This window comes from Scyliorhinus canicula, chromosome 1, assembly GCF_902713615.1.
Source record: "Scyliorhinus canicula chromosome 1, sScyCan1.1, whole genome shotgun sequence".
NCBI lineage: Eukaryota > Metazoa > Chordata > Chondrichthyes > Carcharhiniformes > Scyliorhinidae > Scyliorhinus > Scyliorhinus canicula.
The window spans coordinates 112,112,008-112,173,878 of NC_052146.1; the positions used below are offsets into that span (position 1 = coordinate 112,112,008).

A 61,871-nucleotide genomic window follows, 5' to 3' on the forward strand; every position below is an offset into this window, starting at 1 on the left:
GCGTGGGTTTCCTCCGGGTGCTTTGCTTTCCTCCCACAGTCCAAAGATGTGCAGGTTAGGTGGATTGGACATGATAAATTGCCCTTAGTGTTTAAAAAGGTTAAGGGGGTTACTGGGATAGGGTGTTGTTTCCAAAGGCTAGTGCAGACTCGATGGGCTGACTGGCCTCCTTCAGCCCTGTAAATTCTATGCCCTTGGAGGAACCCTCCTGTCTGGAAAGTGCGAGGTGGTGATTCCCTGTTTCTTTGCCGACAGATGGCGATAAAAACAAATTACGGCCGATGCTGGAATCTGAAACAAAATCAGAAAATACTGGACAATCTCAGCTTTGACAAAGAGCCATTCAGACTCGAAACCTTAGCTCCCTTCTATCTCCACAGACGCTGTCAGACCTGCTGAGATTGTCCAGTATTTTCTGTTTTTGTTTCCGACAGATGGCGATGTCGCTGGAGGTTGATTGGTTGAATCCAAGCCGCCAGATGGCGCTGTTAGTCAGACTCCAAGCCGCCGTGGTGATGTTAGTGGAGGCTGATCGCTGACAGTGCCGATTCCCTCTACGAGCCGCCAGGCGGCGCAATTTGCTAGCGGCTGGATGCTGTCTCCGATCCGCCTGGTGGCCGTACTGCTGGAGGCCGAGCCCGATTCCTATTCGCCAGGTGGCGGTGTAGATGGAGGCCAATCCCTGACTCCCTTGTGTCCAGCCCAGTGGTGTTGCTGGAGTCACTTTCTGACTGCGTTCAGCCTGGTGGCGGTGTTGCTGAAGGTCGCTCTCTGACGGCGTTCCGCCTGGTGGCGGTGTTGCTGGAGGCCGCTCTCTGACGGCGTTCCGCCTGGTGGCGGTGTTGCTGGAGGCCGCTCTCTGATGGCGTTCCGCCAGGTGGCGGTGTTGCTGGAAATCGCTCTGTGACGGCGTTCCGCTAGGTGGCGGTGCTGCTGGAGGCCGCTCTCTGATGGCGTTCCGCCTGGTGGCGGTGTTGCTGAAGGTCGCTCTCTGACGGCGTTCCGCCTGGTGGCGGTGTTGCTGGAGGCCGCTCTCTGATGGCGTTCCGCCTGGTGGCGGTGTTGCTGGAGGTCGCTCTCTGACGGCGTTCCGCCTGGTGGCGGTGTTGCTGGAGGTCGCTCTCTGACGGCGTTCCGCCTGGTGGCGGTGTTGCTGGAGGCCGCCCGGTTTTTCCGGTTCCTCCTGTCCACGTTGTGTGTCGGCTCCTCATTTGTTGGATGTTGAGGGAGGCGGTGAATCTGAGCGGCCGGTACCGGGTCTGAGAGCCGAGACCCAGGGCCGTGAGGGGGAAATCCCCGGCGGCTCTGGTAATGAGAGAGTGCGAGTACCGGCAGATCGCGCTGGCGCCCGGCAACGGCTCCGCCCCGGCCCCCCAGGCCCCGGCCTCAGGGAAGCAGCGGCGCCGGCGGAAGTGGGAGTCGTTCGCGGGAAAGAACCGGTTCTTCTGTGACGGGCGGTTGATGAGCGGACGGCACAGTGGCGCCTTCTACCTGACCCTGGGCCTCATCCTCACTACCAGCGGCCTCTTCTTCGGCTTCGAGTGAGTCTTCCTCCTGCTTCAGTTGGGACTGGCTGACAGTGCCCCCCCGGGGGGGGGGGGGGGTCAGTAACTGTCAGTGTTGGGGGGGGTCAGTAACTCACAGTGTTTGGGGGTCAGAAACTCTGTCAGTGTTGGGGGGGTCACTAACTGTCAGTGTTTGGGGGGTCAGTAACTCTGTCAGTGTTGGGGGGGTCACTAACTGTCAGTGTTTGGGGGGTCAGTAACTCAGTCAGTGTTTGGGGGGTCAGTAACTCACTCAGTGTTTGGGGGGGGTCAGTAACTCACTCAGTGTTTGGGGGTCAGAAACTCAGTCAGTGTTGGGGGGGGGGTCACTAACTCAGTCAGTGTTTGGGGGGGGGTCAGTAACTCACTCAGTGTTTGGGGGTCAGTAACTCACTCAGTGTTTGGGGGGGGTCAGTAACTCTGTCAGTGTTGGGGGGGGTCAGTAACTCTGTCAGTGTTGGGGGGGGTCAGTAACTCTGTCAGTGTTAGGGGGGGCACTAACTGTCAGTGTTGGGGGGGTCAGTAACTCTGTCAGTGTTGGGGGGTCAGTAACTCTCAGTGTTGGGGGGGTCACTAACTCAGTCAGTGTTGGGGGGTCAGTAACTCTGTCAGTGTTTGGGGGTGTCAGTAACTCGGTCAGTGTTTGGGGGGGTCAGTAACTCAGTCAGTGTTTGGGGGGTCAATAACTCACTCAGTGTTTGGGGGGGGGGTCAGTAACTCTGTCAGTGTTGGGGGGGGGGTCAGTAACTCTGTCAGTGTTGGGGGGGGTCACTAACTGTCAGTGTTGGGGGGGGGGGTCACTAACTGTCAGTGTTGGGGGGTCACTAACTCTGTCAGTGTTTGGGGGGTCAGTAACTCTGTGTTGGGGGGGTCACTAACTCAGTCAGTGTTTGGGGGGGGGGTCAGTAACTCACTCAGTGTTTGGGGGTCAGAAACTCAGTCAGTGTTTGGGGGGGGTCACTAACTCAGTCAGTGTTTGGGGGGGGGGGGTCAGTAACTCACTCAGTGTTTGGGGGTCAGAAACTCAGTCAGTGTTTGGGGGGGTCAGTAACTCTGTCAGTGTTGGGGGGTCAGTAACTCTCAGTGTTGGGGGGGTCACTAACTCAGTCAGTGTTGGGGGGTCAGTAACTTTGTCAGTGTTTGGGGGGGTCAGTAACTCAGTCAGTGTTTGGGGGGGGTCAGTAACTCAGTCAGTGTTTGGGGGGGGGGGTCTGTAACTCAGTCAGTGTTGAGGGGGGTCAGTAACTCACTCAGTGTTTGGGGGGGTCAGTAACTCTGTCAGTGTTGGGGGGTCAGTGACTCAGTCAGTGTTTGAGGGGGGGTCAGTAACTCCATCAGTGTTTGGGGGGAGCTCCTGGGGAGTGTCAATAACTCAGTGAGTGTTTGGAGGGGGTCTTGGGAGGGGTCAGTACTGTGTCAGTGTTGGGGGGTGAATAACCTGGTCAGTGGCTGGGGGTCCTTGGGGGATGGGGTCAGTAAGTCAGTGTTGCAATACGGGTCCTGCAGAGGGCGGGAGGGGGGGGTGTCTGTAAGTTAGTCAGCATGTTCGGAATTAGGGGTGTTTGTGGGGGGGGGGAAGGCTGTAACTTGCTCAGCGTGTGGTCTATGGTGAGCTTGTGTTGGTGGATTTATGTCTATGATCTTGACTTGAGGGTGTTTGAGGTAAAGAATGTGAACATCTGGTGCCTGAGGCGTCCAGTAATAGGCCACACAAAACATACTCATGATAAATGAAAGAGTAAAGGGGCAGTTATTTTTTTTAAACTAAATTTTAGGGTACCCAATTATTTTTTTCCAATTAAGGGGCAATTTGGCGTGGCCAATCCACCTGTCCTGCAGATCTTTGGGTTGTGGGGGTGAGACCCATGCAGAAACGGGGAGAATGTGGAAACTCCACACGGACAGTGACCCGGGGCTGGGATCGAACTGAGGTCCTCTGCGCTGTGAGGCAGCAGTGCTAACCACGGTGCCGCCCTGAGAGGGCAGTTTTGTTCCCAGTTCTAGCAATTGAAGAAATTGCAATGATGACAACCCAGTACAGACAATTTCACAAAAGGAAATTTAAATAAATTGAAAAGAGAAACTCTGGAAATACTCAGCAGGTCACACAACATCTGTGGAGAGAGCAACAGTTAACATCCTTGCTCAATGACTGTAAATCAGAATTGAAATTAGAAATGTTTAGTCAGTCAAGGTGTCAAGTGGACAAAAGGGAAGGTTTGTGATAGGAATTAAGACAAGATAGATCAATCTTTGAAAAATTTGGAGCAGAGCCCAAGGGAGTGGTAATGGGATAAGTAAACAAAAAGATCTTGTGGAGGTGCTAAGTTAAAGGCAGAATGTAAGCTGACGTCTGAAATCAAAATCCTTCAAATGAAAGAGAAAATGGGGGTTAGTGGTTACCATCTGAAATTGTTAAGCTCAGTGCTGAGTTCAGAAGACTGTAAAATGGTTAATCGAAAGAGGAGATGCTGTTCCTCAAGCTTGCTTTGAGCTTCACTGGAAGAATGCAGGAGGCATAGGACAGCGATATCAGTTTGAAAGCAAAATGGGGAATTAAAATGACTGATGAGTGGAAGCTTGGGGTCACTCTTGCAAATTGAACTGAGGTATTTGACACTGTAGTTACCCAACTTACATTTGGTCTCCATACTGTCGAACAGACTGTTGTGAGCAGTGAATGCAGTGCAATAAGTTGAAGGAAGTACACGTAAATTGCTGTTTCACACGGAATGAGTGTAGGGCCTTAATGGTAAGGAGATGGAAAGTAAAGGGACAGGCATTGCATCTCCTGGACTTAAGTGGAAAGTTGCCGTTTGAAGGGGAGAAGGTGTTGGGGTGGTTGAGGAGTGAATTAGGATATTGCAGATGAAATAGAATGTTGAAAGGGAGTGGCTGGTGATGGCAGAAATGGTGGAGGATGATCCATTGAATACAGAGGTTGGAGGTGAAGACGAAGGGAACCCTGGCTGTCATTTTAATTTTTCACCGTGATCTCTCACTGATCTCTCTGTCTTGATCTCCTGCAGTGTTCCACTGATGTTCAGCATAAGCTCAAGGAACAACATGTTATGTTTTGATTAGCCACTTCACTACCTTCCTGGCTTGACTTCGACTTCAACAATTTCAGACTGCAACCCCCATTTTGTTTCCCTTTTCTTTGCAGGTTTTGGTTTTCCTTTTATTTTTTTGATGGGCGGTTGTTCACCAGTCTGCCACGTGCCCCGCCTCTTGACACATCTTTTGTTTCTTTACTTGTGCCCTCACCACTCTCTTTGGCCTTTCAATGCCAACTCTTTGTCACAGATATTTTTACCTGTTGACAGTTTTATATTATGCAATGTCTTCAGGTATGGGTGGATGATTTCTGCCTGGCAGTCAGTGTACCGCTCTGTGTTTGTAAATGTTTGGGATGAGTTCACTGACCTGTGACTCACCATCATGAGGAAGTCTGCACATTATCGGGAATAGCTAGCTGCCTGTGGTTTACTGGAACTCTGTCAGTAATTGCATTACTGGAGATGGAAGTGAATGAGAATTGCTTCATCCAGCTGAGATGCTGCACGTCACGCAGTATCCTGTGACTTGCAGTTCACCAGCACTGATGATGATTGAATCAAGTCGCAATGAGGCAAATATTGATCTGCAACATTTTTCTTTAAAGACAATTTAAATGTGGTATTTTTGGCCGATAAAACAATGACATTGTATAGTACTGTACTAAAGGAAAAGCAAATAACGCATAGTACAAACCACAACTCCGTTCTCGCAAGGACCTGCCTAAACCACCCCCTACTCTACACTACCCTAGCCACCCCCACCCCCCAACTCCGGCGCACCCCGATAGTGAACTTAACCTTTTCTAGACCAAGAAAGCTCGCCATGTCCGATAGCCATACTTCGATCTTCGGGGGCTTTGAGTCCCTCCATGCCAACAGTATTCGTCGCCGGGCTACCAGGGAAGCAAAGGCCAAGTCATCGGCCTCCTTCTCCTCCTGGACTCCCGGGTCCTCCGACACCCTAAAGATTGCCACCTCAAGACTCATTACCACCCCAGTTTTCAAAACCCGGGACATGATGTCTGCGAATCCCAACCAGTATCCCGGAGTCTAGGACACGACCAGAACATGTGCACATGGTTAGCCGGTCCTCCGGTGCATCTAGCACACTTGTCCTCCAGCCTGAAGAATTTACTCATCCCCCCCCCCCCCCCGTGTCTGCGTGGGTTTCATCCCCACAACCCAAAGATGTGCAGGATAGGTGGATTGGCCACACTAAATTGCCCCTTAATTGAAAAAAATAATTGGTCTAAATTTATTTTAAAAAAGAATTTACTCATCCGGACCACCGTCATGTGGGCCCGTGCACGACCTTTAACTGGATCAGACTGAGCCTGGCGCATGTTGCGGTTGTGTTTACTCTGCCCAGAGCCTCTGCCCAAATACCGTCCTCCATCTCTTGCCCCCACCCCGCCCGGGAGCTCCTCCTCCCACTTAAGCTTTAGGTCCTCAGTCTGTGTATCCTCTGCTCCCATTCGTTCTTTGTAAATATCTGCGACTCTACCCTCATCTACCTCCCGCCTAGAAACTACCCTGTCCTGCCTCCCCTTTGGCGGGAGGCATGGGAAGGATGGCACCAGTCTGCGCACGAAATCCCGCACCTGTATCTAAAGTCATTCCCTCTCGCCAGCCCAAACTTCTCCTCCAGCGCCCTCATGCTCGGAAAGCTCCCTTCCAGGAACAGATTGCCCACCCTCGCAATCCCCGCCCTCCGGCACAGTTGATACCCACCGTTCATGTTCCCCGGGCAAATCGGTGATTGCCGCAGATTGGGGTCCATACCGATGCTCTTACTTCCCCTATATGCCTCCTCCACTGGCCCCAGATCAGCAGAGCCGCCACCACTATAGGGCTGGTGGAGTTCCGCACCGGCGGGAGCAGCAGAGGCTGCCAAACTGGTGCCCCTGTACGAAGCAGCCCCACCTGCTCCCAAACCGACCCCGTACCCACCATCCATTTCCTTATCATCGCTATGTTGGCCGCCCAGTAGTAGTTGCTAAAGTTCGGCAACGCCAACCCCCCCCCCCCCTCTGTTCCTTTCGAGCATCACCTTCCTCACCCGTGGGGACTTCCCCGCCCAAACAAATCCCAGGATAATTTTATTCAGCCTCTTAAAGAAAGACCTCAGGATGAAAATGGGGAGACACTGAAATATGAACAAGAATCTCGGGAGAATCGTCATCTTAACAGTCTGCACCCTCCCTGCTAGTGACAGCGGGAGCACATCCCAACTCCGAACCTCCTCCCTCGTTCCACCAGTCGGGACAGGTTGAGCTTATGCAACCTGCCCCAGTCCCGTGCCACCTGTATCCTCAAGTATCTAAAGCTTTCTCCTACCAGCCTGAACGGCATCCCCTTCAGCCTACTCTCATGCTCCCTCGCCTGAATTACAAACAACTCGCTCTTAGCCATGTTCAAATTATAACCTGAAAACCGGCCAAATTCCCTCAGGATTTCCATGATACCATCCATCCCCGCCATTGGGTCTGACACGTATAACAGCAGGTCATCCGTGTAAAACGAGACTTTATGTTCCACTCCCCCCGGACCAGTCCTTTCCAGTCCCTTGAAGCTCTCAGAGCAATTGCCAGCGGCTCTATGGCCAGCGCGAACAGCAGCGAGGTGAGAGGGCAACCCTGTCTTGTCCCGCGGTACAGTCTGAAGTAATCTGATGTTGTCCTGTTCGTCCTTACACTAGCCTCTGGGGCCTGGTATAACAGCCTAACCCAGTCAATGAACCCCTCCCCGAACCCAAACCTTCCCAGCACCTCCCACAGATAGTTCCACTCGACCCGGTCAAAAGCATCCATAGCTACCACGATCTCTGCCTCCCTGCTTTCCGGGGGCATCATGATCACATTAAGCAGCCTTCTTAGATTGGCTGCCAGTTGCCTCCCCTTTACAAACCCGGTTTGGTCCTCCGCAATTACGTCCGGTACTCCGTCCTCAATTCTAGTCGGCAAGATCTTGGCCAGTATCTTAGCGTCTGCGTTGATCAAGGAGATTGGCCTATCAGACCCACAGGCCTCCCGGTCTTTATCGTGTTTCAATAGTGGCCTGCGACATCGTTGGGGGTAGAACACCTCTGTCTCTTGCCTCGTTGAAAACCCTGACCAGCATCGGCCCCACTACCTGGGCAAAGTTTTTGTAAAACTCCACCGGATACCCACCCGGCCCCGGGGCTTTACCCGACTGCATGACCTTCCAATACCTCTTCGATCCTAACCAGGGCCCCCAGTCCGTCTACCAACCCCTTATATACTCTTGGGAAGGTCAGTCCGTCCAGGAATCGCCTCATCCCCTCCGGTCCCCGGGGGGGGGGGGGGGGGGGGGGGGGGGGGGGGGGGGGGGGGGGGGGGGGGGGGGGGGGGGGGGGGGGGTTCTCGAAGTGTACAGCTTACTATAAAAGTCCCTACACCTTCAGCCCTGCCGCGTCCCCCACTAGATTTCCTTCCCCATCCGCTATCCTTCCTATCTCCCTAGCCGCTTCTCTCTTCCTTAGTTGCTGTGCGAGCATTCTGCTGGCCTTCTCTCCATGCTCATATATCGCTCCTTTTGCCGTTCTAAGCTGCTCTACAGCCTTGCCTGTGGTCAGCACCCCAAACTCAGCCTGCAGCCTCTGTCGTTTCCTGAGTAACTCTGGCCTCGGGGACTCCGATTAGCTCCTGTCCGTCCGTAGAATTTCCTGAACCAGTCGGTCCGTTTCTGCCCTATCTGTCCTTTCCCTATGAGCTCGGATTGAGATCATGATCAGCTCCCCTCTCACCACTACCTTCAGTGCCTCCCAGAGCACTGCTGTTGAGACTTCTACGGTATCATTTACCTGCAGGTAATTCTGCATGCATTTCCTCAGCCTCTCACACACCGCCTTGTCCACAAGCAGTCTGTTAGGTGGCCCACTGATGCTGTGAATTGCAGTCATTTCTAGCCGTAGAGTGTACATTTGGAAAAGAAAATGTGAACTGCAGATCTTGTTACTTAAAGCAGGAGATTGTAACTGCAACCATTCCTCCTTTAAAGTGGGGTCAGTCTAGCACCATGCGGAGAGGTGAAGCTCTGTCCACATTAGTCTCTCAAAATGTTCCTGGGGCATATATAGCACGAGTTAAATACAGAGTAATGCCAGAATAAATACCTTCTGATAACTTCTTCCGCTTATTTGGTTGTGTGGTTTGTCAAATATGTTAGCCAGTGCCTGAGGAGATGCAAACCATCTGCATTTTGTTTTGACAGCTGTCCTTACCTGACGGAGAACCTGACTCTGGCCATTCCAATTATTGCGGGGCTGCTGTTTGTGTTTGTGGTCAGCACCTTGCTGCACACAAGTTTTAGTGACCCTGGGATTCTGCCACGAGCCACACCGGATGAAGCAGCCGATCTGGAGAGGCAGATAGGTAGCTGACAGTCCTCTAACTTGTGTAACTGATTACCTGCTGCATGATGGGGGTGACTGGCTGTCACGTGATTGTGGTGAGAGACTGCTGAGGTAACCTGTGCATTGTGCAACCTGCTCTCTGACAGGCTACTTGGAGGATGAGAATGGAAAGGGGTGGAAATTAGGTCAGTTATATCAATCCCTGGTAAAATATTTTTCAAGGACCATTCTGTTCTGGGCACTTCATAGCTGGGAGAATTTATTAGCCTTGGAGGGAATATAGTGCAAAGTCATCAGAATGGCAAGAGGGCTTAAAGGGGTAAATCATGAGCACAGGTTGCACAGATAAGACTTGTATTCCCTTGAATATGTTTAAGTGGCAATGTAATTAAGGTGTTGATGATTCAGTAAGTTAATAGGGTAGATGGATTCAAACTGTCTCCTGCAGTTTTAACCGCCTTTGGGTTTTATTAGGGCGAGTCCCTCAGTCCTGTTATGCTATAACAAATCTTTCTTTTCCAGATAACTCTGGGGGTTCCGGTTACCGCCCCCCACCTCGCACAAAGGAAGTGGCGATCAATGGGCAGACAGTGAAACTCAAATACTGCTTCAGCTGCAAAATGTTCCGGCCTCCACGGACATCACACTGCAGCCTGTGTGACAACTGTGTGGGTGCGTGTAGTATGAGGGAAGGCCTGGGTGGGGAGGTGGGGAGCTGGGTGAGGGCCGGCCTGGGTGGAGAGTTGGGTGAGGACCAGCTGGGTGAGGGCCAACCTGGGTGAGGGCAGGCCTGGGTGTTGAGCTGGGTGAGGGCCACCCTGGGTGTGGAGCTGGGTGAGGGCCGAGCTGGGTGAGGGTTGGCCTGGTTGTGGAGCTGGGTGAGGGCTGGCCTGGTTGTGGAGCTGGGTGAGGGCCGAGCTGGGTGAGGGTTGGCCTGGTTGTGGAGCTGGGTGAGGGCTGGCCTGGGTGTGGAGCTGGGTGAGGGCCGAGCTGTGAGGGCTGGCCTGGGTGAGGGTGGAGCTGGGTGAGGGCCGAGCTGGGTGAGGGCCGAGCTGGGTGAGGGCTGGCCTGGGTGTGGAGCTGGGTGAGGGCTGGCCTGGGTGTGGAGCTGGGTGAGGGCTGGCCTGGGTGTGGAGCTGGGTGAGGGCCGAGCTGGGTGAGGGTTGGCCTGGGTGTGGAGCTGGGTGAGGGCCGAGCTGGGTGAGGGCTGGCCTGGGTGTGGAGCTGGGTGAGGGCTGGCCTGGGTGTGGAGCTGGGTGAGGACAGGCCTGGGTGTGGAGCTGGGTGAGGGCTGGCCTGGGTGTGGAGCTGGGTGAGGGCCGAGCTGGGTGAGGGTTGGCCTGGGTGTGAAGCTGGGTGAGGGCCGAGCTGGGTGAGGGCTGGCCTGGGTGTGGAGCTGGGTGAGGGCCGAGCTGGGTGAGGACTGGCCTGGGTGAGGGCCGAGCTGGGTGAGAGCTGGCTTGGGTGTGGAGCTGGGTGAAGGTCAGCCTGGGTATAGAACAGGACTGGAACAAGGAATGTTGCATATATCTCACAAAAAAAGCAGGCATAGTTAGGTTCCCATAGAAAGTGGGCGAAGTGGAGGGAGAAGTTGGTATGGGCCGGTTCAGCAAAGATGAGGAGGATGATGGTGTGGGGGTTGGTTGGGTTGCCATTCAGCAAAAAACAATGTAGGGTCTTCAAGCCAGAGGAATAGGTGGTGGAGATGTAGAGGAATTGGGCATCCATGGTGAAAAGGGGATACTGTGGGCCAGGAATCTTAAACTGGTCAGTGGTGTCGGAAGAGTTGGGCATGTAGGTGAGATCTTCCATCACATGTTTTTCTCAACCGTGCTCCCATCCCTGGGGTTTGAGAGTTAAAATCAGGATACATAATTCACACACACGAAGAATAGGATGTGGCTAGAAGGATTGGAAAGTTACTGTGAAGGCATATGTGGCTGTGAGCCCCGGCATTGAATTGCCCTGTCTGATGAGAGGTTGACAGTGATTGATGTACTACTGTGAATGTTTGTCCCTCTTTTGCAGAGCGATTTGATCACCACTGCCCTTGGGTTGGAAACTGTGTCGGGAAAAGGAACTACAGATTTTTCTACATGTTTCTGCTCTCACTTTCCTTTCTAACTGCTTTCATTTTTGCCTGTGTGATAACTCACCTTACATTACGTAAGTCCCCCAAAGTTTATCTTGGATCTTTTTTGCTACTTCTAAAGTAATTGATAAAGTGATGATGCAAATTAAAGCAGGAGACAGTCCCAGAGGGAACAGGGTAGAATCGGAGCCGAAATGTGCGTAAACTAACCTTGGAGACTAGGTGGGGAGGCCATTGTCGGGATCAGATTGCTTTCTGAAATGACGTGTAGGGACCATGCTGAGTCTGGCCCTTATCCCAATAGAAATGAGTTGATGAGCATTCTGATTAAACAGGTGACAGACATTAGTTTGCACAGTGTCGACGGTGAGTTCCATCGTTACGTGGCTCCGGATTACTGTTAACTGGGGAGCGGGGATGGAGGAAGTGGCATGACCCAAGTAAATCTTTATACTTGAGGTCTATCTAGGGAAGAGTTTGATGTTACCTGGCTGGAGTTTGCATACATGTAAAAAGCAGGCAAAAGGAAGTTACTTTTCAATTATGTTAAATACAATTTGCATCAACTGATTTTCTCATAGTTGTACTTTGTCAGGGTGGGTAGTCCACACTACACTAACCTTTCTCATTATTTCACCTCCAGGATCTCAGAACATTGGGTTATTAAATGCACTCCAGGAGACTCCAGCAAGATATCCTTTCCTTTGCTGCTGCATGATGTCACCAGCATAGCTGTCAATTTAGAAGGGAATCATGATTCGGGAAAGGCAGGCTGCCAGTTTAACTTCTAAATTAAATTCAGATATTCTCTTCTCTCCTCCTCTCACTGCACTTATTCTCACTGTGGAGTGCACTTCTGCCGACACTCACTGGGGTGCAGTTCCTTGAGCATAGACTCTCACTGGGCTACAATCCCCTGGGCACGGACTCTCACTGGGCTACAATTCCCTGGGCACGGACTCTCACTGGGCTACAATTCCCTGGGCACGGACTCTCACTGGGCTACAATTCCCTGGGCATAGACTCTCACTGGGCTACAATCCCCTGGGCACGGACTCTCACTGGGCTACAATTCCCTGGGCACGGAATCTCACTGGGCTACAGTTGCCTGGGCACGGACTCTCACTGGGCTACAGTTGCCTGGGCACGGACTCTCACTGGGCTACAATTCCCTGGGCACAGACTCTCACTGGGCTACAGTTGCCTGGGCACAGAACTCATTGGGCTACAATTCTCTGGGCACAGACTCTCACTGGGCTACAATTCCCTGGGCACGGACTCTCACTGGGCTACAATTCCCTGGGCACAGACTCTCACTGGGCTACAGTTGCCTGGGCACAGAACTCATTGGGCTACAATTCTCTGGGCACAGACTCTCACTGGGCTACAATTCCCTGGGCACGGACTCTCACTGGGCTACAATTCCCTGGGCACGGAATCTCACTGGGCTACAATCCCCTGGGCACGGACTCTCACTGGGCTACAGTTGCCTGGGCACGGACTCTCACTGGGCTACAATTCCCTGGGCACGGACTCTCACTGGGCTACAGTTGCCTGGGCACAGAACTCATTGGGCTACAATTCTCTGGGCACAGACTCTCACTGGGCTACAATTCCCTGGGCACGGACTCTCACTGGGCTACAATTCCCTGGGCACGGACTCTCACTGGGCTACAATTCCCTGGGCACGGACTCTCACTGGGCTACAATTCCCTGGGCACGGACTCTCACTGGGCTACAGTTGCCTGGGCACGGACTCTCACTGGGCTACAGTTGCCTGGGCACGGACTCTCACTGGGCTACAATTCCCTGGGCACGGACTCTCACTGGGCTACAGTTGCCTGGGCACGGACTCTCACTGGGCTACAGTTGCCTGGGCACGGACTCTCACTGGGCTACAATTCCCTGGGCACAGACTCTCACTGGGCTACAGTTGCCTGGGCACAGAACTCATTGGGCTACAATTCTCTGGGCACAGACTCTCACTGGGCTACAATTCCCTGGGCACGGACTCTCACTGGGCTACAATTCCCTGGGCACGGACTCTCACTGGGCTACAATTCCCTGGGCACGGAATCTCACTGGGCTACAATTCCCTGGGCACGGAATCTCACTGGGCTACAATTCCCTGGGCACGGACTCTCACTGGGCTACAATTCCCTGGGCATAGACTCTCACTGGGCTACAATCCCCAGGGCACGGACTCTCACTGGGCTACAGTTGCCTGGGCACGGACTCTCACTGGGCTACAGTTGCCTGGGCACGGACTCTCACTGGGCTACAGTTGCCTGGGCACAGAACTCATTGGGCTACAATTCTCTGGGCACAGACTCTCACTGGGCTACAATTCTTTGGGCATGGACTTATTGGGCTACAATTCTTTGGACATGGACTTATTGGGCTACAATTCCCTGGGCACAGACTCTCACTGGGCTACAATTCCCTGGGCACAGACTCTCACTGGGCTACAATTCCCTGGGCACGGACTCTCACTGGGCTACAGTTGCCTGGGCACGGACTCTCACTGGGCTACAGTTGCCTGGGCACGGACTCTGACTGGGCTACAGTTGCCTGGGCACAGAACTCATTGGGCTACAATTCTCTGGGCACAGACTCTCACTGGGCTACAATTCTTTGGGCATGGACTTATTGGGCTACAATTCTTTGGACATGGACTTATTGGGCTACAATTCCCTGGGCACAGACTCTCACTGGGCTACAATTTCGCAGGTTTTTTTCCTTTCTGCAACAGCGCAAGTGCTAATTTTATATCCGAGTGTGGATGGTGAGAAGCAGCAGAATGGCTGAAGATGGAGGTTGTTCGCACACCTGTGGCTGGGAGTCAGGGGTGCTGTCTGATTGCTCCTCATGTCTCCTTCTCACATAGGTCGTCTCCCCTACCCATCCCCGGGCACTGAGGCTAGCTTCTAGTAATCCAAATAACTCACCAGCTGCATCAGTGAACTCAGCACAGAGCTGTGAATGAGCCTGGCACCACATGTCTTGTAAGTTACACCGAATGGTTCTTTTACCTCCTGCGCTGTAGAAGAGCCACGTTTTAATTTTGGTTAGACTAGAGATTGTAATTTTCAGAGCAGATCTGGTAGGTTTTGAGGAGGATTGATTCTTGGGGCAGACGCATACCCCAGGATTTGAACAGAACAATACTGACAGAACTGAATACAGACCTTATACCCCCTCCCCCTTTCACTCCCTGAATTGTGATGACCTAACACAACAATAACTTTGAAACTACTAAATCAATCAGATGCTGAGCAGAGCGTGAGGTTGCATGCTCAGTGCCTGAGGGAGCCTGAGTGGTTTACCTGTGTATAAATGGAGAGTTGGTCAGGCCAGGAGTAAGGAAGCTGGGAGGATGAGTATTGGGAGAGTTGGGATTATTTTTGAACTCCAGGAGGACTATTTCCTTGACTCCACTCACCGCACTCGAGCTGGTGGTCTGTTTTTTCTCAGTCTGGTCTATTCTGGGCCTCTCAGGGTTCCACACGTACCTGGTGGCTTCCAACCTGACAACAAATGAAGATGTGAGTAAACTGACTGTCTGTCCGTGTGTGTCTGTCCGTGTGTGTCTGTCCATGTGTGTCTGTCCGTGTGTGTCTGTCCGTGTGTGTCTGCCTGCCCGCCCACGCCCGTATCCCCGCCCACCCGTCTGCCCGGGTCGGTGTGCGCGCGAGCGCCTGCCTATGTCATTGCAAAACAGAACTCGCTGCCTGGCCTTTGTAAATGTGGCTTCACTTATTGTTCCATGGAGACGAGTTCTATGTGATCAATTAAATGGATCACAAAAGAACACCCAGCACCGTGGCGGAGTGGTGAGCTGCCTCGCAGCGCTGAGGAGCCAGGTTCAATCCCGGCCTCAGGTCACTGTGGAGTTTGCACATTCTCTCCGCGTCTGTGTGGCTTGCACCCCCACAACCCAAAGATGTGCAGGTTAGTTGGATTGGCCACGTTAAATTACCCATTAATTGGGGGGGAAAAGAATTGAGTTCTCTAAATTAAAAAAATAAATAAAAGAACACCCAGCCACACCTGTCTTGATTTATTATAAAGGTGGATGGGAGCACCTACACACCTGGACTAGTCAGCTTCATTTATTCTGATATCCAGCTTCATTTAATATACATGACATCCTGATATCCAGTTTGATATATCCAGAAACTTTGAGAATATCTGTTACAAATGTTTTTTCTTCAATATTTCCAATTAAGGGGCAATGTAGCGTAGCCAATCCACCTACCCTGCGCCTCTTTTTGTGGGGGTGCAGACATGGGGTGAATTGCAAACTCCACACCGACAGTGATCTGGAGCTGAGTCCACATTGCTGTGAGACAGCAGTACTAACCACTGCACCACCGTTCCGTCTGTTAGAAATGTTTATTTTATGTTTTGTCATTATTACTTGTTGCTGAATAATTCTGATCATTCTTCTATACTTCCATTATTGAAGTGGAGCTCAGCAGTCCATACGGATGGATGAATAAAGCTGCATGTTAATGCGTTGAACCAGTTGGTGTTTATTCAGATTGAAACCGCACACCAACCACTGAAATCCTTAGTCATGACTGGAACCTGCTTGATTGATTTCGCCACGAGCTTGTAGAGTCATTGCAACTAAGTATGGGGAGAGGAAGCAGGACTAATTTCAATCTTATTGTAAACACATTCCTTGGCTTCCGGAGTCCCCGTAAATTTTCGGGTTTACTGAATTTAATAAGGACATAGATTGCATGTCAACTTGTTCCTAATATTGCTGAGTAATGAGTGCAATAATTGGGTGCACCTCTAGAATTTGAGTTTGAATTGCACATTGGTGGGATGAAAAGTCAGTTGGTTTGACTTGGTCACTATGGTTCTGTTGTCAATCTTGTTATCTGTCAGTGTATCTCAACTACTCTCTTGGTCAGACTCTCTCTCTTAATTGCAGTCTCTCCCTGATGCTCAACCTGTCATGTTTGGGGTGCCTCACTCTGTTGACTTTTTAAAATTCTTTTTTTTTCTTCTAGAAATTTAGAGTACCGAATTCTTTATTTTTTTCCAATTAAGGGGCAATTTAGCGTGTCCAATCAACCTACCATGCACATGTTGGTTGTGGGGGTGAGACCCACGCAGACACAGGGAGAATGTGCAAACTCCGCATGGACAGTTAAAATTAATTTACGGGATGTGGGCATTGTTGGTTACGCCAGCATTTATTTATTTTAAAATATTTTTATTCTCCTTTATCACATTTTCTCCCGAATGTACACCCACCAACAATAAACAATAATCAGCAGCAAATATGTCAATCCCCAGAACAATAACAACAATCCCATCCTCCCACCAACTCCCAAACATTAGCCCGCATGTTTACATAAAGAAATGACAAAAAGGAATCAGGGATTACCCATAGTCACCCTTAGTACACACACTTCCCCCTCCCCCCAACCATCCCCCCCTCCCAACTAATGTTCGATGTTATCCAGTTCTTGAAAGTGCATAATGAATAATGCCCATGACTTGTAGAACCCATCCATCCTTCCCCTCAGTTCAAACTTAACCTTCTCAAGGGTCAAGTATTCCAACAGGTCCCCACGCCAGGGCAGAGGGTGGAGAGGCTGCTCTCCATCCCAGCAGGATCCGCCTTTGGCCGATCAACGAGGCGAAGACTACGATATCTGCCTCCGCACCCGTTTCCAACCCTGGCTGATCCGAGACCCTGAATATGGCCTCCCGGGCACCTGGGTCCAGTTTCACGTGCACCACCTTGGAAATTACCCTAAAAACCTCCTTCCAGTACTCCTCTAGCTTTGGACAGGACCAAACATATGAACATGATTAGTGCCCCCCCCCCCCCCCCCCCCCCCCCCCCCCCCCCCCCCCGCGCAACGTTCACACACATCTTCTATCCCTTCAAAGAATCGGCTCATTCCCGCCCTCGTGAGGTGTGCTCTGTATGCCACCTTCAGCTGTATCAGCCCCAACCTCGCGCATGAGTTGGAGGCATTCACTCTCTGGAGCACCTCACACCAGACCCCCTCCTCTATAACCTCTCCCAACTCTTCCTCCCACTTTGCTTTGATCCCTTCCAGTGGCGCCTTATCCTCTTCCAAAATAGCTCCATACACTGCTGACACTACCTCCATCTCCAGTTCCCTTGTTGTCAGCACCTCCTCCAGCAACGTGGAGGCTGGTTCCTCCGGGAAGCTCTGTATCTCCTTCCTGGCAAAATCTCGAACCTGCATTTATCTAAACATTTCTCCCTGCTCCAGCCCATACTTTGCTTCCAGCTCCCTCAATCCTGCAAACCGACCCCTAAGAAACAAATCTTTTAGAGTCTTAATCCCCTTTTCTTCCCATTTCTGAAAACTTCCATCCCACCTCCCTGGCTGAAATCTGTGGTTCCCCCGAATCGGCATTTCCCTTGACCCTGCCCCCAACCCGAAGTGTTGGCGAAACTGCCTCCAGATTTTCAATGAAGCTATTATTACTGTACTCACGGAGTATTTCCCCGGAGCTATCGGGAGCGGCGCTGTTGCTAGTACTTTCAGTCCCGACCCCCTGGACAAACTCTCCTCCATTCTGACCCACTGGGAATCAACCCCTCTGACCCAGTCCCGCACCATCTCCACATTTTCCTCCCAGTAGTAGTACATCAGGTTCAGGAGACCCAAACCCCCTGCCTGCCTTCTCCTCTGTAGCAGCACCTTTCTCACTCTGGATTTATTGCACATCCCCAGTTGTCCATCAGAAGGTAGTGGTGAACTGCTGCAGCCCCTGAGGTGTAGGTACTCCGACAGTGCTGCGAGGGAGGAGTTCAGAATTTTAACCCAGCGACAATGAAGAAACGGCGATATATTTCCAAGTCAGGGTGATCAGGTTATTCTGAGTAAGTGCCACTTGACAATTACTCCTTCCATCACTTTGCTGATAATGGAGAGAAGATTGGTAGGACGGTAATTGGCTGGGTTGCATCTATCCTGTTTCTTGTGTACAGGACACACCTGGACAATTTTCCAAATTGCCGGGTAGATGCCAGTGTTGTAGTTGTACGGGACTTTGTCTCCGCAAGGACTGTGTGGTGGTCACTTCTACCGAAAAATGAGGACAGATGGACCTGCAGCAGGCAGGTTGGTGAGGATGAGGTTGAGTATATTTTATCTCTTGTTGGTTCCCTCGCCACCTGCTGCGGTCCCAATCTAGCAGCTATGCCCTTTAGTACCCGGCCATCTCTCTATTTTAAAATTAAGTAAAGTATACTTTGAATGGTTGAGTAATAACTTGACTGGTAAATTGAGCGGACTGTTATTGGGTAAACGTGCAGCCTGACAGTGGGAAGGGGTTAGCGTTTTGCATGATACAGAAGGAACGCATGCACCTAAAAAGCAATAGCTTCAATTGTGTGGGTAAGTAATGATGGTCACCAAATTAGTTAACGGGCAGCCTTGTGAAAGAAAATGCATATACAAGGAAAAGTAGAAATCCAGCAGACTGGAGGAGCAATAAAGCACAACAAAGAAATCAATGAGGTACAAAAAAGGAATATGAAAAATGAACTTGCGAGGGATATCCAAACGAACAGCCGAAGTGTTGATTAAGTTTAATAAAGAATGTGGTACGGCAATCTGAGCTCATTAAAGGTGGATGCAGTTGACAGCAGAATGATAAGGCAAATATGTTAAATTAATAAGTTGTATCCATTTTCGAAAGAGATGAGAAAATATCAGGTAAAAGTTAACCAAAAATTATGGGAAGGGGAGGAACTTAAAATTCCTCTCTTTTTAAAATTTTTTTTTTTAAGATAAATGATTTTTTCTTCCAATGAAAGGGCAATGTAGCGTGGAAAATCCTGTGGGGTGAGACACACAGACACGGGGAGAATGTGCAAACTCCACACAGACTGATCCGGGGATCGAACCTGGGTCCTCAACTCTGTGAGGTAGCAGTGCTAACCACTGCACTGTCATGCTGACCCCTGAGGAACTTCAATTTAATCCAAGTTTTTTTTAAATGGTGCAAGTAATGAGATATATGGCAGATAAATGACTGGAATCTAATGGTTTTTACCCTAAGGTATTAAGAGACAAGAGGAAATTGCAGAGTGAGCCTTAGTATTTCTGTTATGATCCTGGACCAGACCCCAACAGTGGCTAGGATACTGGGTTGAAATCCCAATATTGGATTGTGATAAAAGGATACCTCACTCCAAGAGTGATTTCACACAAAATAGGGATATGGGATTTTAAAACAAACTTTATTACTAACAGTGTTAACTTATATTTAACATCATGCAAAAAAAAACCTTAAAATTGCCCTTTAAACAATGGTAATCAAGAAAGTGACACAATAACCGTTAACTGCTATCTTTACTCCCACTCAAACAACAAAACCATCTCCGAGCCCAATCCACTTTTAAATACAGTTAGCAGACCCAGACATACTTGCTTAAGAGATGTTCTTTCAGACTGTTTTTAAGAGATAGAGCCGAATCCTATCAACAATTCAGGATCTCTAGTTGAGGTCTTCATGGTTTGACTTCCAGGAACCAATTGAACAATCTCTGCTTCTTTGATAAAATGCCTGGTGCTCCACCTCCTTCTATTAGTTACATCATCTTACTAACTGAACGCAAAGGTCTCTAATTAAATACTCCACAGGGAACCTCTTAATCCAAACAAAAATCGATTAGCCCAAGCATTTATGATGCCTTAATTGCACCCCGGCTCCCAAAAAGCCAAGCTGTCTTGCAAACCAGGATTATTAAAAACACCACTGCAGCAGTCATGCACACACTAACACATTTGCTGCACCAAATACATATAGTACAACTGAAATTCCTACATTCATCACACTTCAAAAGTGCCTTTGGTTTGGAAAATTTAAGAAGGGAAGAAGAGAGAAGCCAGAAAACCAAAGGCCTTGTCAGTTTATCGATTGTGGGGAAGTTACTGTAATCATCAAGAGACAAGGTGTTGGAATACTTGGCCATGTATCAGTAATCAAAGTCAGCATTTCTTAAGGATAGTTCATGTCTGACTAATCTAGTTATATTTATTGAGGTTACTAATAAGATGGGCATGAGAATATCTAAATATGTTGTCTTATGAGCTTTCAGAAGACTCCTGATTTTAATCATCAGGTTGCATCTAACTTTGTTCTAATTGGCGATTCAGAGAAACCATGTACAGGAAATGGAAATGTTACTGATGCAGTTGTGGCTGTAGGTTTAGAGAAACACAGTGGAAGCTGCTGTTCTTTAACTGTGTAGAGAATTAAACTAATTTCTTCTATGGTGTCCATGTGAGTATTCAATGTGACAGCGTGAAGGGAGTTTTACTCTATATCTGACCCATGCCATACCTTGAAAGTGTAGAGGGAGATTTACTCTTAAGTAAACTACAGTATCTGTCCTGCAAGCATTTGATGGACCCCTTGTTGTGCGAGGCTGATACATAATGTAGAAGGTTAAATGCTTCATATTGGTATGCCATCACCCATCACTTGACTGGAGTGATGCGTCCCAAGGTGTTTTGTAAAGTTGTTAAGTGATAGAGTTTACAGGGGAGAGCTCTGCAAAGAAGCAGTGGAAAGATATGCAGTTGAAAAGCAGAAATTGTGACGTGGATGTTTTGATCTTGCTTTTTCTGTAATGCTTTGTGTTTTAACAGATAAAAGGTTCATGGTCCAGTAAGCGAAGCTCAGAGGAAAGCACTAATCCTTATAGTTACAACAGTATTGTCACGAACTGCTGTGCAGTCTTGTGTGGACCAATGCCACCCAGGTACAGAACCACTCTCCCACTCTCCCTTCCATCCCCATGTATGTTTGACTGCGTGTGTCTCATTCATTTTCTTCCCCCATTCTCTGTGTCTGTGAATATTTGTGCCTGTCTCTCTCGCTATCTCCCTCCCCACATCTTATGTATGTTCGCCTACCTGTCTGTCTGCCTCTCTTTCTGCCCTCTGTTGCTTCCTTTAGCTGAATTCTGGTAGATTGAACAGTCTGCATTCGTTCAGTGCAGCCCAGTGCTTTGTGCCAGTATTGCAGCATGGTGGGATTTGTTCAGTATTTCCTACTGGTCTGGATTAATGGCTAAGCATTGAAGCTCTTGACAGGAGTTTTTGACTCTGGATTGGGGGAGAACCAGGTGCTTATATATTTCTTTTGAGTGTGCATCAAAATAATTTGAAATAGCAAATGCACCTAATAGTTCTTGAATCAAAGGATTGACTGATGAAAAAAATAAATTGTAAATGCATGTGGCATTGTTTGCAACAAGCACAAAACTCCAGTGTAATGTACTTCTGCTGTCCTTCAGTCAACAGTGGCTTCTGTCCCTGACCTATCGGCGCTGCCATCCCACTGCATACAGTGATAGGTATATCAGCACTGCCCTCCTCCCTCTGCAGACACTGCCTGCCCTTGCCAGTGACTCCTTGTGAAAAGTAAATTCAGACAAGGCAAAAGAATTCCTGTCTGGAGAGTGGCAAATATCTGGAATAATTGTCCAGGATATTGAAAACACAATCATTAGTGGAGCTGAGGCTGGGCAAGTCGAGAGATCGTCTCCTATGCAACTGTTGGTGCATCAGAAGGATGGTCCTCAATTGAGAGTTGGGGTTTGTGTGGGATAGCAGGTATTGGAAGGATGCAATTCTATTGAAATGTTGGGGTGATGCAAGAATGGGCTTTTAAGAGTTGGGGTAGTGGAGGATGGGCTTCATTGAGGGAGTTTGTATACTACAAGGATGAGGTTGAACAGCTGAATCGCCTTTTATTATCCTGCTCATTTCTCTTCTAGAGCAAATCTCCAAAGAAATGCCTCTGATTATGTCTTGGGACCTGCTTAGCCATCTTACATTTGAATGCAAATTAAGTTTGTACAAGCATATTGACTAGTACTTTGTTATTTTCATCGATGCATGGCTGCAGATTACTCACTACTTTCTCTCTTTATCCACCAGTTTAATTGATAGGCGTGGTTTCTCGGACCCAGACACACTACTGCTGCCTGGGCACCAGCGTAAGGTTTCTCAGGGAGCAAAAACAGAAGCCAACCTGGTAGGAGGTGTCGCCTAATGATGGTGTGAATTAATGCCATGCCTGTCATGTTTGAGTCCACCTTCCCTCATGCATCTATCCATTTCCTTCTTACCCATGACCTCACCCTGAGCATAAACCGAAACAGAGGCTATTACATGTGGGAATGTTTAGGTGCCTGACTCAGTGACACTTTGCTGGAAATGTCTCTTGAGCCAAGCTCTCAGAAACAGATTGACTCCATGTGTACAAGCATGCGGATGCTGTGAAGAATCAGTGGTGGACTGCTCAGCGAATGGGCTGCAAGGATCTCGGGATATATTATTGTCAGCAGCCATCAGCCTGACCAGTTTGGGGACATTTCTTTGGAGTTCCTCTCCGTCATAGTGAAATGAGAGCAGGATCATCCTGCTCGAATGAGCTGACACGAAACACTGAAACCAGCTGTGTTCAGTCACAGCGTAGCAACTGTTGGTGCTGAATCGTGTTACTTTTACAGTGAAGGAGCAGAGATTGGGAGCTAGTCTTAAAGGGTTAATGTTGTATTGGAAAGAGGGGGGTGGAGGAGGCCTATCCTTTTAATCTAATTATGAACCGTTGAATTGCATCTTTTGCAATTTTGGGATTGTGGGTTGATAAATATCGTCTGATTGTTACTATGGGTTGGCTGTGTCCAGCAGAAAGCAGAATGTTCATGTTCTCTTCATTACCCTGGAGCACTCCACATTATGTGCATTGGGTGTTTGAGGGGGACGGGAATAGACGCAAGAAAGCACTCCAGGAAAGAGGTCGCAGAGTGGAGGACTGCTGCAGCCAGAGGTCTGGTGAAGGTTGGCCAAAGGACCTCTATCTGTACCACGGGATAAGGCTGCAGAATTGGAAGTTGCACTCCAGGATCCTGCCTGTGCTTTCAGCACTATCTTTGCTTTTGTGCATACTGCAGCGAGAATTGCACAAGAAACATCTTGCCAATTTGTTCTACCACTTTGTATTATTTTAAAATATTTTTGTTTGAATCCTCTCTGCCAGCCGACTGCCTGTACAGAGAATGTTTTCTAATTATTGCTGTTTTATTTTCAATTAACCTGTATTTATAATAAAATCGGTGCTATTCATCTGAAAGTCTGCCCTGGTGAACTCTCAAAGTAGAAATAAAGTGGGAGAGTTGGATCACAGATTGTGCAACAGAGTGGAGAGACTTGAATGTGTGAAGCTGGCTGGTCTGAAAGGACAAAGATGGCTCATTGGAGAGTTTCTCTATTATCATGCATACTAATTCTGCTTTTGCAAGCTGTAAGTTTCTGGTTGACTAATGACCGCATCAGTTGCCCAACATTAGATGCTTTTGGAAACAAAGGTAAAATCTGAAGCATAGCATCTCAACAGCAAGAACTGCCCAACATGCCCAAGTACAGTCTTCAGGTTTATCTTCTAGCTCCACAAAGATTTTTGCTGAATTAAAAACAGCATGGGTTTCCTGCTGCCTGAGTTTGCAAAAGCACTGATTAGAATGGTGCAAAGCATACAAAACAAAAAAATGGCCCTGGTTCCAACTCCATTCTGTGCTGATATATTTCAGCTGAGAGGGCAGTCAGCCAGGATCCCACTCCCAAATCACCATACAGTAACCTTGGAGAACTCGGTGTATGTTGGTAAAAGGCTGGAGTTGTGTTCAATTGTTATGCTCCCCATTTGAATAAGCTGCTGAAACTCGGTCTCAGCATACTGATGAATGGCTCTTGTGGGAAAGGTACTCAGTGCCTACACCATCAAGGAGGAGGGAATAAAAGGGAGGTGATGTGCAAAAGAAAGCACATGAGATTTGGTGACAGATTGATTTCCTAATACTATCAACCTATAGCAATTAGGAAATCAACATTGAAGCTTGCAATTCAACAGGAGTATGTTATCTTGGGGAAGGAAATGAACACCTTTACAATCAGTTGTGACTATTGAATTCAGCCTGAACAAGGTTCATGGAATTGGTTACTGCAATCTCAATATTATGGTGTGGAAGAAGGAAGTGATCACTTCAGGTTTACCTGTGTTGAGCTGGAGAAATTACTTCCTATCAGCGATTTCATATTTCTTAGGAGCAGAAATGTTGGCTTGTGTCAAATTCAGAAGCAATAATGGAGCACAAAACACTGGCTTACCGACCCTCCAAAACACTTCTGCAGTTGTACCTAGTGTATCAGTCTATCCAAGTTTGTCATTTAAGAGTTCAAACAGAATCTAGCTAGATTGCAGGTGGAGACTCCTTATCCATTGGATCCTTGCTAAGACTCTTTCGTACAATCAAAGGAAGTTGCTGTGTTTTATTTTATTCTCGGGATATGTATATCGCTGACAAGGCCAGACATTTATTGCCCACTTGTAGTTGCTCTTGAGAAGGTGATTTTAAGCCACTTTCTTGAACAGCTGCAGTGTATGTGTTGCAGATGTTGCTGTTCGGTCAAGAATTCTAGGATTTTGATCCAGCAATAATGAAGGAAAAGCAACCATCCACATCAGGATGGTTTGTGATTTAGAGGTAGAAAGTATTCTCATGCACCTGCTGCCATTGTCCTTTTAGGTCTTGGCTGTCGCAGGTTTGGGAGTTGTCATCGTTGAAGCCTTGGGGAGTTATTGCAGTGCACCCTGCAGATAGTGCACATTCCCTCCACAATCTGCTGGTGGTGGAGTGAGTGGATGCTTAAGGTGGTGAAATAGGGGCCCAATCAAGTGCACTGCTTATGCTGGGTATTATTGAGCTCCTTGACTGATATTGGAGTCGCACCCATCCAGGCAGATATTCCCTTCACCTTCTGACTTGTGCCTTGTAAGTGGTAAAGATGCTCTGGAAAGTTGGGAGGTAACTCATTCAATATAGAATGCCCAATCTCTGACTTTATCCCATAGCCATGTTATTTATGCGGCTGGTTCTGTTGAGTTTCTGATCAACAGTGACCACCCCCTGCCCCACTTCCCATGGTGTTGATGGGGGAATCAAAGGTTGTAATGCCATTGAATATCATGGGGAGCTGGTTAGACCTCTTTTAGAGATGGTCATTCCTTGCTCTTGTTTGTCTGGTACTGAGGAATAAGGACAGCACCTGTGATGCTGAGACTCTCCCACAAAGTGTTGAGCAGACTGCTATGGAAATCTTACCTTTCTTCCTGTCCTTTTTGCAGGTTCAACTATAATGGAAACTTTGTAGAACCTCAGTCTGCAACATTTTGATCCATTTATTTGACACTGGTTGAAGCACAGACGTGCTTTATTTTGACATTGTCCCTAGTTGTGATTAATTTTACTGCTAGCAATCTGCTAAGGAAAATATGGTTGTGTACTCTACATGAAATGAAATGAAAATCGCTTATTGTCACGAGTAGGCTTCAATTAAGTTACTGTGAAAAGCCCCTAGTCGCCACATTCCGGCGCCTGTTCGGGGAGGCCGCAGCAGTGCCTCCCTATATCTTGCTTCACATACTATTTAGTATTCAGCCTCATTGGGCTGAGTCTCTTGTCTGGCACACCAGCTAACTGAGAAACTTGTACGAAATGGTTCCATTTGTCAACTATAAATTAATTCTAAACTCTCCTAATTTCTCGTTATGGCACTAAGTCATGTTGAGCAAGAAGGTCCTGTATTGACCTAAACTGGTCTGGGTTAGAGTTCCTGTACCTGACCTCGACATGGCCCCAGTAAAGGTAGGTTGAGGCCCAAGTATCCAAGCACCAGGGCTGACACCTGAAAAATGGTCACTTGTATGAGCCACTGGAAATATGTTTGAAGCTCGTGGATTTACATCTCAGCATGAGTTTTGATTGGGTTATTGGGTGACTTCATGAGGTGTATCTTGACATTTTTAAACTGTTACTAGTTATTGGCCCTGAACAAGAGGGAACATTTCTTGGGACTGGGTTACATTTTATCAGGATTCTGCTTATAATCAAACTTTGATCTAAATACCTTTCCCCACCCCCATGTACTGGAGGCATTCTCTACTTTCAAATTATAGGCCCAATTACCATTGGGAATATTCAGGACAGAATTCTCCTGGTGATTAAGTAACATAGAAAATAGGGCCAGTAGTAGGCCATTTGGCCCTTTGGGCCTGCCCTGCCATTCAATGGCTGATCCTCTATCTCAACACCATAATCCTGTACTCTCCCCATACCCCTTGATGCTTTTGGGGCCGAGAAATCTTATCTATTTCCTTCTGTCATATATTCAGTCATTGACCACCACAGCCTTCTGTGGTAAATAAAATTCCACTTGTTCACCACCATGAAGAGGTTTCTCCTCCTCTGTCCTAAATGGTCCACCCCATATCCTATGGCTGTGACCCATTGTTTAGAACCCCCACCCCCCTCCACCCCAACCAGAGGAAACAACATCCCTCCATCCAGTCTGTCCAGCTCAGTCAGAATTTTACATGTTCCAATGAGATCCCCAGTGAATACAGTCCTAGTCGACCCAATCTCTCTTCTTACGACACTCCTGTTATCCTAGAAATCAGGGTGAACCTTCGCTGCACTCGCTCAAATGCAAGTATATCTTTTCTTGGGTAAAGAGACCAAAACTGCACACGCTACTCCAGGTGTGGTCTCACTAAGGCCTTGGAAGAAGTCTTACAACATCAGGTTAAAGTCCCAACAGGTTTGTTTCAAATCACTAGCTTTTGGTGCACTGCTCCTTCCTTGGGTGAATGAAGAGGTAGGTTCCAGAAACATATATATATAGACAGTCAAAGATGCAAGACAATTTTTTGAATGCGAGCATTTGCAGGTAATTAAGTCTTTACAGATCCAGAGAGAGGGGTAATCCCAAGTTAAAGAGGTGTGAATTGTCTAAAGCCAGGACGGTTGGTAGGATTTCGTAAACCCAGGCCAGATGGTGGGGGGGTGAATGTAATGCGACATGAGTCCAAGGTCCCGGTTGAGGTTGTACTCATGCGTGTGGAAGTTGGCTATAAGTTTCTGTTCAGCGATTCTGCGTTGTTGCGCGTCCTGAAGGCCGCTTTGGAGAATGCTTATATGGAGATCAGAGCTGAATGCCCTTGACTGCTGAAGTGTTCCTCACTATGTTTCATGTCAGCAGCTTTGGAAGTATTACATTTGGTTCCCTCATCCAAATCATTGATATATATTGTATATAGCTGGAGCCCAAGCATTGATCCATGCAGGACCCTGCTGGTCACTATCTGCCACTTGGAAAAAGGAACAATTAATCCTATTCTGTTTCCTGTCTGCTAACCTATTCTCAATCCATGCTAATATATTACCCCAATCCCGAGTAGCATGGTGGCGCAGTGGTTAGCACAGCTGCTTCACGCCGCTGAGGTCCCAGGTTCGATCTCTGCTCTGGGTCACTGTCCGTGTGGAGTTTACATATTCTCCCCGTGTTTGCGTGGGTTTCCCCCCCACAACCCAAAGCTGTGCAGGGTAGGTGGATTGACCACACTAAATTGCCCCTTAATGGTTAAAAAAATGAATTGGGGACTCTAAAATATATTTTTTTTAAATATATTACCCCAATCCCATGACCATTAAATTTGCACTCTAAGCTAAATTGAGTTAAATTTGCACACTAAGCGAAGTGGGACTCTTATCGAAAGCTTTCTGAAAATCCAAATACAGTGCATCCACTAGTTCACCCTTATCTATTCTACTAGTTACGTCCTCAAAAAAAAAACTCCAGTAGGTGTGTCAAATTCCCTTTCATAAATCCAAGCTGACTTTGTCTAACCTTGTTGATATGGTTTAGCTCACTCGGCTAAATCGCTGGCTTTTAAAGCAGACCAAGCAGGCCAGCAGCACGGTTCGATTCCCGTACCAGCCTCCCCGGACAGGCGCCGGAATGTGGTGACTGGGGGCTTTTCACAGTAACTTCATTGAAGCCTACTCGTGACAATAAGCGATTTTCATTTTCATTTTCTAAGACAGGCTGCCTGGAATGATGGCATAATTAATGGCATCTGTGCAGTGGAATATGAACCAAGTGACCATTCATAGTGTGTGTTGGCAGGATATTCAACCATTGAAAATACTTTATTTCAGCTCATTTGAATTGAAAGAGTAGAGAATAGGGGCAAGAAGGGGAAGCAGTATCAGCAGCCCGATAAATCACTGGTTAATAACTAATTTCCATGCAACAGACACAGCATTGTGCTTCTAATGGCTCCATTTGATCTGCCACCACCCTGCTTGCATTTTCCCATCTAGCATTATACCACCGGTCTCTCTCTGCCATTACTGCTTCCATATGCCCAGTGGTCAAGCCCCAATATTACCCTCAAACATTAAAAGATTGAGCAGCAGTTATAAATGTTATACAAATTTACTGCATAGGTTGCATGAAAATACTGATTTCTAATTGAGACCTGATAAATTTGGTGCTTACAGTGCATGAGTCAATAATTGGGGTTGAAATTAGGGCAGCATAGTGGTGCAGTGGTTAGCACTGCTGCCTATGGTGCTGAGGGCCTACGGTGCTGAGGGCCTACGGTGCTGAGGGCCTACGGTGCTGAGGGCCTACGGTGCTGAGGGCCTACGGTGCTGAGGGCCTACGGTGCTGAGGGCCTACGGTGCTGAGGGCCTACGGTGCTGAGGGCCTACGGTGCTGAGGGCCTACGGTGCTGAGGGCCTACGTGCTGAGGGCCTACGGTGCTGAGGGCCTACGGTGCTGAGGGCCTACGGTGCTGAGGGCCTACGGTGCTGAGGGCCTACGGTGCTGAGGGCCTACGGTGCTGAGGGCCTACGGTGCTGAGGGCCTACGGTGCTGAGGGCCTACGGTGCTGAGGGCCTACGGTGCTGAGGGCCTACGGTGCTGAGGGCCTACGGTGCTGAGGGCCTACGGTGCTGAGGGCCTACGGTGCTGAGGGCCTACGGTGCTGAGGGCCTACGGTGCTGAGGGCCCTACGGTGCTGAGGGCCTACGGTGCTGAGGGCCTACGGTGCTGAGGGCCTACGGTGCTGAGGGCCTACGGTGCTGAGGGCCTACGGTGCTGAGGGCCTACGGTGCTGAGGGCCTACGGTGCTGAGGGCCTACGGTGCTGAGGGCCTACGGTGCTGAGGGCCTACGGTGCTGAGGACCGGGTTTGATCCCGGCCCTGGGTCACTTCCGTGTGCAGTTTGCACATTCTCCCCGTGTCTGTGTGCGTCTCACCTCCACAACCCAAAGATGTGGAAGTTAGGTGGATTGGCCATGCTAAATTGCCCCTTAATTGGAAAAAACAATTGGGTACTCTAAATTTATGGAAAAAAGAGAAATTAGGCTGAAATTACAGAATTTAACTTTATATAAAAAAAATAGTTAAATCCATTTATATGGAATTTTTCAAAAGCAGTTTAACCGACTTAATTGAATCATAGAATTTGCAGTGCAGAAGGAGGCCACTCAGCCTTGGAAAGAGCACCCCCTTAACCCACACTTCCACCCTATCCCCGTAACCCAGAAACCCCAACTAACCTTTTTGGACACTAAGGGACAATTTAGCATGGCCAGTAGACCTAACCTGCACATCTTTGGACTTGTGGGAGGAAACCGGAGCACCTGGGCGAAACCCATGCAGACACAGGGAGAACATGCAGATTCTGCACAGACAGTGACTCAAGCTGGGAATCGAACCTGGGACCCTGGAATTGTGAAGCAACAGTGCTAACCACTGTGCTACCGTGCCGCCCTCCGTTGTGTTTAAAATTCCACATTCACACAGTTCTCAACAGCAGCAGATCTAATTTGTGAAATTCTGGCCTGCTCTATAAGCATCGCAACAGGAGGCCCACTAGCTAGAACAGTGTTCTGAACCCACCTACAGTGCCTGAGGTCTTAGATAAACTCCAAAGGCTCTGTACATCTTGCCCAAAAAAATCCCATTACACTTACAGTAAAACCACCTCTTGCCAAGGACACTGCTTTCCAATTCTGTTTATGGCGCCACTCTGCATTCAGAGTTACGCAGCAGAGACCCGGGTTTGATGCCGAGTTTGCTGATCTTTCTGCATCGATGCTAGATCGGAGTGTAATTTATTTACTGAGATCGTGGGAAATTTTATAAAAGATTAATTTGTCGTGACGGGAATGAGATTGAAACAAACTGCAGAGACATTGTCCACCAGTCCAACAACTTAAGAACATAAAAATTAGGAGCAGGAGTAGGCCATATGGCCCCTCGAGCCTGCTCCACCATTCAATGAGATCATGGCTAATCTTTTGTGGCCTCAGCTCCACTTTCCAGCCTGAACACCATAACGCTTAATCCCTTTATTCTTCAAAAAACTACCTATCTTTATCTTAAAAACGTTTAATGAAGGAGCCTCAACTGCTTCACTTGGCAAGGAATTCCATAGATTCACAACCATTTGGGTGATGAAGTTCCTCCTAAACTCAGTCCTAAATCTACTTCCCCTTATTTTGAGGCTATGCTCCCTAGTTCTGCTTTCACCTGCCAGTGGAAACAACCTGCCCGCATCTATCCTATCTATTCCCTTCATAATTTTATGTTTCTATAAGATCCTCCCTCATTCTTCTAAATTCCAACGAGTACAGTCCCAGTCTACTCAACCTCTCCTCGTAATCCAACCCCTTCAGCTCTGGGATTAACCTAGTGAATCTCCTCTGCACACCCTCCAGCGCCAGTACGTCCTTTCTCAGGTAAGGAGACCAAAACTGAACACAATTCTCCAGGTGTGGCCTCACTAACACCTTATACAATTGCAGCATAACCTCCCTAGTCTTAAACTCCATCCCTCTAGCAATGAAGGACAAAATTCCATTTGCTTTCTTAATCACCTGTTGCACCTATAAACCAACTTTTTGTGACTCATGCACTAGCACACCCAGGTCTCTCTGCACAGCAGCATGTTTTGATATTTTATCATTTAAATAATAATCCCTTTTGCTGTTATTCCTACCAAAATGGATAACCTCACATTTGTCAACATTGTATTCCATCTGCCAGATCCTAGCCCATTCACTTAACCTATCCAAATCCCTCTGCAGACTTCCGGTATCCTCTGCATTTTTTGCTTTACCACTCATCTTAGTGTCGTCTGCAAACTTGGACACATTGCCCTTGGTCCCCAACTCCAAATCATCTATGTAAATTGTGAACAATTGTGGGCCCAACACTGATCCCAGAGGGACACCACTAGCTACTGATTGCCAACCAGAGAAACACCCATTAATCCCCACTCTTTGCTTTCTATTAATTAATCAATCCTCTATCCATGCTACTACTTTACTCTTAATGCCATGCATCTTTATCTTATGCAGTAACCTTTTGTGTGGCACCTTGTCAAAGGCTTTCTGGAAATCCAGATATACCACATCCATTGGCTCCCCGTTATCTACCGCTCTGGTAATGTCCTCAAAGAATTCCACTAAATTAGTTAGGCACGACCTACCCTTTATGAACCCATGCTGCGTCTGCCCAATGGGACAATTTCCATCCAGATGTCTCGCTATTTCTTCTTTGATGATAGATTCCAGCATCTTCCCTACTACCGAAGTTAAGCTCACTGGCCTATAATTACCTGCTTTCTGCCTACCTCCTTTTTTAAACAATGGTGTCACATTTGCTAATTTCCAATCCGCCGAGTCCAATGAATTTTGGTAAATTATTACTAGTGATAGAAGCAGTATTTCTGCAGAGTAATCAGCCAGCTTTATTCAATAGCATTCCTTCTAATGAAAATCTGAGATCACAATGTTCGTTGTGTTCAATCCCTGGTGTCTGCCATTTGCCAATGTTTTTACTGTGGACTGTAATCAGAGACTAACTCATTACAGCCTTTCTTTCTTCCGATTTTTCTTTTCCTCTATTGATAGAAACAAATTGGAATACAGACTCTAAACCAGCCGTTCTACCCTGGTAGATTGAATCACGTGTCAGTTCCATACGCTGGAGTGATAGCAGCTGATGGTTTGGGAGAGTGAGTGAGTTTGGGGGTGGGAGGAAGGGCTTCCAATCCTGGACAGGACAGTTCCTTCCTGTCTGATACAGATTCCTTCCCTAATGACAGCTGCTTGGTGTGAGAGAGAGCTGGAGACACAATCATCATTGGTATGTGTGTAATGTTGAGTGTTTATTCCCTAGGAGGATACTTGTGAGGATTTTGCAGTTTCATGCACGGCCTGAATGGATGTAAAAGGTTTCAGAGTGAGGCTGGTGCTGACAGCTGGTAAGCGTGCTCACACTCTCAATGAGCATTCTCATTCTTCATTTTCATCACCCATGGTCAGTGCATGAGGGGACGCATATTACCCAACAACTAGCTGCTCTTGCATTAACCTGCTGCTGTCCAGTCGTTAACATATCAGATCTTAGTGTGTCTGTTATGTAAAGGCTTTCCATGTGATGTGAAATGTTAAATTCATATTTGGGGTAGAGCTATTGGAGCTCTGGCCTGTCATTAGCACAGAAAGCTAGGGATGTTCTTTTGAAAGATGCAGCTATCTGCAGAGAGATGTTTTCGCAGTGAACGGTATGGACATCGATTAAACTGAGAATCTGTGATCCCAAATTATAACTCCATATATGATTTTAGACAGATCCCAGAAAATATTCCTTGCACCTATCTCCAGGTACTGTTCCCAGTGCCCCTCTAGTTACTATTTTCTAAACTCCTGATTTAAATTTAAAGAAGCATTGTTAAACTCTCAGTACAGCTAGTCTACCTTGAGTGATGAGTGATGCTCTGTAATTGGCCTCAGAACCCCTGGGCTGAAGAGAAAGAAAATATAAAGCAGAGTTCTTATTTCTGATCCAATGACGCTCACTTGAATTGCATATAACACATTTAAATGGGCATTGGTATGAGATATCAGTGTGTGTGTGTGTGAAAGTTACATAATATATTTTCAATTCACTCTGTGTACATGGGAAGTTAAATGTTTTTAAAGAATGATCCAAACTTTTTTTTGGGGAGGGGGCACAACCTTAATAACACGAGGAGCCATTTTTAAAATTTAGTCAGAAACACGGTTCAGAAATAGTGCTGTTTCTCAAATGTCAATAATTATGAAGAACAGGGGTGACACATTTCTTCTTTATAGTCATTTCGACCCCTCTAGTTATGTCAATTTATTTTCCAAATTGAATTCAAATTCAGATAAAAGAAAACCTCTGGCACTCTTAATATGCTACACAGAGCGGTTGGTGAATGTTGCAACTTCCATTTCCTGTAAACAAACAAAAAGAATTTGTGGCAAAACAGCCTCAAAACAAAGGCCAAGGTTCCTTTTCTTTTTTGTTAAGCGTTTTTATTGGTTTTCACAATTTATGTTGCATATTTCAGTTTGAACATTAAATTCCAAGTGTCGTAGCTGCCTATAATGTCTTACAAAAGCAATTTAGGCAAAAGTTAGAATTACACGAGACATAGACAAAATATCAAAAAAAGTAAAAGAAAAAACGAAGTACAGATAAATGAGGATCACTATACATATTCACGTTTGCCAGTTTTACTCTCCTTCGGTGGCTGTGGGCCCCATTTGGCCAGTCTGCCTCAGTTGCCCTGGCCAGTCTGCCTCAGTTGCCCTGGCCAGTCTGCCTCAGTTGCCCTGGCCAGTCTGCCTCAGTTGCCCTGGCCAGACTGCCTCAGTTGCCCTGGCCAGTCTGCCTCAGTTGCCCTGGCCAGTCTGCCTCAGTTGCCCTGGCCAGTCTGCCTCAGTTGCCCTGTCTATCGTTGGCCCTAGTGTGTGTTTCCCCCACGTATTGCCGCCCTTTCTTCCGACTCTCGGATGACAAATTTGCTTTTCTCCAGTTGGAGATATTGCAATAGGTCGGACAGCTAGTCTGTCACCTTGGGTGGTGCGGCTGATCACCAGCTGAGCAGGATTCTTCGGCGGGCGATTAGGGAGGCAAAGGCTAGGACGTCGGCTCCCTCCCTATGAAGAGTTCTGGCTGGTCTGATACCCGAAAGACTGCCACGTTTGGGCTTGGTTCCACCTTCTCCCCCACAATCTTGGACAGTGTCTCAAAGAAGTCTGTCCAAAACCCGACAAGCCTGGAGCATGTCTCGAACATGTGGGTGTGGTGGCCGGGCCATCTTGGCATTGTTCATATTTGTCCTCCACCTCCGGGAAGAACCTGCTCATTTGAGTTCTAGTTAGGTGCGCTCTGTGCACCACCTTTAGCTGCATTAGGATTAACCTTGTGCATGTGGAAGTGGAGTTTGCCCTGTTCAGTACTTTGCTCTAGGGTCCCCACCCTATTTCTATCCCTAGTTCTTCCTCCCATTTTTCCCCTGTCTTGTCCAGAAAGGATTGTGCCGCCTCTAACAGTTGCTCATATAGCCCCTTGCAGTTCCCCCTCCCTAAGTCGCTCCTCTATCAATGTGTGTCCCGGCGTCTGTATGGAGGAAGGTTTTGATTTGTAAGTGTCGTAGTTCATTCCCTTTGGGCGGATGAAACCTGTCTGTCAGCTCCTCTCGCTTTGCTAGTCTGTCGTCCATGTAGAAGTCCATAACTGTCACTGCCCCCCCCCCCCCCCCCAATCCTGTCTCCACCTTTTAAAAAAATAAATTTTAGTACCCAATTCATTTTTTTCAATTAAGAGGCAATTTAGCGTGGCCAATCCACCGAGCCTGCACGTCTTTGGGTTGTGGGGGCGCAACCCACGCAAACACGGGGAGAATTTGCAAACTCCACACGAACAGTGACCCAAAGCTGGGATCGAACCTGGGACCTCGGAGCCGTGAGGCAACAGGGCTAACCCACTGCGCCACCGTGCTGCCGGCTCCACCTTTTATAGGTGGCGTGCATTGTGGCTGGCAGGAACCTGTGGTTGTTGCAGATGGGGACCAAGGTGGACATTTCGGCCAGATTGAAGTGTTACCTTAGCTGGTTACATGTCTGGAGCATGGCTATTATCACTGGGCTTGTAGAGTGCTTGGCTGGTGAGAATTGGAGTGTTGCTGTGGCAAGGGCCTCGAGTGACATCCCTATGCAGGAGTTCTCCTCCATCCTTACCCATTCTGTTTCCAGCCCCCTTGCCTATCCCCTTACTCTTTCTGCTGTGGACGCCCAGTGGCAGTCTTGCAGGTTTGGGAGGGCCAGGCCTCCCATGCTTTTTCTTTGTAGAGCTTTTTTGGGGATCCTTGGATTCTCCCTCCACCTACACACACACGCGCACAAACGGCATAATCATTTTGTCTGCTGTATTAAAAAAGGTCTTGGGGATGTAGATTGGTATGTATCTGAACAGGAAGAGTTAATCTTGATCGTCTGCACCCTTCTTGTCAGAGAGAGTGGGAGTGTGTCTGCCTCTGCAGATCCTTCTTTACTTCCTCCATCAGATTTGTCAGGTTCCATTTGTGGATCCATATCCAGTCGTGGGTGATTTGGGTCCCCAGGTTGCTGAATTTGTTTTGGGCTTGTTTAAACAGCAGTCCCTCCAGATTGGCCCCTCTCCCTTGCGGGTTCACTGGGAAGTTTCACTTTTGCTCAGGTTGAGTTTGTAGCCTGACAAGGCTTCAAACTCTTTCAGGAGTGCCATGATCCCTTGGGGCTCTGAGACGTAGAGGAACAGGTCATCCGCATAGAGTGAGACTCTGTGCTCTCTGTCCCCTCTCTGTATCCCCTTCCAATTTTTCGCCATTCTGAGGGCAGTTGCCAGGGAGAACTGTAGCAGGGTTGGTTGGCTTCCCTGCCTTGTGCCCTTATGCAACTGGAAGTATTTAGAGCTGGTGGTGTTGACCTGCATGCTGGCCATGGAAGCACTGTTCAGAAATTTCACCCAGGCGGTTAACTCTGCTCCAAGGGCAGCACGGTGGCACAGTGGTTAGCATTGCTGCCTTATGGCGCCGAGGTCCCAGGTTCGATCCTGCCTCTTGGTCACTGTCCATGTGGAGTTTGCACCTTCTCCCCGTGTTTGCATGGGTTTCATCCCCCACAACCCAAAGATGTGCAGGCTAGGTGGATTGGCAATGCTAAATTGCCCCTTAATTGGAAAAAATGAATTGGGTACTCTAAATTTATAATTAAAAAAAACCCTGCTCCAAACCCTAACCTTTCCAGTACCTCTGTGAGGTACTTCCTTTCGACTCTGTCAAAGGCCTCTTCTGCATCCAAGGAGATGATCACCTCTGGTGTCCTCTCCCTGGATGGGATCATAATCAGTTCCAGCAAGCGTTCGATGTTAGCTGCCTACCCTTGACGAAGTCCATCTGGTCCTCTGCGACCAGCTCTGGTACACAGTTCTGGCCATGATCTTGGCTGGTATTTTCACGCGATGGGTTTGTAGGACCCGCATTCGGTCAGGTCTTTGTCTTTCTTGGGTATCAGTGAGATTGTGGCTTGTGCTAGCGTTGGAGGCTGAGTGCCCCTTGCTGGCGAGTCTGAACATCTGTCGCTGGTGTGGGGCCAGTGCTGCCACAAATTCTTTATAGACGTCTGCTGGGAATCCCTCTTGTCCCGACGCCTTCCCGCCTGCATGGAGTTAATGCTCTCCATGACTTCTCCCAGTTTTAATGGTGCTTCCAGGCCCCGTTTTCTATCCTCCCCCACGACTGGCATGTCCAGTCCATTGAGGAACTGCTTCATCCTTGAGTACCCTTCGAGGGGCTCGGAGATGTACAGCCTTCAGTAGAAGGCCTAGAATGCTTCATTGACCTAATCCGGCTCGGTTGCTAGTCTGCCGTTAATGACCCTAATCCCTCGTGGCTGCCTGCTTTCTCAGCTGGTGAGCCAACAGGCGACTGGCTTTGTCTCTGTGATCGTAAAAGGCCCTCTGTGTCTGGCGGAGTTGGTGCATTGGCTTCCCAGTGGAGAGCAGGTCAAAGTCCGTTTGTAGCTTTTTTCCTTTCCGCCAGAAGCTCTGCGGGCAGGGCCTTGGAGTATTATCGGTCCACCTTCGGTATGGAGTTGACCGGTTGTTGTCTAGCCACCCTCTCCTGCCTGTCTCCATGCACTTTATAAGCAATAATCTCAACCCTGACCATAGCCTTCAGCGCCCCCAGAATGTGGATGGATACTGGTAATATACCCGTTTATGACCTGAGACATTTTGTCACAAAATGTCTTGTCGGCAAGGAGGGCTGTGTCACCTCCATGGGGGGCATTGGGCACGGCCCAACTCTAACCTCAGTCATGTAGTATGAGCATGGTCGGAGATTATGATTGTGGAGAATTCCCCTCTTACTATCCCTGGAAGCACTGCTTCCCCACCACAAAAGTCAATGCGCGAGTATATCTTGTGTATCTGGGAGAAGGAGAACTCCTCCCCTGAGGGGGTAGTGTAAACCTCCACTGGCCCACTGCCCCCAAGTGTCCTGTAAACGTGTTTAGTTCTTTCGCCATATTTGAGATTACCTCTGATTTGGGGTTTGATTTGTCTGTCCATGGGACCTGTACACACCGTCCTCTTATTATTTAGCAGTATGGCTCTCTCCCTCTCTCTTTCTCTCCCCCCCCCCCCCCCCCCCCCCAGCAAGAATGCTGCCTCCCACCCAGCCCTTTCTTACTCGCAGTCGGTCCCTCTTACTCAGGTATGTATCTTGTCATGGCGCTGAGGTCCCAGGTTCGATCCCGGCTCTGGGTCACTGTCCGTGCGGTGTTTGCACGTTCTCCCCGTGTCTGCGTGGGTTTCGCCCCTACAACCCAAAAATGTGCAGAGGAGGTGGATTGGCCACGCTAAATTGCCCCTTAATTGGAAAAAATAATTGGCTAATCTAAATTTATTTATAAAAGGTATGTATCTTGGAGGAAGACTAATAATAATAATCGCTTATTGTCACAAGTAGGCTTCAATGAAGTTACTGTGAAAAGCCCCTAGTCGCCACATTCCGGTGCCTGTTCGGGGAGGCCGGTACAGGAATTGAACCCGCGCTGCTGGCCTTGTTCTGCATTACAAGACAGCTGTTTCACCCACTGTGCTAAACCAGCCCCTGTCAGCTTTCATACTTTTCAGGTGGGGGAAGACTCTGGATCTTTTCACTCGGTCGTTAAATCCACTGACGTTCCAGGTAACTATCCTGATGGGGGGGGGGGGGCTTTTGTTCCCCCCTCCCCCCCCCCCCCCCCCCCCCCCCCCACCCCCTTCTTGCGGGATCAACCATACTTACCTTGTGGATGCATCCTTGCACTCTGGTGTTTGCCTTTGTTAGGGGGCCATCGAAAATGGCTGTGGTCACCGTATTCACCATGAGGCCGGACCCCTGCGCTCTAGGGTTTCCCTTTGTCCCGGGGACACATCAACATGGCCGGCATCTATGTGTACAACATGTGGTTGTTCCCCTGCACTCCTGGGTTTCCCTTTATTTGAGGGCCCACGAAAGTGATTGTCTGTGATGCCAATTTGTGTCTTGTTGCCATGTGCAGCCTGTTGTAGCCACCCTGGAGTCCTTGCCCCCCCCCCCCCAGTACCTTTTCCCCCCTATGTTTGTGCTTCCCCCTCCCTCCTCCACCCCCACTTCCTACTGTTGTCTCTCTTTCTTCCCCCCCCCCTCCTCATCTAACCCCTAATTGTCCACCCCATTGGTGGTGTATACCCTCCCCTGTCGCCAGGCGCGCGCTCTCCAGCGCGAATGCACCAAATCCACCTCTCGTACCTCCTAGCTTTCCCGCTAGTGTGGTGGCCCCTCCTGGGGTCAGTCTAAACCTGCCCTTCGCCTATTATTTATCTTCCCCCTCTTCCTCCTCCTTACCCTCTCCTGTACTCTGCTGCCCTCGCCCCTTCCTTTCTTTGTTTTAGTTCTGAGGTTCAGAGCAAGGCTCTCCGGGTGATCTTTTCACCATTGCCTTTGTTGCTGTCTTCCCAGCTCGTTCTCTTGTACAAATTTGTCTGTATCCGCAGGGCCTTGGAATATGACCCATAGTTTGGCTGGATGCAGCATCCTAATTTCGCCCTACTTTTGTACAGGACCATCTTTGCTTTGTTGAACTCCGCCCAGAACTTGGCCAGGTCTATGCCAGTGTCCTGATCTATCCTCATCCGGTGTCCTCCGCAGTTGCAGGTCTTTGTTTGCCTGTTCCAGCGCAGGATTCTTTCCCGGTCCTGGTACCGGTGCATCTTGGCGATTATGGCCCTCGGCTGCTCCCGGCCTTGGGTTCCGGTCAGAGCGACCTGTGGGCTCTTGTTTAATCTCTGGCGGTTTGGGGAAGCTGTCCCTTCTTACCTGGTTTCTCAGCATTAGGCCATGTAGTCTGTTCTTGCCTTCGGTTCCCTCCGGCAGGTCCACTATCCTCATGTTTTGGTGCTGTGACTGGTCCTCCTGGTCCTCTATCATCCTCTTTAGGCTTCCCTGTGTTACCATCAACCTTACTGTCTCCGTCTCTAGGGTGACGATCCGGTCGCTCTGGTCTGTTGAAGCCCTTTCCAGTTCTTTGATCGTGTTCCCCTGGGCATCCAGTTGCCTCTCTGCCTTGTCCAGGGCCACCTGCATAGTGGACAGGACCTCCGTGACTGTCACCCTGACCTCAGCTTTTAAGTCAGTCTTTGTCTTTTTTGAGTTCCCTTAGCTCCCTGGTGGGGAACTTCTTCCATCCACCCCCAGGTGACGGGGGAAGCTCCCTGTGCAGCTTGTTGGTCCCTATCGTTCTCATGTGACTGACATTTCTTCGCCTCGTGGGGGTGCTGTCTGATTCGCTTGCTTCTCCTGGCTTCTGCTTTTTACCACTTTTCGGCCTCTGGAACTGTTGTTGTTCGGCATAGCTCCTGTGCTTTTGTTAGAGAGGGTAAAGGGTTAGCACTGCTACCTATGGTGCTGAGGACCTGGGTTTGATCCCGGCCCCGGGTCATTCTGTGTGGAGTTTGGGGGGGGGAAGGAGAGGAAGGAATCGGGTACTCTTTTAAAAATAAAAATTAGGCAATTATTTTAAAAAGAAAATTGATGGAGAAAAAATTAGCTTCACGTCAGTCCTTAAATGTGCTGCATGTGGCTCCATAGCCGCAGGTTGCTGACCCCTGTCCTAACTGGTACCAGAGAAATAATTCATTGTCCAACTATCTGTACTGAAAGTGTGCTTACAAATAGTGCACGGTCCTACCAGTGATTTCCCTATAAGCAGTTCGCAGCCCAGCCAGAAGTCTACCTGTAAATAAATGCACAATCCAGCTTAAGCGTAAATACTGCACTGTTATACTGGAAGTATGCCTGTCAATAGTGCTGTGGTCACTGGAAATGTGAAAATTAATGAACTAACCTATGGGAAGTATGTAAATCATGAACTGCCCTACTTACGTACCTATAAATGTTGCACTGTCCTTTTGCAAGTGTGGCTGTAAATAGTGCCTGGTCTTCGAGAAGTATGTTTGTAAATAATGCACTGTCCTTCAGGAAGTGTATCTGGGTGCACTGCCCTACTGTCTTATGCCTGTTAATAATGTCTTCTTGAACTGGTGATGGACTGTAAGTGCGATATCTATAAACCATGCAGGATCCCACCCATCATACTTGTGAAAGGCAGGCTGTGTGTGCAGTATGTCTTCACACTGAGGGTGTCTCAGGCTGACATATGGGTTCCATGCTGAGAATATAGCTCAGGTTTATAATGGCTCTGATCTTGCAGTTCCATGCTGACCTGATTTGTGTTGTCCAAAATCCCAACTTGAGTAAACAATAAATGCACAAATCATTCAAAGTGGCAGGGCAGATTTAAGAAAGTTGTTAATAAAAACCTGAGCTTTATAAGTAGGCCACAAAGTACTAAAACAAGGAAGTTATGATCAACCTGTATAAAAGAATGGTCCCCCTCAACTGGAGAATTGTGTCTGGTCTGGGCACCACAGTTTCAGAACCTTTGGAGCAGATGCGGGAAAGAAAATCACGAGAATGGTTCCAGGAAGGAGGAACTTCAGTTATGTGAATAGGGTTGAAGAGGCTAGAATTGTTCACCTTGGCAAATACGGGTTTTCCTTAAATGTGTCAACACTAGTTGCTTTAACTACTTATGATAGGAAATTCCATATTCTAGCCACTCTTTGGGTAAAGATGTTTCTTCTGCATTCCAGATTCTATTTTTGGGTGGCGATATGATATTAATGGCCTTTAGTTCTGATCACCTCAAAAGTGGGAACATTGGTGGTGCAGTGGTTAGCACTACTGCCTCAGTGCAGAGCACCCGGGTTTGATCCCTGGTCCCCTCCCTGTATCCGTTGCATGGAGAGAGTTCCTGCCTTGTCAATGTAGTCACTCAACTCCCTTGTGCAAATGAGCGTGATATTCACAGATGTCAGTAAGGTGATGTTCGTAAATGTACAACTTGCTGCCACTTATGCTTCTTTGGCAGCCACCAGGAATGGCACAAACATAAGCCAGGCAATGCTCATTCTATGGGAGGCACCATTTCAAGCACCAAACAACAGGCTGTTTCAGCATGTTGGAACAGGCCGTTTCAGCATGTTGGAACAGGCCGTTTCACCGCGTTGGAACAGGCCGTTTCAGCGGGTTGGAACAGGCTGTTTCAGCAGGTTGGAACAGGCCGTTTCACCGCGTTGGAACAGGCCGTTTCACCGCGTTGGAACAGGCCGTTTCAGCGGGTTGGAACAGGCCGTTTCACCGCGTTGGTACAGGCCGTTTCACTGCGTTGGAACAGGCCGTTTCACCGCGTTGGAACAGGCCGTTTCAGCGGGTTGGAACAGGCTGTTTCACCGCGTTGGAACAGGCCGTTTCAGCGGGTTGGAACAGGCCGTTTCACCGCGTTGGAACAGGCCGTTTCAGCAGGTTGGAACAGGCCGTTTCAGCGGGTTGGAACAGGCCGTTTCAGCGCGTTGGAACAGGCCGTTTCAGCGCGTTGGAACAGGCCGTTTCACCGCGTTGGAACAGGCCGTTTCAGTAGGTTGGAACAGGCCGTTTCAGCAGGTTGGAACAGGCCGTTTCAGCAGGTTGGAACAGGCCGTTTCACCGCGTTGGAACAGGCCGTTTCAGCAGGTTGGAACAGGCCGTTTCACCGCGTTGGAACAGGCCGTTTCAGCAGGTTGGAACAGGCCGTTTCAGCAGGTTGGAACAGGCCGTTTCAGCGGGTTGGAACAGGCCGTTTCAGCGGGTTGGAACAGGCCGTTTCAGCAGGTTGGAACAGGCCGTTTCAGCGGGTTGGAACAGGCCGTTTCAGCGGGTTGGAACAGGCCGTTTCAGCAGGTTGGAACAGGCCGTTTCAGCGGGTTGGAACAGGCCGTTTCAGCAGGTTGGAACAGGCCGTTTCAGCGGGTTGGAACAGGCCGTTTCAGCGGGTTGGAACAGGCCGTTTCAGCAGGTTGGAACAGGCCGTTTCAGCAGGTTGGAACAGGCCGTTTCAGCGGGTTGGAACAGGCCGTTTCAGCGGGTTGGAACCGGCCGTTTCAGCATGTTGGAACAGGCCGTTTCAGCGGGTTGGTACAGGCCGTTTCAGCGGGTTGGAACAGGCCGTTTCAGCATGTTGGAACAGGCCGTTTCACCGCGTTGGAACAGGCCGTTTCACCGCGTTGGAACAGGCCGTTTCAGCGGGTTGGAACAGGCCGTTTCAGCAGGTTGGAACAGGCCGTTTCAGCGGGTTGGAACAGGCCGTTTCAGCAGGTTGGAACAGGCCGTTTCAGCGGGTTGGAACAGGCCGTTTCAGCATGTTGGAACAGGCCGTTTCAGCGGGTTGGAACAGGCCGTTTCAGCGGGTTGGAACCGGCCGTTTCAGCATGTTGGAACAGGCCGTTTCAGCGGGTTGGAACAGGCCGTTTCAGCGGGTTGGTACAGGCCGTTTCAGCGGGTTGGAACAGGCCGTTTCAGCATGTTGGAACAGGCCGTTTCACCGCGTTGGAACAGGCCGTTTCAGCGGGTTGGAACAGGCCGTTTCAGCAGGTTGGAACAGGCCGTTTCAGCGGGTTGGAACAGGCCGTTTCAGCGGGTTGGAACAGGCCGTTTCAGCAGGTTGGAACTGGCCGTTTCAGCGGGTTGGAACAGGCCGTTTCAGCAGGTTGGAACTGGCCGTTTCAGCGGGTTGGAACAGGCCGTTTCAGCGGGTTGGAACAGGCCGTTTCACCGCGTTGGAACAGGCCGTTTCAGCAGGTTGGAACAGGCCGTTTCAGCGGGTTGGAACAGGCTGTTTCAGCGGGTTGGAACAGGCCGTTTCACCGCGTTGGAACAGGCCGTTTCAGCAGGTTGGAACAGGCCGTTTCAGCGGGTTGGAACAGGCCGTTTCAGCGGGTTGGAACAGGCCGTTTCACCGCGTTGGAACAGGCCGTTTCAGCATGTTGGAACAGGCCGTTTCAGCATGTTGGTACAGGCCGTTTCAGCGGGTTGGAACAGGCCGTTTCAGCGGGTTGGAACAGGCCGTTTCAGCGGGTTGGTACAGTCCGTTTCAGCGGGTTGGAACAGGCCGTTTCAGCAGGTTGGAACAGGCCGTTTCAGCGGGTTGGAACAGGCCGTTTCAGCGGGTTGGAACAGGCCGTTTCAGCAGGTTGGAACAGGCCGTTTCAGCGGGTTGGAACAGGCCGTTTCAGCAGGTTGGAACAGGCCGTTTCAGCATGTTGGAACAGGCCGTTTCAGCAGGTTGGAACAGGCCGTTTCAGCAGGTTGGAACAGGCCGTTTCAGCAGGTTGGAACAGGCCGTTTCAGCAGGTTGGAACAGGCCGTTTCAGCGGGTTGGAACAGGCCGTTTCAGCAGGTTGGAACAGGCCGTTTCAGCATGTTGGAACAGGCCGTTTCAGCATGTTGGAACAGGCCGTTTCAGCATGTTGGAACAGGCCGTTTCAGCAGGTTGGAACAGGCCGTTTCAGCGGGTTGGAACAGACCGTTTCAGCGGGTTGGAACAGGCCGTTTCAGCGGGTTGGAACAGGCCGTTTCAGCGGGTTGGAACAGGCCGTTTCAGCGGGTTGGAACAGGCCGTTTCAGCTGGTTGGAACAGGCTGTTTCACCGCGTTGGAACAGGCCGTTTCAGCAGGTTGGTACAGGCCGTTTCAGCAGGTTGGAACAGGCCGTTTCACCGCGTTGGAACAGGCCGTTTCAGCGGGTTGGAACAGGCCGTTTCAGCAGGTTGGAACAGGCCGTTTCAGCGGGTTGGAACAGGCCGTTTCAGCGGGTTGGAACAGGCCGTTTCAGCGGGTTGGAACAGGCCGTTTCAGCATGTTGGAACAGGCCGTTTCACCGCGTTGGAACAGGCCGTTTCACCGCGTTGGAACAGGCCGTTTCACCGCGTTGGAACAGGCCGTTTCACCGCGTTGGAACAGGCACCCCCGTTCACCGCGTTGGAACGGGACACCCCCGTTCACCGCGTTGGAACGGGACACCCCCGTTCACCGCGTTGGAACGGAAAGGGCCCGTTCACCGCGTTGGAACGGAACGGCCTTTTCAGCGTTTTGTTACAGAACACGCTATTTCAGCGTTTTTAAATGGAACACGCCCTTTCAGTGCGTTGGAATTGTCCACATTGTTTTCCTGTGTTTAAGTTACATGGCAGATGGTGTGGAGAACGTGCTGGAGTATGGTGTTGAGATAGAGGATCAGCCATGATATTGAATGGTAGAGCGGGCTTGAAGTGCCAAATGACCTCCTATTTTCTACATTTCATAGGTTGGAGTGGCACAAATGGTGCGAAAACAATGCCAAAACACATGATGAGGTGCTCCTCACTATGCCCATATAGTGGCATCCTGGATTAGTGTTGAGCTGGTATATTTAACAAGCAAACTGATGGGACTATAGGTTTCTTGATCTGCAATTGTGACTCGGCGCTGTTTGCCTGGTGTAAATGTGTAGGTAGCCTGAGGAAATCCACCACCTTTGGAATGCTGTGGCCCGAGACCGGAATCTCCACCTGACTGATCGAGATACAGCAGTGTGAAGCTTTACAGACATCTCCAGCACAGGATGAGGATTCTGTTCACTGTCCCCATAAGTACTAAAAAGAGGAAATTGTTATTTTTATCAGAGATAGTTACACAATGGAAAAGCACTTCTGACAATTCTTCCATTTTCCCCCTCAAGTTTTTCATCCTTCCCTTTCCTCTTCCTCCTCTGTTCTCCATTGTCTTTATTCCTCTATCTCCTCTCTTTCCCTTTCTCCCTGGTCTTACTCCACTCCTCCTTTCTCAAGTGCTGACGCTCTTCCTGCACCGCTCCTGTAAATATTGATCTCACTTTCCCTCCCTCTTTTCCTGAATATATTGATTGCTCCTGTATTACCTCTTCCCCTTGCTTTGTCATCCTTTGCAGGTTTAACTTATTGCCCTCGCTCCTTACCATCTCCCCTTAAGATGCTTTATTCCTTGCGAGATGATGGTTCCACTCGGTACTTCATTCATGGCCATTTTATGTTATCTAATGCTGCTAATCAGTGAGCAGGGGCCCTAGCAGATTGTCACTTTTGGCACCCCACCATGTCCTATTCAAAATTGGTCGATGCTTGGGGTCCATTTTGTTCACCCTCTGCACCACACCCGGGGTGAAATTCAGCTTCCTGTGATGCCATGATTTGATTCTATAATCAGAACTGATGCATCTGAGCTGAGAGCAGGTGAAACAGGCAAAGTATGAGTAATGAACTCGCATACAAAAGCAAAATACTGCACATGCTGGGAATCTGAAATACTAACAGGAAATGCTGGAAATACTAGGCTGGTCAGGCAGCGTCTGTGGAAAGAGAAACAGAGTTAACGTTTCAGGTCAATGCCGTTTCATCAGTGAAAGATCATCAACCTGAAGGTTAACACTGAATAACTCATTACTGAAATCTGAATACTTATGATTTCAGCAGCAGTATTTAGCTGTAGTCTATGCCATTCTGTGTTGCTGACCGTGCGAGTGTTTGCTCAGTTGCAGTTGGCCGCTGGCTGTGAATGATTGGCTTTTCTTACATCCTCTGTTTACTAATTGTTTGTAATCTGCTGATTGTAACATTCTTCTTCCTTTGTCTAGGCCATTAGCTCGTAGAGCTGGATGATTATTGGGCCTTAGGCCTATGTCATTGTCAATCATCCAGCCTCTGTCTTGGGTTTCTTGTACCCCTACTGTGAGGAGGTGACTGCGCCCCACACAACATTAAGATTGAAATTGGCACTAGGGACTTCCTCTATCTTCGGCCCCTTGCCATGACATTCCAACTTGTGACTTGTATCCCGATTCACTGTGCAAAAGCTTTCATTTTCAAATTAGTTGAAGGTTCGTAACAGCAGCTCATATTTTAAGTGCAGATGGAGGCCATTCGGCCTATCGAGCCTGCACCGGCTCTTGGAAAGAGCACCTTACTTAAGACCACACCTCCACCCTATCCCCGTAACCCAGTAACCTCACCCAACCTTTTGGACACTAAGGGGCAATTTAACACGACCAATCCACCTAACCTGCACATCTTTGGACTGCGGGAGAAAACTGGAGCACTCTGAGGAAACCCCACCAGACACGGGGAGAAAGTGCAAACCACACAGACAGTTAACCGAGGCCGGAATTGAACCCGGGACACTGGAGCTGTGAGGCAGCAGTGCTAACGGCACAGTGGTTAGCACTGCTGCCTCACAGCTGTCATAGTTTTGTAACCTTAATACCCTTACCTAACATCTATCAATTTTTTAAAAATACTAAATTTAGAGTACCCAGTTAATTTTTTTTCCAATTAAGGGGCAATTTAGCGTGGCTAATCCACCTAAAGTACACATCTTTGGGTTATGTGGTGAGACCCATACAGACACTGGGAGAATGTGCAAACTCCACACAGACAGTGACCCAGGGCCGGGATCGATCCAGGTCCTCGGTGTTGTGAGGCAGCAGGGCTAACCACTGCGCCTCCAAGCCACCCTCCAAATCTATCAATTTTAAATGACCAGTAGCCTCAATGTTGTTTTTGGGCAAAGAATTCCAGATTTGTATGAAGTTGTGCTTCATAATATTACCCCTGAGTGACCTAGCTCTAATATTGAGATTGTGCCCCTCCCCCACCATTCTGGACTTACCCTGTTTTGCACTGTTACCCCCAGTACACTGGGTTCACCTTGGTGCAGAATGTAGATGATCAATCTGCTGTCCCACTGCCAGGCAGTAGTTGGGTTGGGTTAGCTGGGTCACACCCAGGACTGCAAATAGTGATGATGGAACTTCTGTTCTGTGCTAACTTCACATAATCCTGCTCTTTATTTCAATAATTTTCTTTAATGAGATAACTAAGCCCCTATAGATATCCACTTGTGAAAATTGATTGTTTAATATTATACATTGAAATAAACTTTGATTGACGGCTAGCCCATTGTAGGATTGAATTCTATTTATAGTCATGCCTTATTCCTGGTGCAGTTTATGAAACATCCTCCATGTAAGAATATTTTTGAATGTTACTAAAGGCCTTTCTCTTTTTCTCTCCCTCCTTTCCAATCCCATTAAACCTGTTGTTCCTTCCTCTGTTTCCTCAGCTTGACCAGGGCCCTTGCGTTCAAGGTGTTAGATCTTTTTTCCAGAGTACACCCACATCCGTTTTCCGGACAGGTTTGTGTGCCCTGAATAAAACCATACCAGAGAAGGCAGCAGGTGCTGTGGCACGTGCCAGTGTGCCCCCTGGCTATACCAAACCTTCACACCCACAAGGAAAAAGTATGATACAGCTGAAGTTCCAAACTCCAAGAGCTGGCTCTTCCCCCAGTGCATGAACCGTTCCTGGATCAAATCATCAGCAAACTGCAGATTTGGATGTGGCTAAATGTAAGCTATTGCAGAGGCCACATGACCCTTAGTTCTGTTCAAGCAGAAAGCTATTTTACAATTGCTACCTTTGCGTTGGAGAGCAGTGGAAGACATAAGCAGCACCTGCTCCTTGCTAATCTGTACTGTTCTTCACCTTGGTGACTGGAGTTTCAGTAGAATGGATTTACAGATGATCTGAAAGGCTGGATGTTTGGACAGATTTAATCTTTCCTGCAGATTCACAATTAGAAAGAGTCCGAAGAGACATGGAAGTGACTGGAACAGATAGGCTTTGTGCTACACTGACTAGATGAAAATCTGGAACATTGACACAAGTGTTGATTGGTAATTGCAACATTTTATAGATCTCTCATTAGATAAAATGGTACTGATTAACATGCTGGTTGGAGAAAAAAAATGTTAACTGCATAATGACTGTTTGGGAAACTAATTAATTTATTATTCATACTAATTGGATGGATAAAGCTGCCATTGAGCACATACCTATTAATATTAATGAATCCGAGATAGTCACCATTCTCTCCACTTTGTTGAAACACTTTGTTCTGCACCTATTCACACGATGGAGATTCCACCTAAATACAGTGCAATAAAAGCACAATTTCAGAGTCAAATGGTGCCAAGTACCAGGTGGGATATCCAGTGCACCAAATACCATCAGACACGCAATTCTTAGTTGTAACTGCAAAAACTGTTCACACCGTGCAGAGTGTTGCTTCAACCTGTTTCCATGCAAATTAAAGAGGAGTTCAGGAAATACTATCTTAATTCCATAACATTTGTATTGTGTATAACTGGCTATGTGCCTGATCAGGGAGCTGTACATATTTAATAATTCAGGTCTCTTCTACACCAAAGTATAAGAAGTTGATGAATGTGTTCTTGATCATTCAGCAGATTAGGATTTAATGCATAAATCCCACTATTGCACTCGTATATGAAAGATGTTTGTTCTCAACCAGTGAGAATCTGGGGAGATCAGTGTCTGTAATTATGCAACGCAGTTCATTGCTTCTCAAATGTGTCGGAAGATGAAGTTGTGGTTTTTAATTGGCACCATACTCTGAACAGACAAATCTTGCTCAACATCTGCATCATTCAACACACCCTTTGGCCCCAGCTGTGATTCCATCAAACTCCTTCAGCACCTTTCATCTTTGAAACACAATTTATTGTCTGATGCTTTAAGCTGGTTTTGCCCATTAATAAACAAAAAAGCAGTTGGAACTGGCCAGTCGAATGCTGAGCTGATTGTAGAATTCAGAGGAAAATCCAATCAGAATGGAATTGTCGTCATATGATTTAAAGTGGCTTTATCTATAATCAAAATTACTAAGCAATACTGATGCCTCTGATTTATACTGTGCATTGCTTCAGGTGATAAGTGCCTTGTGCAAACACTTTATATTTATTCCAGAACACATTTGCTTACAGTAGATTGTGATCCTGTATTCAATAAAATCAATATAGGTACAGTCCATGTTACATATGTGTGTCAATCTTCTCTTAGACTTTTGATTGATGTAAGATTGTTTACTGTCGATATTATTTGCAGAATTGCTCAATTTCGGAGATTTAGCAGATGATCAGAATTACAGTCAGGATGATGCAGTTGGTTGGTGCCTCAGCCATACATCTTTGTAGTATCCCAAATGCTCAATAAAAAAAGTTCTGGTGGGGAAAACTAGAGCGAAGCCATTCTGGAGTGGAATCAGAAGCATTTTTGCCACACAAAGGGTACTGGCAATTTACAATTCTCTCTCTCTGCCCCACCCTCCTCCTCTTCCTCCTCCTCCTTCCCCACCCCACCTTCCTGGTCTTGTATTATAAACAAAGCTACCTCATCTCTTCCTCAATAATTGGGTACTCTGAATTTGTTTAAAAATTTATTTAGCTGCTCAGTCATTTCTTTGTTCCCCATTATAAAGTCTCCCGTTTCTGACTGTAAGGGACCTACATTCCAGTGCCTTCCCATCTTCATCCCTAAGTCCCTCTTTAAGCGGGTGAACAAGATCATCTCGGGATTTGTATGGGCAAATAAGACCCTGCGAGTAAAGAGACTGTATCTAGAGCGCGGGTGGGGGGGGTGTGGCGCTACCGAACTTTTGCAGCTACTATTGGGTGGCTAACATAGCCATGATTAGGAAATGGGTATTGGGGGAGGGGTCGAAGTGGGAGTGGTTATAGGCGGCCTCATGCAAAGGTACCAGCCAAGGGGCACTTGTAACGGCACCTCTGCCGTTCTCGCCGGCCCGCTATTCCCCTAGTCTGGTGGTGGTGGCGGCATTAAAGATCTGGTGTCAGTGGAGAAGGCACAGGGGGGTGGAGGGAGCCTCAGTCTGGACCCTGATATGAAATAATCACAGATTTGTCCTGGGCAAGATAGACGGAGGGTTTCAAAGCTGGCATAGGGCAGGCATTAAAAGGATGGGGGACCTGTTCATAGACGGGACCTTTACCAGCCTGAAAGCGCTAGAGGAGAAATTCAGTTTGCCCCGGAAACGCTTTCAGATACCTTCAGGTATGCGCCTTTCTGCAAAAACAGGTGGTGTCATTTCCGCTGCTACCCCCACACAGGACAGGGTGGTCTCTGGCACCTGGGTAGGGCAGGGGAATGTGTCGGACATCTACCGGGAACTTCAGGAGGCGGAGGAAGCCCCAGTGGAGGAACTTAAGGGCAAATGGGAGGAGATGCGGGCCTGTGGGCAGATGCCCTAAACGGGCAATTCCTTCTCATCATATACCAGGCTTAGCTTAATCCAGTTTAAGGTGGTCCACTGGGCGCACATGACGGCAACCAGGATGTGCAAGCTCTTTGGGGTTGAGGATAAATGTGCGAGGTGTGCGGGAACCCTGCAGATCATGTTCATATGTTCTGGGCATGCCCGGCTCTTAAGGGATTCTGGCAGGGTTTTACTGAGGCATTGTCCAAGATCTTGGCCACGCGGGTGGTGCCGAGTCCAGAGATAGCGATCTTTGGTGTGTCAGACGATCTAGGAGTTCAGGAAGCGAAAGAGGCCGACATACCATCCTTTGCCTCCCTGGTAGCCCGGAGACAGATCTTGTTAATGTGGAGGGACTCGAAGACCTCGAGTGTAGAGACCTGGGTTAGTGGCATGGCTGGGTTTCTCAGTCTCGAGAAAATAAAGTTTGCCTTGAGAGGGTCCATGGCGGGGTTCTCTCAGAGGCGGCAGCCGATCCTCAACTTTCTAGGAGAGCGGTAAAGGTCAGCAGCAGCAGCATCCCGGGGAGGGAATCGTTACGTTGTATTGTTCTTGTCTCTGTATATATGGATAACTTTTATTTTATTTTGTTATCTTAATGATTGCGCATGGTTATGCAAAAATTATGTTTTTGACAAAAATTTTGAATAAAAATAATTTATAAAAAAAGGAGAGAAAAAAAAGTACTCATCCAGGTACTTTTTAAAGGATGTGTGGCAATCCACCTCTACCTCCCTCCCAGGCAGTGCATTCCAGACTGTCACCACTCTCTGGGTCAAAATGTTTTCCCTCAAATCCCTCCTAGACCTCCTTATTTTTAACTTTTGTCCCCTCGTAACTGACCCTTCAACTACAGGAATAAACAATTATTGCAGTTCATCCATGTGCTCCCTGAATGTTTGCCATTGCTTAGCCACCATCATCCCTTTAAGTAACATTTCCCAATCCATTATAACCAGCTCGCTCCTCAGATCATCGTAATTTCCTTCATTTAGATTCAGGACCCTCATCTCAGAATCAACTACATCACACTCCACCTTGATGAAAAATTCTATCATATGGTCGCTTATCCCCAACTAAATTGCCAATTATTCCTTTCTCATTACACAACACCCAGTCCAGGATGGCCTGCTCTCTAGTTTGTTCTTCATTGATCCAGAAAACCGTCCCATATACACTCCAGGAATTCCTCCTCTAAGGTATTGTGACTGATTTGCCCAATCTATATGTAGATTAAAGTCACCCATAATTATAGATGTTCCTCTACCGCATGCGTCTCTAATTTCCTGGTTACTGCCGTTCCCAACACCACTACAGTTTGGGGGTCTATAAACAAACTTTTGCTTAATTGCTCTGTTTTAATAACCTTTGCTCTAGAGTCGCCAGGTATCTTTCTGATACCACCACGAGGTTCAAAGCCAAGTGCTGATCAATAACTCAATACACCAGTTAGTAAGTTTCAAATCAAAACACATTCATCATACACAGTCAATCACTACTCAGGCATAAAACTCTACTTACTAGACTAGCTCTAACACTAAAAGGCCTATACTAAGCTTTGGAAATGGCCCACCAGGTCAGGGGAACAATGGCCTTTCGTTCGATTCTGAGGCTGCAGGCTTCAAGCTGATATGGACTAGTAGCTAGGAGCACCTATCTCGTAGCGTGCGTTGACTGGAGACTTACTTGGTTGGTGCAGCTGCTAGGCAGGTCTCTCGTTGTTGAGGGTCACGGTCAAGAGTTTCGAGCTGCTGAGAGACCCTGCCAAGAAGATCAAACTGAACTTGGGTACTCTGTTTTATAGTCCCCAGGGGTCGCGCCCTTTCAGGCGGACCCCGTACCTGGTTCCAATTGATTGGACTAAGTCCCAATTTTTAAAAATAGTTTTCTCCAATACTGGAGCTGATCGCTGGGCGGTTCCTTTGTGTCCACTGACCTTCCTTTGTCCTGGCTCCCGCTGGCGCCGGGGAGTCTGGTTTGGGCTCGATTGCTTTAATGTTTCCAATTGTTCCTGGGGATTGCTCATTAATATGCAGATGGTTGCTGGTTTCGGTTTTGTCTGGGTCTTTGCAAGTCTTAATACACAGGAAACCTTGCACCTGCTTGTTTCCCTGTGCCTGACCAGTTTTCCCTGCATTCTTAGCGGACATCCATTTTGGAATCGGGAAGTGGCCAACCCAGGTGGCTACACTCCCTCCTTGTGATCCTCAACGCGAAGCGTGAAGGATCACATTACTGCGGTGTCTTCATTCCCTGACCCAGTGAGCACTCTTCCTTGGCCTCGACACTGATCATAACTATGCAGTAAAAAACTTTAACTAGGGCAGCACGGTGGCACTGTGGTTAGCATTGCTGCCTACGGCGCTGAGGACCCGGGTTCGAATCCCAGCCCTGGGTCACTGTCCATGTGGAGTTTCACATTCTCCCTGTGTCTGCGTGGGTTTCGCCCTCACATGCCAAAAGATGTGCAGGATAGGTGGATTGGCCAAATTGGCCCTTAATTGGAAAAGGTAATTGGGTACTCTAAATTTTAAAAAAAACTTTAACTAACAATTCTAAGGGGTGCTATGTCATAAAGGGACATGCCTTACAAAACAAGAACTGGAACCTCTAACTATCCTCAATAAACTACTCACATAAATCATCCAAACATACTAACTTCCTAGCAGTACAAAAAATAATAGCAGCATTCACATTTTCTTCTGGCTTGGCGGTCAAGCACAGAGTTTTACAATCTTACAGTCACGAATGAAACACATTTCTTTATTTACAAATGACGCACAAACAAAAACGAAAGTTCTTTATTACATCTCAAGGGGCTCGGGGGCCTGGTGGAAACCGAAAATAGGGGATCTCATCCTGTATACCGGGGTGCGAGATAGGTAGGCTCTCCTTCGCCATTTCTTCATGCGAATAGTCTGCACGATGCTGCAGAGTATTGCCAATGCCAGAAGTGATTCAACTACATAGGAAAGGGAGTACCATGTTATAAACCTATCACACCATGTTGGGGTACCATTGGTTGTTACTGGGCTCTGGGTGCTATGGGGGAGTGAATCATTGACAGCCTGGGTGGTGGGGTGAGGGGGTTCGCATTCATGCGCAACCAAATACATCTTATAACTACAGCAACAAAGATGGAGGTTGTCTTCAACTTTCTCTTCTCTCTTTCCTTCTCTTCCCTTCCTGGAGCTTCTGGAATACAAGCATAATGTCTGTTATTATCTTGTTTAATATCTCGTGTGTTAGTCTGTCTGTCCTTTAGTGCCAATTACCCTTTATGATTGGTCACCATCTGTGACTCCCTCATTTTAAAAAAAAACGAATTTCAGGATCAGACATACGTAAAAATACTGAAACAGTGCGAGCCGTCTCGCAGGCTGTGCGATTTACTATCCAAATGTTTGAGGATGTAAATAGCAGGAGGGGTAGCAACCGAAGGGTTACCTCAAAACAAAACAAAACTTTTGAACCAAAAGAGCCAAAATGAGTTGCGACGGGTAAGAGTTGGATGGATCCCCGGGTAGGGCGGGCTGTGCTGTAACTGAGCTTGGCTGACCAGAGGGGGGTCCTCAGACAGGGCGGGGAACCACTGCCGTTTCTCCACTGCCTGAGTGACCAGCAAGAACGGGCAAGAATGTAGTCATCATGGGGGTTGCAGTAATGTCTCTACCATCGAATCGGAAGAGCAGTTACAAACTGGGATCGGGCAAGCTCTCAGCGGTTCGGCTGATAAAGATGCTGTCAAATCAGAAGAGGAATTATGAAGTGCGTTCTGGCAAGCTCTCAGTGGTTTCTGCTGAGAGGCATCCCGGTAAGTTCTCAGAGGTATCTGCGGACAAATTTGGCGTGGGGCAGTGGAAGGCTGTTTAAATTGAAGCAAAGAACAGTTGACAAACACAAACAAACAAACATGCAACATCAGAAAGGACACCGTTTCTCTCTCAAGCGGTTCCTTTTTAAAACATCATCTGGACATCTCAGTTATCTGTTGCGAACAGGGTCGCAAAGGGATTCTCGTGTTGGGAGTCAGACTCAATGTCATCCTCTTCTCCCGGATACCATACTCCCGTATGGATAAGGGTTGCTAAAGCTGCATGGTGTTACTTAGGGTCCATCTCGTTGTTCCGGACGAGCCTGTACGAATTGTCACGGTGCCAAATACTGGTGTCTAGTTCTGTGGTAATGGAGTCGGGGTCGTCATCGTAGGGCGGAGGTGTTGGGTGTGGGTTGTTAAGGAATGTGATCAGGAAGGGATCACTCGAGTAGTGTTCAGATTCGCTGGGTGTGGGGCCTGTTGCAGGGGAATAGTAGGGAGGTGTGCTGTGGCTGAAGTCTGTGTCACTGCCGCTGTCGCTGCTGCTGCTGCTTGTGGGCATTCCGGGGCGGAGTCTAGAGTCAGGGGGCGGAGTCGAGGTCGAGTCCATGGATGGGCTGGAATGGCTGGGGGAGGGGAGGAATACGTTTCCTGTGGGCGGGGCGAGGTGTTCTGCTGCGTCGAGCATGACGTGGTATCCGTGGTTAGACTGCGAGCCATGTGCCTTGAGCTGGTTTATACGAAACCGCGCAGTCTTTCCGCTGGGGTACTTTATCTTATAAACGGGAGGGCTTATTTTGTCCGCAATGGAGTACGGACCTGAATACTTAGCTGACAGGCATGTGCTGGGGTTGTAAAGGGATAGCATGACCTGCTGTCCTACTTCAAACTCAGTCGCATGCAGTCTTGTCGAAACAGGCCTTGCTCTGTTGCTTCCTGGTGCCTAGTTTTACTGCAGCTGCTAGCTGAGCCGTTTTAACATTCTCAACAAGCTATCTTACCGCGTTCTCGTATATGAGGGCCGTCACTTCGGGGCTGGTCAAGTCAAATCCTAATAAAAATTCTGTGCCTTTCATGGGGCGTCCGGTCATGAGAGTGTGGGGGGTGTAACCTGTGGATGTGGAAACAGTGTTACTCAAAAACATCAGTGCAAAAGGGAGAACTGAGTCCCAAGTGGTGTTGTTTTGTTGGACCATTTTTCTGAGAGTTGCTTTTAGGGTCCGATTCATTCATTCCACAATACCGCTTGACTGGGGGTGGTATGCAATATGGAATTTTTGGGTGATGCCAAATATCGTCAGGACATTTTTCATTACACGTCCCGTAAAATGGGAGCCTTGGTCGGATTCAATGCTGCGGGGGAGTCCCCATCTTGTAAAGATGTGATGGGTCAGAATCTTGGCTGTGGTCTTTGCCGTGTTTGTCCTTGATGTGAATGCCTCTACCCATTTCGTAAATGTGTCGATAACCATCAACACATATTTGTAACCATTTCTGCAAGGGGGCAAGGGTCCTATAAAATCAATCTGGAGGTTAGTCCAGGGGCCATTAATGGGGCGGGTGTGGTTGAGTTGAGCTTTTTTCGATATCTGTCCGGATTGTTTTGGGCACAGATAAGGCAATTCTCAACATAGTGGGCGATGTCTTCCTTTAAATTCGGCCACCAACAGAGCTGCCTGAGGTGGGCTGTAGTGGGATCAATTCCCTGATGCCCATGACTATCATGGAACAAACAAATAAGCTGATTCCTGTCCTGTTCAGGAACCACATAAAGAGTGTCTTTCAGGATCACACCGTCATGTGTGGTCAGTGCGTTTTTAAACCTATCGTACGGGGCTGGGAAGTTTCCTTGTAAAATCTCCCTGAGATTTCCATCTTGCTTCTGGGCCTGCACTAAATCTTCGATATTTGTCTGCGAGACCTGAACTGCGTTCACTGGGGCGCTTTCGGGGGGGTTCCAAAAATAACCATGCCTGGAGCCTGCTTTAGCTAGTGCATCAGCCTTTACATTTCCAGGTGGGGAAGAACGGTGGTGACTACAAATTTTTATCATTCCAAATGTCCTGTCCTTTGCTTTGTCTAAAATGTGGTGGAGTAATGGAGCTGATGGGAGGGGCTTCCCGTCTGCGGAAACAAATCCTCTTACTTTCCAAAGGTGTAGGAAGTCTGTAAGGCTGTTGCAGACATAGAGGCTGTCCGAGTATATGTCTGCTGGGCTGGGGAAGGAATCTGGGTGATCTACAATATATGCAATAGCTGCCAGTTCTGCTGCCTGCGAGCCTAAGTGTCCTGGTAGCTTTAATGAGATTTCTTCTAGGGCACGTCCCTGCATGTCCTCTACATAGATTCCGCATCCTGTTATGTGTTTTCCATCTAGTATAGTCGAAGAACCGTCCACATATATTCTCAGGGGTGCGCACGTGTCTGTGGCCTGGGGTCTCTGGGGTGAACTACCTATCTTCCTGGGAGGTGTTTTTGCAATGAAGGGGCCTGTGTTATGGTGTGGTGAGATGATCTCACATTCATGAGGGGTGCCTGGGTACTGTAGGTTGTCGGCTAGGAAAGTGTGGGTCTTAGTCTTTTTAACAGTGATGTCCCATCCCTGCAAAAGAAGGGTCCATCTGGCTGCTCGGATCTGGCTTACTGTGCCGCCGTTAAGTCGTCTGTCTAGTAAAAGTTGTGTGGGGATGTGTTCCGTGAGGATTGTGATGGGGGTAAGTCCGGTTACATATGAAAAATATTAAACTGCCCAGAAAACTGCGACCAGGTGCCTTTCACAGGCAGAAAATCCTTGCTCCACAGGGTCTAAACCTCTTGATGCGTATGCCACGGGTCTTAACTGTTTGTGCCGTTCCTGGAGGAGCACGGCCGAAAGGGTGTGATCTGTGCTAGCTACCTCTATAGTGTAGGGGGAAAGTGGGTCTGGAACCTGTAGTGCGGGGCTGCGATGAGTGCGCATTTTAAAGCATCCACGGCATCCGTATGCTGCGGAAGCCATTCCCAAGGAGCTTTCTTCTTTAGGAGGTTGGATAGGGGCGCTGCTTTGGTGGCAAAACTGTCTATGTGGTTTCGACAGTAGCCAACCAGTCCTAAAAACGACTGGAGGGCTGATACATTCTGGGGAAGGGGCAATTTGACAATCGAGTCAATCCTTTTATGCTCGATCTCGCGTTTACAGTGCGTGATAATTGTTGCCAAATATATCACCTTGTCTTCCAAAATTTGGGCCTTTTTGGGGTTTACTTTACATCCAATCTGCTGCAGGAGTCCTAGGAGTTCTGACAGAAGTGAGATGTGCTCTGCCTTTGTGTCTGTCTGCAGTAACAGGTCGTCTACGTACTGGACCAGACATTCGTGGCGAGAAAATTTAGATAAACCATTTGCCAGCTGTCGGTGGAAAATGGAGGGGGAGTTGTGAAATCCTTGTGGGAGGCTTGTCCATGTATATTGCTGACCTTTGAAAGTGAAGGCAAATTTATACTGGCACGCTTTAGCCAATGGAATGGACCAGAATCCATTACTGATGTCCAAAACCGTAAAATATTGTGAATGGAGTCCCTGTTTGAGCATGGTCTCGGGACTTGTGGCTATAATGGGGGCTGCGGCTGGAGTGACTTTGTTAAGTTCCCGGTAATCGATGGTCAGTCGCCATGATCCATCGGGTTTTCTTACTGGCCAAATCGGGGCAATATTAGTGGAGGCTACTGATCTTAGTACGCCCTGTTCTAATAAGCTTTCAATCACTTTGGAGATTTCTCCCTCTGCCTCTTGGGGAAATCCATATTGCTTTTGGGGGTCTAGGGTCACGTCCTGTAATCTGAACCGAGCCAGCCATCCTGCCACAGTCATGTTTATGATGTGCAAATGCTGCCCTGTTTTCCTGCAGAACTGCCCTAACCTGCTTGTCTCTGCTAATTGTGCTCGGATCAAACCAGTATTCGCCGACTGCGCTGATCCTATTAGCTTACTCACCTACTGTGAGCGTTGCGGGGGCTCTTGCTGACTTTGCCATTTTCCAGACACATTTGTTCACTGGATCGAATGACAGGTTGTGGGAGCTCATAAAATCAATGCCCAAAATGTGTTCTGCTGTGTGGGGTAGATCGACTAAAACTAAGGGGTGTTTGGTAGTGATATTGCCTATCTGAATGGAGACAGGGGCTGTGATGTGTCCCTGCTGTGAGTGGCCTGTAAAGCCGCTGAGGGTGATGGTGTCTGTCGTGGGCCACGTGTCTTTCTGGAACATGGTGGAGGAATTAAGTGTGGTGCGGGACCCTCCTGTATCCCAAAGAAATTCAATGGGCTGGCCACGTACTTTTGCTGCAACAACCGGTCGGCCGGACCTATCCCAAAGGGTGTCGCAGTCCCAAGTTGGGGAGCCCGAACACCGTCAGTCTGTGCCGTTCTTGTCTGCCTGGTCTGAACGGGCGCTTATACTATGAATAGGCTTTACCCTATTTCTATTTAGAGTGCCTGTCTGTTGGGCTCTCTGTGCTTTCTGTGGGGCATTGCATCTCGTGCAAAGTGACCTAATTGTCCACAGTTAAAACATTCCTGAGATTTCTGTGGGGGGCTGTTTCTACCGTCATTCACCCATGCGGGGTTCTGGTGCGTCTTTACTGCGTGAATATCTGCCTCTGCCTGCTCTTCTTCGGGTTTCCTAAATGCTGTTTTATTCTGAACGGATTGCTCCCAAGCGCGGGACAACCTTTTTAAAACCCATTTTTCGTTGTGGGCCTCATCTGAGGGGTCATAATTTGCTCAAGCTCTCTGTCCTGCCTCTGTGGCATGAGAGATCAGGGTTCGGGTCCATTTGGCTGTGTTTTCTGGGGTCAAATGGGCGCGGGTTAAGTCTCCGAATACCGTCGTAAAATGGATCCACAAGCGTCCAGCAAACGCTGTGGGGTGTTCTGTCTTCTTCTGCCTGCATCTGTTCAGGCCTTCTACTGGGTCACCTCTATTGTAACCGATCGCGTCTAGGATCGCCATGTGCATCTCTGCTAGGGTGCCTCCTCCTACATTCTGTGGGTTGGGAAGGGCTGCTATAACAGAAGGGTCTAGGCTCAAAACTGTGAGCTTCACTTGCACTCGCTCATCCAGGCCGTACATGGTCGCCTGCTGCTTAACTCTAGCAAAGAATTAGTGGGGGTCTGAGGTGGGGAGGAACGGGGTGATCTTTTCGCACCGTAATTGGGTCACGGTTAAGGGGGCCGTGTAAAGGAATTCCACGTCTGCGTCTGACGTGGCTATGTAGTGAGTAGTTACTGGATTCATGGGGGTGTGATCTATCTGCTCTGTGGGGGGTTGGGGTCCTCTTCTCTTTTGGGGCTTTTCTTGCGCACATGTTCCATGCACATACCTATGCGCGGTTTCATTTAGTTCTTGCCAATCGGGGCCGTTTTCTTCATCTAATTGGGATCTAAATGTGCTTTGGAATCCGTTTTGGACTGAAAGCAGAGACTGCAGTTCTGCAATCTGCTTCCGGCACTTTGCGTGATCTACTGAGCTTTGTCTCTGCTCTGTGGTGGCAGCATGGAGTGCTCTTAACGCTGCTTTTAAATCACTGCACTGCTTTTGCGATGCCTCTACCTGTTTCTCTGTCTCTTCTCTTACCAGGACTGCACGTTGTGTGTCCTAATAGGCCTTATCATATTGGGTCTGGAAGCTGCTCAGATGCGCCAGACAAGACTGGTGTGCCCTCTTGGCATCATCCACCTCTCTGTCCTTCGCTGCCAACTTCCTTCTTAATTCTACATTCTCTTTCTCGATCTCACTAACATCGACTTTACTCATTCGATTCCTCTCATCTATCTCTTTACGGAGTGTCCGAACGACCTCCTCTGTGCCTCACAATTGTGCCAGACAGGACACGATTGCCATCGGCTTGCGAGCTTTCCCTAAGCTCTTATGGATCTCGGTCAGGTTCTCCCACCAAGTATGTCCTATACTCCGGGGACCTGTCTCCTCATTTGCACAAAAGTCACTCCAAAGGGGCCATCCCTTCCCTTTGAGGTACCTTCTAATCTCAACTTCCCAAACGGGACACTGTCCTACTCGGCTGGTTGCTGCGACCACGAATTCCTGCGGGTTCATAAGGCGTTCCATTGCCTTCATTGCCATTTTTTCCTATCTGAATGATCTTTAGAAATTTGGAACAAGGGGTAATAAAGCGGTGCTGCAAACACGGGTACGGCTTTCGCTAATTTCCGGAATACAAACTCCCGACAGTTTTTCGCAACAAAATCTATCAGGTTTACCTTATATCCCTGTTAGTTACGCATGCATTAACACACTTCCCAATTCTGGAGGATTGATCAGAACTACTTGAACACTTGTGTTTATTTCTGTTCCCAATTGGATTCTAATTCAAATTTCTGGGTTCTCTCGGAGTGGGGGGGGCCACTTCTAAGTCAAGTCCCATCAGAGTTCGCCAATAAATGTTGCTAATTGTGTTTTTGCTTAATTGCTCTGTTTTAATAACCTTTGCTCTAGAGTCGCCAGTTATCTTTCTGATACCACCACGAGGTTCAAAGCCAAGTGCTGATCAATAACTCAATACACCAGTTAGTAAGTTTCAAATCAAAACACATTTATTATACACACAGTCAATCACTACTCATGCATGGGCAGCACGGTGGCCTAGTGGTTAGCACAACCGCCTCACGGCGCTGAGGTCCCAGGTTCGATCCCGGCTCTGGGTCACTGTCCGTGTGGCGTTTGCACATTCTCCCCGTGTCTGCGTGGGTTTCGCCCCCACAACCCAAAAATGTGCAGAGTAGGTGGATTGGCCACGCTAAATTGCCCCTTAATTGGAAAAAATAATTGGGTAATCTAAATTTAAAAAAAAAATCACTACTCATGCATAAAACTCTACTTACTAGACTATCTCTAACACTAAAAGGCCTATACTTAGCTTTGGAAATGGCCCACCAGGTCAGGGGAACAATGGCCTTTCGTTCGATTCTGAGGCTGCAGGCTTCAAGCTGGTATGGACTAGTAGCTAGGAGCACCTATCTCGAAGCGTGCGTTGACTGGAGACTTACTTGGTTGGTGCAGCTGCTAGGCAAGTCTCTCGTTGTTGAGGGTCACGGTCAAGAGTTGTTTCGAGCTGCTGAGAGACTCTGCCAAGAAGATCGATCTGAACTTGGGGACTCTATTTTGTAGTCCCCAGGGGTTTCGCGCCCTTTTGGGCGGCCCTGTACCTGGTTCCAATTGATCGTTGGGCGGTTCCTATGCGTCCGTTGACCTTTTGTCCTGGCTCCCACTGGCGCCGGGGAGTCTGGTTTGGGCTCGATTGCTTTAATGTTTCCAATTGTTCCTGGGGATCGCTCATTAATATGCAGGTGGTTGCTGGTTTCGGTTTTGTCTGGGTCTTTGCAAGTCTTAATACACAGGAAACCTTGCACCTGCTTGTTTCCCTGTGCCTGACCAGTTTTACCTGCATTCTTAGTGGGCATCCATTTTGGAATCGGGAAGTGGCCACCCCAGGTGGCTACAAAACCTACTAAGCTCCTTTGCCTTTTGGTGTTTCCCAACTCTGCCCATACAGATTCCACATTGTCGTAGCTAATATCTTCCCTCTCTATTACATTAATCTCCTCTTTAACCAGCAATGTAACTCCCCGCCTTTTCCTTTTTTG

The 61,871-nt window shown here is 48.4% G+C and overlaps 1 protein-coding gene across 4 annotated transcripts; it reads left to right on the forward strand.

Moving 5' to 3' along the window:
* The first annotated feature begins 527 nt into the window (after nucleotides 1-527).
* On the forward strand, nucleotides 528-49,389 carry zdhhc18a (zinc finger DHHC-type palmitoyltransferase 18a). 4 transcript variants are annotated; one of them, XM_038797890.1, is made up of 10 exons: nucleotides 532-1,541; nucleotides 8,837-8,997; nucleotides 9,501-9,650; nucleotides 11,007-11,144; nucleotides 11,714-11,762; nucleotides 14,513-14,615; nucleotides 20,736-20,848; nucleotides 22,032-22,128; nucleotides 32,193-32,277; nucleotides 47,403-47,524. In XM_038797890.1, the coding sequence occupies exons 1-9, from the start codon at nucleotides 1,312-1,314 to the stop codon at nucleotides 32,232-32,234; spliced, it is 1,083 nt and encodes a 360-aa protein (XP_038653818.1). In that variant the 5' UTR covers nucleotides 532-1,311; the 3' UTR covers nucleotides 32,235-32,277; nucleotides 47,403-47,524. The 4 variants fall into 4 exon arrangements, with proteins under 4 accessions (XP_038653826.1, XP_038653835.1, XP_038653818.1 ...); XM_038797881.1 differs by lacking the exon at nucleotides 32,193-32,277 and having other exon boundaries at nucleotides 47,403-49,389; XM_038797907.1 differs by lacking the exons at nucleotides 22,032-22,128; nucleotides 32,193-32,277 and having other exon boundaries at nucleotides 530-1,541; nucleotides 47,403-49,389.
* The last annotated feature ends 12,482 nt before the right edge of the window (nucleotides 49,390-61,871 follow it).

Excerpts from the sequence above, each read along its gene's own strand:
- zdhhc18a (XM_038797881.1), top strand. The coding sequence starts at position 1,312 with ATGAGAGAGTGCGAGTACCGGCAGATCGCGCTGGCGCCCGGCAACGGC. Across the intron at positions 11,763-14,512 it reads CTCCAGGAGACTCCAGCAAG|CGCACTCGAGCTGGTGGTCT; the intron begins ATATCCTTTCCT and ends GACTCCACTCAC. Across the intron at positions 22,129-47,402 it reads CAAAAACAGAAGCCAACCTG|CTTGACCAGGGCCCTTGCGT; the intron begins GTAGGAGGTGTC and ends CTGTTTCCTCAG.